The sequence below is a fragment of the Hevea brasiliensis genome, chromosome 14, assembly GCF_030052815.1.
Source record: "Hevea brasiliensis isolate MT/VB/25A 57/8 chromosome 14, ASM3005281v1, whole genome shotgun sequence".
Lineage (NCBI taxonomy): Eukaryota > Viridiplantae > Streptophyta > Magnoliopsida > Malpighiales > Euphorbiaceae > Hevea > Hevea brasiliensis.
Window position 1 is genome coordinate 16981432 of NC_079506.1, and position 59837 is coordinate 17041268.

Here is a 59837-nt window from a genome sequence, read left to right on the forward strand (position 1 = left end):
AATTGGTATTCCATCGGGTCCACAGGCTTTATCTATTTTCATTATCTTAAGTGCTTCATTTACTTCTAAAGATCTAATCCTTCTAGTATAATTCACATTCTTTTCTATTGTTTTGTAGTATATATTCATGCTATTACCATTTTGACTATTATTAAAAAGATCATTAAAATAATTTCTCCATCTTTCTTTAATTTCCTCATCTTTCACCAACACTTTTCTTTCTTTATCCTTAATGCACATAACTTGATTGAGATCTTGATATTTCTTTTCTCTCCTCCTTGCTAATCTATAAATATCTTTCTTCCCTTATTTAGTTCCAAGTTTCTCATACAACTTTTTAAAGGCCTGTGCTCTTGCTTGACTAACTGCCTTTTTTGCCTCTTTTTTTGCTATCTTGTATTGTTCATATGCCTCATTATTGTCACACTTTGGTAATTTCTTATACTATTCCCTCTTTCTTTTCACTGTCTTTTGTACTTCCTCATTCCAGCACCATCTCTCTTTTGAGGGTGGTCTATGTCCTCTAGACTCTCCAAGTACTTTTTTAGCTACTTCTCTAACCTTTGATGCCATCTGTATCCACATACCATTGGCCTCCATATCCAGCTTCCATGCTTTGGACTCGAAAAGCTCATTTTTGAACTTCACTTGCTTTACTCCTTTCAACTCCAACTACTTTATTCGAGCTACACATTTCTTCTAACCTTACTTGAATTATTCTTAATTTGACATCCAAGACCACTAACCGATGTTGGCATGTTAAAGCCTCTCCCGGAATGATTTTACAATCTTTGCATAGAGCTCTATTTGTCTTCCTGATTAAGAGAAAGTCAATTTAGCTTCTATGTTGCCCACTTTTAAAAGTCACTAAATGTGACTCTCTTTTTATAAATTAGGTATTTGCTAGTATTAGGTTATATTCCATAGCAAAATTCAGAATGCTTTTTCCCTCCTCATTTTGACTGCCAAAACCAAAATCTCTGTGAACATTCTCATAGCCTTGCCTATCACTTCTTACATGTGCATTCAAATCTCCACCGATGAAAACATTCTCTTCATTTGGTATGCTTTGCATTAGATCATTCAAATCTTCTGAAAACCTTTGTTTACTCTCGCTATCTAATCCTATTTGTGAGGCATAAACACTAACTACATTTATTATTTCTCCTTCTAGTACTAGCTTTACTAGTATAATTCTATCTCCTACTCTTTTTACAGCATCTTTCAATGTCTTGTCTATGATTATGCCCACTCCGTTCCTGTTCCTCTCCTTTCCGGTAAGCCACAGTTTATACCCTGAATTACCCACTTCCTTGCTTTTCTCTTATACCCATTGAGTCTCCTGAATGCAAGCAATATTCACCCTTCTCTTTTCTAAGGTATGCACAAGCTCCATTAATTTTTATGTAAGTGATCCAACATTTCAAGTACCAACCCTGATTCTCCTCCTATCCTGTTCCTTTCTAATTGATCTCCTTCTATGATATCTTCTATTGTTCTCTATACCTATCTTGTGTTTTGTTCCACTATCTGTTCTATGGACTAACTTCTTTACCCACACCCATCCATGATATAGGAACCCTTGCTCATTTAATACCACATCCGGGGGCCAGCATGGCACGTCGTTTTCGGTGAACATCCTACACCTTTGCATATTTCTCACTATACCCAGGCTCCAATGTAACGCGTCGTAAGTAGAGGATGCCCCAACGTTTATATTATTTGAATCCAATCCATATTATAAGGTGTGGCTAAATTTTTACGTTGGTTGTCACCTACCGCAACCCTCCTCTTTTATCTGGGCTTGGTACCGGCTAAATACAAACTACTTAGGCAAAATTATTCATCAATGACTATTAATTAATATATTAATTTTGACCTATTTCCAAAATAGTGTGGGGGCCTAAAACTAATTATAGATTGGTTCTACAGTGTCATTCTAAAAAATAATTGCCCCTTTCCGGAATTTTACTTTGATGACAAAAAATATAAAATTTTATAATAATTTAATTCAATTAATTTTTTTAAATAATTTTTTATATTTTATTTAAAAAATTTTATTTTTAAAAAGATAAAAATTAATTATAATTGTGTGAATTAAATTTTTTTATAAATAATTTATTTCATAAAAGAAATTAATCAGTTACTAAGTAAGTTTTCTATTCACTCATTAGTGTTTGAATCTTGAAATCAGACTATCATAGAAGTATTTGAATCATGGGATCACATTATAAAAAAAAAATATATATTTTTTTCAATTCTCTAATCCTCATGTAAATGATTAGGTTTGACCTGATTAAAAAAGCGAACTTAATATATTATGGGAAAGTTGACTCTTGTGATCCCATTTTAAACATAATGAAAAATAATTTAGTTTTTTTTTTCTTGTAGATATTTCTTTAAGTAAAAAATAAATTAATGTAATTAATTTAACAAATTATTATTTAATATAAATTTTTTAAAAAGTAAAACTTTAAGAAAAAATAGTGTATAGCTTATAATACCATAAGATAAGGCTAATTTTTATAGTCTATCCCTTAATTTTATCTCATATTTCACTTTTGTCCCTTAATTTTAGTTTATTACTAAAAAAATCATAAATTTTAATTTTATTTCATAAAAAGATTCCTCTAACTTGAAATAATAGATTTCTACATTAAAAAATCCCTCTAAGTTCACATCTATAAATACAATTTCAATACTTTCTAATAAATGATAAATCTTTTTATTTTCTAAGAAGCATATTGTTGTGATGATATTGATATTTTTGTAATAAATTCGAATGATAATTGAAATGGTTAGATTTTTTTTTTTTGGTATGAGAGGAAATGAGGTAAAAAAGTAAGTTTATTATTTTTTTTAAGCTGATAACATACTATAGAGGATTAGAAGGATTTTTGTGAAATAAAATTAAAGTTTAAAATTTTTTTAATAATAAATTAAAATTAAGAGATAAAAGTGAAATATGAGATAAAATTTAAGAATAGATTATAAAAATTATCCTATATTGTTAAGGCGCAGATCATGCACGCGCTCAAAGTAGAGTGGGGGAAGAGCTGTATTACTTTCGTTTGGGCGTTATCATAGTTGGCTCCCGCTAAAGACCTGTTCAAGATCACACCAAGAAAGAAAATCACCCCCTCTTTATATTCTCCTTTCTCTTTCCTTTGCACAGAAAAAAAGAAACACACACACACAGAGCTCTGATCGATCTTACTGCATCTCTCTTTTTCTCTTCTGGAATTATTGGTTTAAGATTAATTAATTGTTGGTTAATTAATTAGAAAACCATGGATGAAGAATATGATGTGATAGTTCTTGGTACTGGTCTCAAGGAATGCATTCTCAGTGGCCTTCTCTCTGTTGATGGGCTCAAGGTAAATGTTCAATATTGCTTATAAAAATTTTTCTTCTTTTTTTAATTTGCTTGCCATCTTTTGGTCTCTTAGAATTTAGAAGCTACATATATATACAAGATCTTTTTATTGTTTTTGATATTTTGAATTCTTAATCTTTACCTGAAAATACCTGATATGAATTGATACTGTATAAGAAATTTTGTTTCTAGTTAATTACTAATCCACATTGTTAGGTTAATTTATTTGTAAAAAACATTTTGGGTTTCGGTCATTTATGTGCTTAGATTTGGTGAATTAGTTTGTAGAAATATATTTCAATTTTCTGTCATCACCCATGTCTTCTCAATCTAGATTTATGCTTTTTTTTTGTTCTTCAGCTCATATTTGTTTATTATTTTCCATTTTTTATTTTCTCAAAGCTCCCACAATGACTTGATTTCATGAGATTTATTCTTGAATCTTAATATTAGTCACATATTATTTTCAGCATTTAGTAAAAATCTTCATCTGAAACAGGTGTTGCATATGGATCAAAATGACTATTATGGAGGAGAATCAACCTCTCTTAATCTTAATCAGGTCACTCCTTTCATACTCAAAATATGGATTATCTTTTTATTTATTTTGGCCATGTTTGGCTCTGTGTTGCACAAATCTAAGACAATAAAATGCAGCTGCTTGAATAAGCTATTTATGCATTGGATTTTCTGCACTGCTGTTTTACTGCAGTGCTAAACTCCCTCCACATTTTATCACTGCATTTTTTATTTATTTAATTTTCCTTCTCCTTATTCTGACTTTCTTTGCAATTGTAGCTTTGGAAGCGTTTTAGGGGAAGTGATGACAAGCCTCCAGAAAGCCTGGGTACAAGTAAGCAGTATAATGTGGATATGATACCTAAGGTATGTATCATATTGAGTACATGATGTTGCTATTTTGGTAATATGATAACTAGATCGACCTTCAAACCCAGATGCTAAGATTAGAGGGTTAATACGTTATAAAGAACCAAAGTTTATATGCAGGGGATGTGGAATAAGAGACGAAGAATTTTTGTTAACAAATATAATTTCTTTCTAACAGTTTTGTTTCTCTCATTTTTGCTTTGATAGTTCATCATTGCCAATGGAAATTTAGTTAGAATTCTCATCCATACTGATGTTACCAAGTACCTTAACTTCAAGGCTGTGGATGGTAGTTTTGTGTACAATAAAGGCAAGGTATGATACAGTTTCTTTTCTTTGAGGCAGGTAAGAGACCTGAATTTGTTGTTCTGGTGAAAACCTATAAGATGTAAATTGTAATTTTCAGATCTACAAAGTCCCAGCAAATGATGTTGAAGCACTGAAGTCACCCTTGATGGGATTGTTTGAGAAGCGTCGTGCTCGAAAATTCTTCATTTATGTCCAAGACTATGAAGAAAATGATCCAAAATCTCATGAAGGGCTAGACTTGACAAAAGTTACAGCAAGAGAGATTATTTCGTATGAGTCTTGTTATCTGCACGTATGCATTTGGTTGCTCATCAATTTTGGGTATAGGTTGATGTTTGCTGTTATCCTTTTGAATGTAGAAAATATGGGCTAGAAGATGATACAATTGACTTTATTGGTCATGCTTTGGCACTTCACCTGGATGATAACTACTTGGATCAACCAGCTCTAGATTTTGTGAAGAGAATGAAGGTGCTTTTATGAACCTTTTAACCCATGTCAATATCATCACTCTTTACTTTTTTATTGCAGATTGCATTAGTTTCAAGGAAACTACTCAATGGTTAATGTTATGCCCTGGCAAATTCATTTTCTATGATTTTTGTTTCAATGGTTTTCATAGAAGAAATCACTCAGCTTTTGCCATATTTTTCAAGTTTACTTTCTCACTAATTTTTAGCTATTTGTTTCATAATAAAGCTCTATGCAGAGTCCTTAGCACGTTTCCAAGGAGGATCACCTTATATCTATCCAATGTATGGACTTGGAGAATTGCCTCAGGTTTGTTCTTTTATGCAAATCTTTTTGTAGATTTAGGTAGCAAATATAGGTTGCTTTAACATTTTGTGGTATTATTTTGACAGGCATTTGCTCGGTTAAGTGCAGTATATGGTGGAACTTATATGCTCAATAAACCAGAATGCAAGGTAAATCAGCCGTATCTTTTCTGGATGCCATTTGATGAACATTTGAAGATTGAAAAAGTTCCAATGTTTGAAGTTCATGGTTCTCTATTGATATTGATAAACATGCTAAAATTTTAGTAAATATTCTCTATAATAGCTTGAAGATTTAGATCAAATTTTTGTAGTTTGCATGAATCTGACAGGTAATAATTTCTATTAGTGCTCTGTTCATAATTAGCAGAGTTATGTTTTTAATCTTTACTTCTGCTAATGTTTATTCTTTACTTTTTCTTGATGACAGGTCGAGTTCGATGCAGATGGGAAAGCCATTGGTGTGACCTCTGAAGGAGAGACTGCTAAATGCAAGAAAATTGTCTGTGATCCATCATACTTGCCTAACAAGGTAACTTCTAGCTAACCATTTCAAGCTTACATAACTTACCACACTAGTTGATGTGCTGAAATGAACAAGAAACCATATCAATTGTCCTCATCTGTCACTCCTTCAACTCAAACAGGTTCAGAAGGTTGGAAAAGTTGCTCGTGCTATATGTATAATGAGCCATCCTATTCCACACACTAGTGATTCTCACTCAGTCCAGCTTATTCTGCCGCAGAAGCAACTCGGTCGAAAATCAGATATGTATGCTACTAGAATAGATGATTCTCACTCAATTCATTATCTTGCACAATAGTTCCTATTTTTTAATGGATTCGGTGTAGTTAGAAGCCTATGCTGCACTTTAGCAGCAAGAAACAGAATGTAACAAACAGTTAGTCCTATATAGTAGTGGCCTTGAGGTGATAGTAAAATTCATGATTATGGAAATGAAATCAATCTAATGTGAGTTGATAATGTCTGAGATTGCTTCAGGTACCTCTTCTGCTGTTCTTATTCCCACAATGTTGCTCCAAGTGGAAAATATATTGCTTTCGTCTCAACTGAAGCGGAGACTGACAAACCTGAGGTAGAATTGAAGCCTGGAATTGACTTGCTAGGCTCTGTAGAAGAAATATTCTATGACACTTATGACAGATACGTACCCACCAATGATTCTGAAGTCGATCACTGCTTCATATCTACTGTAAGTGGAACACAACATATTGAACTAGTATTATTTACCTTCAACATATTGAACACAACATGTTGTATTATACTTGCAGAGTTATGATGCAACAACACATTTTGAGACCACAGTAGATGATGTGATTGCAATGTACAGTAAGATTACTGGAAAGGTAACCTCTTTAGCTTTTTCAGGCATTGGATAAATGGATAAGCTTCCTTTTGGGAATATGCATATGATTGATCAAGAAATATGTAGCTTAATACACACAGCCTAATGGAGCAAATTCCTATTTAGTCATTATTTTCATTTGTTGTGTGTTTCAGACTCTTGATCTCTCTGTGGACCTCAGTGCTGCAAGTGCTGCTGCTGATGAAAAATAACAAATTTATTTCTCATTGGTCAAATAATTAATTATGCTTCCCCAATTCATTCATTTTAAATTTCTTTTTAAAATTGATTGTATTTTGCCTTAACAATTCTTGGGCAGTTTTTAATTGGCCACATATGACTTGGCATGAACTTGCAATACCAATTGAATTCTTGATCCCTTTTATTATCAGATAAATGCCCAATTATTAAGCTACTAACCTATTGATAACAAGCAATTTGGACTGATGTTTATGTAAAACATATAGCAATGGCATTTGTTAAACTTACTTTTATCATACTTCTAGACTCTAACATTTATTCATTATTATATATATTATAAAATAGATAAATTTCAAGAGTCGTGCCTAAACTTTAGGAGTTATAACAGAGTTGTTTCTCACTTGTAACATAAAATCCTCCTAAATTTTTTGCATAATAAAATTCTTCAAATCCTTAATTGCCAGTTCTCTCTCCTTTATGTGATTGTGATAAAACCAGCTATAATTTTCTTCACAAATTAGTTATAAAAGAATTGCAACCGTGTAATATTATGAAACACTAGGCAAATTTGAGGGACTATGCCTTAAAAAAAAAACAACAACAATCGTTCATATTACCACTATTTTGGCTTGTTCATATTAGTGTGTTACTTATAAACTGACTATTGTGAGTAAAAAAAATTTTTATCATACGAAATTTTAAATTTTAAATTTTAAGAAGTTTTATGTTATATTTTTAAGTTTAGGATGATTTTATTATAACTCCTAACTATTAAAATTTATCCCAATGAAATATATCATGTTAGCATAAGAAGTATAAGCCACATTTTTTTATAGAAAATCTCCTAATTGTTTCATAGCAACTATTCTTTTACCAGAACTGAATTCAAGCTCAGAAAAACTGATTTGAAATTTATAGCCGTTAACCTATGGTACTCCTTCAGCGCACATTCAAAATTTGAACGAATTGTCAGAATTCTATTGAAGATGACAAAAGAGAAAGAACCAAACCCAGGCCCATTTGCAAAACAATCGCCTTAAAAAAAAAATTAAAAAATAAATAAAAATAGCTAATAATCCACTTGGTGGGCCCGTTGACCAAACGTTGACCATCTCTTCTGCATCCGATTTGTCAACTTCCTTCCTTTCGTCTTTGAAAACTCGCAAATCTTCTCATAGAAGCAGACGCACCCTTTATTATTGTAATAACTATAAAAGGAAAAAAAGGAATTATTGTCGCTTTTCTTCCTGTCGATTTGGGACTCGGACGATTGACTGTGACTGCGAGTCATGACTAGACCGCCGCCGTCGAGTTTGGGTGTCTCTTCTGCCAAGCGATTAAGCGTTTTTGATTTCACTGACGATGATGAGCGTGTTGAGAAGTTGTCTGAGAAGATTCTTAGGAAATTTGGAGAACCTAAGAGAAGGCGAGACTTCTCCTCTTCTCCTATCACCAAGGATAAGTTTATTGAGTTTTGTAAGTTCTACTTTGCTTTTTTCTTCTTTGGAATTTTAAAGCCTTAAAAAAATTGTGTTTGGGATTGCGTAGTGGATGGGTAAGTGCTGGAAAAAGGGTACTGAATTTTGATCGTTTGGGTGATGAGAAAATGTGGGAAAAGGATGTCCTTGCATGCATCTGAGGGAATGTGTGTTTTTGGTATGGGGGTCAGGTCTCCGGCCATTATACTAGGCAGGGACGGGTATTTGCAAGGAATGAAACATGCTTCCTCTTAGGGAGCATGCCCTTTTGCGGCTCAGGCCACTCTTTCAGATGAGTTGGTTGAGTGTGTTTATTTAACCTTCAATGCTTGGTGATGGGATTCGTTTGATATAGAGAGTTTGATCACGTGGGCTATGAGGGAGAAGGATTAAAATCAACTTGCATAATGCAATTGCGTGGCTTTCAGCCGTTATTGTTCTTTCTTTTTAGATAGTGTTGGTTTTTTTCCCCCCCTTTATCTAAGTTAGTCCTTACAAGAATAAACTATGGCAGAAGCAAACTAATTAATCGGGCTCGGCACTCTTAATTGGATTCCTAACGTGAAGCTGACAATTAGGTTAATTATGGTTTCTGGAAATTTTGAGAAAATAAATAAGTTAATTTCATCTCTGATTGAGTTTTAAAAGCTGTAATTGTTCAAGTCATTTGAAATTAACAAAATATTAGCTGAATTAAGTCTTTTAATAGATTTCAGTTTCTATCAAAGATGATGCTGAAGTTAATTTCACTCGTGATGAGACAAAAACCAAAGGTTCTGTTCCTTTGGAAATTAACAAAAAATAAGAAAGATAGAAACCCTGAATTAATGCTGGACAAAATGTTTTGGCCTCATGTTTGAGGAAGGGGTTACTTTAGATGCAGTGAATTACAGGGTGAAGCCATTTTTCTCCTTTCTATCTCTTTTGTTTTGTTACCCAGTATGGCTTAACTCTTGTTTGATGCTCTGTTATTTAAGGGGATTTGCTGAATGATATTTGTCATCATTTTACCATGCAGTTGCAGGACGTACTAGGGCTCAAGAAAAGGAAGGTGCCAATGAACATTTTGTTGTTGAAATTGACCCTATCATTGTTGACAATGAACCTGTTGATGTTGACATGAGACGTAAGTATCATAATTGCTCAAGTTGTCTTTTTTTTTTTCTTTGCAATTTTGTATGTTAAGTGTTATATTTTGTACTTTGTTATGTAGTTGCTGAAGGGATCAAGGCTCCATGCCAGGAAATTAGTGACGAATCGGTAGATATAGATACTAATGGTGCAAGCCATCCTCACAAACTTTCTGTTTCACCTCCTATGTCCACTCTACTAGAAGATATGTCCACTCTACAAGAAGATGGTGCGGTAAAGGAGGCTTTTTGTGTGGACACACTGGTGCTATCTGGTTCTCCAAATTTTGAGGTATATCTATGCTAGACATAATGTATCTGAGTTAAAATTCTCTTTCTTATTTGAGTTGCTTTTTAGTGAAACTCCATATTGGTGGGGCAAATTCCTCTGGCAGCAAAACACTTGCCTTGCATACTGAAATCTGATTTAGTTTTTCTCTGATGTGCTGAACTCCTTATTTGAATCATTTGTGAGTTGTGACTCTACATGTATTGTGACTAGTTAATCAAATTATTGCAGAACAAGTCAGTAGATATGATTTCAGATGATGATGATGGAAGTGAAGCAAGTTATGCATCGATTTCCCTCTCCACTCTCGAATGGACTGCAGGTTTGTTCTCCTTACACTTGTTATCTGCATACTTATTCTGCTTTTTCTTATTGTCATATATTGCTATATGGTGTTACTTAAAAACTCTGCACTGTTTCAGTTCCATCAAAAGATCCAGTACCAGAGTGTTCTTCTGTTGGACATAATATTGTGAGTATTCTTTTTTTTTTTTTATTTGAAAAGTTCTCCTAAACAAGTGATTATTATTTTTGTTTTTGGCATTGTGTGGCTTCCTGAAGATGCGGTTATGAATGGTGGGGGCCCATAACAGTTTTGAAATAAGTTTTGATAAGTAGATCTGCATAAAGAAAATGGACAAAAATTATACTAAGAAGCCTTGATGTAGGACATGTTAAGTAGTCTGCCACTCCACCTACGAGTTCTTTTGGGTTAGTCAAAACTTGAATGATGGGGTTTGGGTTTCAATTTAAAGAAGCAAAGAATATTGTGTTTGTGAATCATAATATGGATTGAATAGGTGAGGCATATGGGTAGAGAGAGACTCTGCTTATTGAAAGGGTAAACAGTGACGCTGCTTATGTTAAGTTTAAAGGGTAACTCAGCTTCTGTGGTTTGAGTAAAAAATAAAATAAAAAAAAATAATCTTCTTGTTACAATTTTCTGCCTTAGATAAACTAAGCGTTAATTGGTAGGGATTGCTCTAAAGTTGCATGCAAAAATTTGCTTACTTTTCCTTTCAAATCTTCCGAAATAAATGCTGTTTAGTAAACCAAATATCATATACTGGGTTGTTGAGGTCTTTTTGTTATTAAATAAAATATTTCTATTGTTTTAATCCCCTTTCATTGATCTATCAATTGCTGTGGCTACTGTTGTTTTCTCATCCTTAGAAATTTCTTGTTTTGAATTGTCTAACAGGATGGGATTTATAGCCCCTTTTTTATTTTTATTTTTATTTTTTTATTTGCAGGATATTTTAAATAATAAAGTTGTTGTTTTCCCCGATTTTGTACTATACAAAGACATATATTGTACAGAGTCCCACTTAACATTCTCAAGAAGTTGCATCAGAGTTGAGGGTTCCACTGTAAATGGGGCCAAGGGAACGTTTAACATTGAATGGGCAATTGGCGATGTTATTAGTATTGAATCTGAATGGTGTGGGAGGGTGAGTGACCTTGCTTTTACTCTCTTCTTGCTGATTTGTGCAAGTTTAATTTCTCATATCACTTGCTGTAGGTTGAGACTGCTATGATTAATTTTTTTCTTAAGCCAAAGGTTTCTGAAGGAATTGGAAGTTCAAATGAACCATCAGGTTTGTGCATTTCTGCTAACTAATATTATTGGTGCTATCTGCTACATGTTGATGGATTAATGGAGAACAACATAAATTTACTTTCTGTTCATAATTCTCTCTGTTTTTTAAGGAGTCTTGCACCTTACGAATGATGGGTCAACACTTGAGAGATACTTTGTAGTTTGTTGCTTGCATTAGCATATATTACCATTTTAGACAATTATTTAGATGAATTTTTCAGAAAAGCATGCACATTGCTGAAATAAATCTCATGATTAATCTCTTAAGAGAAATGCCACGAACAACAGACTTTGCATTTAACCCTTATACGAGTTGTACTAAAAAACTCTTATATGTGTCTTCTTTCCATGTAAGTAGGCTGAATAAAATTATAACTCCAGAATTTTATGAACCTTAGAGAAAGAGGATGTTTGAAGCTACCAATAATGCTAATGTTTGAATGTCGCACTGATGTGGGGAATTTTCATTTCTGACTGCTGTGAAGCCAGATATGATGGATAAAGAAATATTTGTGTTTCCATGTGTTTGAACTTATTGATGTGGGGAGTTTATGCTTTTGTTTCACTTGGCTTGAAATGCTGATATTCCTCAAATATGGATGATAGAACAACTCTGTTTTGCTAATATGAGGAATAATGCACTTGTTATATTGTTATTTTACTTGTGATTGAGTTTATTTAATTTTATTGGAGAAATTCCGTAAAAAGTGAGATCTTATTCAAAACTTGTTTGAATCACTAAATTTATTTTTATTTCCCCCAAACTTGTGCAGGCATTGACAAGTTGAAGTTTTCAGTTTATGATCCTAATTGGTTTGAAGGACAGGAAGCTATCAGATCATTGGATGAAAGATATAGAGACATCTGGAATGTTATTTTGGAGTGAGTGTTTGACTGGCTAGCTTGCTGTCACCGATATATATGCACATGTGTTTGTTCTTTTTTGTGCACAAAGAAATGATTTTGAACAAATTAAAATACTATTTCTTATGCCATGACTGTGATTGAATATTTTGGGAATTTATTGTTCTTATTCACTATGTTATGATGGGAACTGTCAACCACAATTTCTCTTCTTTCTAATAGCACCCTCCTTTTTCTTCTGAAAATGATGATAGTTGCTAATTGTTTTCGCTTGATGTGATTCACATTTTCTGATTACTGCCTTTTACCCTTCTGTTACAGTACTGATAGAGAAAAGGATGATGATGCCTTTGCAGTGTCCAACAGTGTGGCCATCCCAAAGCCTTATGTTTATGTGTAAGTCAAAGAAAACATATTCCCTTTTTTCCCACTTATAAACTAAAAGCCTAATAAGGTATTATTAATGAGACTAGTGTGATTCCTTCATTCATTTATATAATATCTGGTTTTATGGATAACATTACACTCTTTTGTTATTTCTCATTGTGTTGTCCATTTCACGTTTCTCTAGTAATGCCTATTGCTCTTGTATAGTTGGTATAATTTATTTTGCCAAGTTATTCGTACTTCCCTCTCCATATAGGATTTTTCCTCCTTCATATTGCTCTTGTAAGAAAAGGCAGCTGAGAAATATTATTAAGGCAATGGCCATTACTCTTCATGCAACTTGGAAATCTATGGCCATCATTGACAATTTGTGCCCATTTTTGTGACTTTAAAGTCACAAAGGAGAAAAACATATCAGCCCCCTATAAAACCCGTTATGTAATGCGCGAGATGTTATGTAAGGGGCTATATTGCAAACGCTAGTTCTAATATTTAGAGATGATGCTAGTGCATCTCACCTTTGTTTGTGTGCGTGCATGCTTGTCTCTGCACGTGTATTTGATAAGAATAGAAATTTTGTTGAGAAAGAAAGGAACAAGTTGCAACATGGAGAATAAAGTATCCTTCTATAGAGCTGAATATACAGCTCTGTGCATAAAAAAGAGACTGAATGTATGCCTCCGTCATGTTGAAGAACTCATACTGTAACCCCTGAAAGTACTTGATGTGTAAGCCCACAGAGAAGCTAAATTTACCATCTTGTCTGACTACTATTTAAAGGATACCTTCTGGTTTTTGAAAATGCGCGCATACCTTAAGGAACTTTGGCATCTTTTCTACACCTCAAACCTTTCAATTGCATATGTATTTAGCTTGTACTTATTTTGGGGGTCATGGTAATATCATGATATCCAGGATCTGATGAGTTCAGAGGCCATTAAATGGTGAATATTTTTCAAGTCTCATTGGAGACTTGTTTCTATACAACATGGCCTTGCACTACGAGGAAAGTGTCTAACCATTGGGCTATTTGCCCAATGGTATAATTCTAGTATTCTGCTTTTCTTTTCTGGTGAATGGTTGTAATAATTTCAGAAGTTGTGATATTTGATGGGAGACATGACTTTCTGGCCCGAGCGTTGCATGGAGTCATTATTGTTAATCTTGCAAGAATGTGCTGTTTTACATTGTAACTTCTTCTATTTTTTTTAAAAAAAGAACATAAAAGCTTGACATATGAAATATGAATTTCTATTCACAAACTTGCTGGCTGTAACTTTTTTTCCCTGTTTCTTAATTGTACTTGCTTTTTGTTTGATGATTCATCATTCATCTTGATATAAATTCTTCTGTTTCAGCCTTGATGAGCCTTTTAAAGATGTTATTTATCCACAAGGGGATCCTGATGCTGTTTCAATTAGTAAGAGAGATGTGGAGCTTCTGCAGCCTGAGACATTCATCAATGATACTATCATTGACTTTTATATAAAGTATGAGCAAGATAATTGATATCTAGGTTTCTCTTGTTGGAAATTTTTTTTTTAATACCTAAACTCGGCCTTTATCTAGGTTATACTTGAAAAGTTCTTTTTCAGATTACTTGTAATATGGTTTCAACCTTGTAATCTGATATGTAGGAACATGTTCTCGAGATTAGGAGACTAATTAATTCCTCTTGTTTATTTCCTGTCTACTTTGTCCACTTTGTTTATTGCTTTTTTGTTGAAAGTTCATAGATGGGAGAAATTGATTCATGTTCTTATTTTGTAGGAAATTTTAGTTTAGAAGTTTTAGTTGAGGATTATAAGAGCTTCTACCTTTTAGAATTTGGAAATAATCAACAAATGGGCATAAAACATGAGAAGTTATGTAAGGGTTAATGATTTCAAGGAGGAAGCATTTTAATCAAAGCTTTTTGCTTCGCATTATCATTGTTGAATCAGCTTCTTGAATCCTGGAACATTGAACTCTATTTTCACAGTTTTGATACTCTTTGCTAATTAGCTATTTGAAGTTTTTTTTCCTGGCATGGATAAGTATGTTTCTTTGAGAGACATGGTAACTGTCCCAAGTTGTTAATTCAAGCTGGGATCTTACACCTATTGGTAAATTAATTAGATCAAGAAGTTGGCAATATGGTCTAGTTCTTAGGCTGACAAATTTTTATATCCTGCTTCTAGTGCCTGACACCTGAGATGATGTTGGTCATACATTCTTGCTAGTGATTTTACAAATGTTAATTTTTATTTTATTGTGCAATATGGCTGGTGCATGATGTTTGCAGATGATATAGTTCTGATAGATGAGACGCAAGAAGGAGTCAATAGAAAGCTAGAGCTTTGGAGAAGTACTCTAGAGTCAAAGGGCTTTAAGTTAAGTAGAACGAAGACAAAATACATGCATTGCTAGTTCAGTGAAGGCCAAATTGGTGATAGGGAAAGAGTTAATTTGGATGGAGTGGTACTGTCCCAAAGTAATCACTTTAAATATCTCAGCTCAGTCCTTCAAGTGGATGAGGGATGTGAGGAGGATGTTAGTCATAGGATTAAAGCCGGATGGTTAAAGTGAAAACGTGCCACGGGAGTTTTATGTGATCACAAGATTCTCAATAAGTTGAAAGGAAAATTTTACCGTACGACCATACGATCGGCTATGTTATATGGTAGTGAGTGTTGGGTACTAAAGGAGTCGTATGTGTCTAAGATAAGAGTTGCGGAGATGAGAATATTAAGATGGATGAGTGACCATACTAGATTAGATAAAGTCCGTAATGAGAGTATTAGAGAAAATGTAGGAGTTGTGCCAATTGAGGATAAGTTGAGAGAGGGGAGATTGAGATGGTTTGGTAATGTGAAGCGTAGACATATGGAGGCTCCAGTTAGACAAGTAGAGCACATTAGGGTAGATGATAGAAAGAAAAAAAGGGGTAGACCTAAACTGGCTTGGAGGAGAGTAGTACAACATGACCTAGAAGCATTACACATTTCTGAGGATTTAACCCAAAATCGTTTAGAGTGGAGAAAGAGAATCCATATAGCCAACCCCAAATTTTTGGGATAAAAGCTTAGTTGAGTTGAGTTGAGTTGTGTGCAATAGGGCTGGTTGGTTGATTCAAGAACTGAAAAGACTTTAGGAATAGTTGGTCAATATTTTCGGGCCAAGTTCAGGTTGACAGGTTAGATGACCTAATTTTGGCTCATCCATCCATAGTTGATATAGGTTGCCCTAAATCCAACCTGATTTGTAATATATGTCCATAAAAGCTGTTCATTTTTTTCCTTTTTTGGTGCACTTCTTTAGTATTCATTTGGTTAATAGTGTTTGTAAGGATCTCTGTATGGTCAAAAGCATGGGCCAATTGAGCAGCATTAAGTGAGAGTTTGGATAGGCAGCTTTGGTTTCAGAAAGGGTGTGATATTTCTACATTACATTTATAGATAATTAGATATCATTATAATGTGAGGTTAGTTTTTTACACCTGGAGAATAATGTGTGGTTTTAGCTAATGATGTTTCTTTACTTGCTTGAAGCATGATTACAGTTTTATCAAATTGTTGTTTTCTGGGGATAGCACAGACGTATAATTCTTTTTGCTTGGTTATGGGCCCTGTTTATTGGAAGTAAAATATTTACCAGATCTTTTGTTTCTATCCTATTGTCAGATTTTTAAAGAACAAAATTCAACCAGAGGACCAGTATCGGTTTCACTTCTTTAATAGTTTCTTCTTTCGGAAGCTTGCTGATCTAGACAAGGACCCACGTAATGCTTGTGAAAGCAAGGCTGCATTTCAACGTGTTCGTAAATGGACAAGAAAAGTGAATATTTTTGAGAAGGATTACATTTTCATTCCTGTAAACTATAGGTGAGGAAAGAGTATGCATTTATTTTGAGTTGGAACAGGAAAATATTCCCTTATTTGCTGCTTCCTAATGTGAAATATTGTTTGCAGTCTCCACTGGAGTTTGATAGTCATTTGTCATCCAGGTGAAGTGGCTAATTTTAGAGGCAAGGACAAGGCCAATGTGATTAAGTTTTAATTTTAACGCATTTGCTATGTATCTTCACTTAATTCCATATTCCTTTTTTAACAATGCTGCAGATGATGAAAGTGAAAGGGCACTTAAAGTACCATGCATCTTGCACATGGATTCTATTAGAGGAAGTCACAGGGGCCTCAAGAATCTAATTCAAAGGTAGCCTTTTAACGCTAACTTTAATTGTTAGTCATCTTCTTGTTAACTTGGCAAACTATGATTTTGGTGAGCCTAAAAAAAAGGTTAAAAATGTGATTTCATTCACCTTTTCTTTTTTTAAAAAAAAAAGAGAGTAGATTGCACTATAAAGAATTCATCAGAGTCTTGAGGGATACCAATAAAGGCCATACTTAAGTCAGCTATACTTCAAAAGGATGAAAAATATTGGTGACAGATTCTTATATTTTATTTTCAAGTTGTCCACTTCATTTTCAATTTCAAATTTATTGTTTAAATGAGTTTCAAAAAATGTTCTTCGATTCCATTCTTTGTGGGTTACATTCATCATTTGTCTGTCATGACATGACAGTTACCTATGTGAAGAGTGGAAAGAGAGGCATAATGACACTCTGGATGATGTATCTTCAAAGTTCTCACGATTATGGTTTGTTCCACTTGAGGTATTGCCTTACTTTTCAAATTAATTTCCATACAGTGCTTTGGTTCATTTTTATTATGGACAATGATTATTTGGGTTGTAATTATGTAGTTTCTACTCTGTAGATGCTTTTCTCCAATGGATGGCAAATTAATTTCCTAGTGCTGAGCAAATGGAACAATTTGGTTTTTTTGAGAGGATGTGATATAGGGGATAGGAATTAAATCTGGTTTCAATCTTGAGTTCTGAAACCTCAAGTAATGCTGCCTGAGTCATGAAAGTAGACCACTATGATATCTGGATGAATAAGATAGAAGACCTATGATTTGGGATCAATTTCTTTAGAGGAATATATTTTTTCAGAAAACATTTTGTACCCTTTTCATGTTAAGCATACATAGGAAAATTGGTAACTAATTCATTTTCAAGGTAATGTCACTCGTTTTCAAAATGGAAATCATTTCCTCAACTGTTGCAAACTCATAAAATTAGCAAGTAGGTTACAAGAAAACTACATTGGCACTGCTAGTTCACCTATTATTGGATGGCCAGTCACTGTTGACCTTTTTTTGTCACCAAAATGGCAAAACCTGCCCTTTTCTGTAATTTTTTCTCTTGTTCAACAACAAATGGAAAAAATGTAGTTCATAGTAAGTAAAAAATTCTGTGTCTTATTCATGGGAAAAAAAGTCATAGTAAGTAAAAAAATTCTCTTCATCTTATTCATAGGAAAAAAGATATTTTTTTTTCCCCACTATATTCCAAAAGGATGGCAAATAATTTCTAATGATTTTAGTGTTACAACCAAATACGTGAAAATAATTTGTTGTCCCAAAATGTTTTTCTACATTGAATTTGCTTTCCACAAAAGAACAGGACTGAGAAATACTTCTCAAATGGCAGGCTGGAAGGAAGAACAAAGAGAAAGTAGATGCCCAAGATTGATGTACATGTAGTGGGACTGGCTTCAGACATGACAGACAATCTATATTTAGATTGGGAAGGGCTGGTTTCAGTGGACCTGGCTAGGATATCTGTATGTGCAGTGAAACTATATAAAACCTTAAAACAATGGATAATTAATAATAGAAAGATAACAGACACTGAAAGAACAAGCTATTTATCGCTTTTGAATTGAGAAATTGGGGATTGAGTCATAGCAACAAAAGTTTCTAAGAATCACTAACTACAAATTTTTAGGCATCACAGTAACGAAAGAGTCACATCGAAAGAAAATGCTATTTCAACACATGTGGAACACTGAGGTTGAGAGTTATTCAAAATTTTTCTCAATATAAAACATTGCACTATAGGGAGAACAAGTTTAGGCCGAACTGCAGAAGGGTCCAAAAAGGAGCTGTTTTCAGGTAAATTCTAAAGGAAGTTTGATCTTTACAATTTTTTCATGGGGTTGGGATAGGATACATCTTATGTTTATATCTTCCTATTGATTAAAATAAATTAGTACCATAAAAATAGTTAGCATAGTACAATTTTTTTAAATTTGGGTTTAATATTTTCGAAATTACTACATCCTTGCTAAAACTTCAATTTTTTTTTTTTATTGATGCAAGTGTTGAGAAAATTGTAAATTTGAATTTGTTCAGTTGAGAAAATATATTAACTTCAATTGTTTAATTTTTTTTTTCAGTTGCCACAACAAGAAAATTCATTTGACTGTGGCCTCTTCCTGCTCCACTATGTGGAACTGTTTCTCGAGGAAGTTCCTACTAACTTCAGCCCTTTCAAGATAACAGAATTTTCAAACTTCGTAAGTGTTCTTATTTCTTTTAGGGCAAATTAGTAACATCCCTGCCCCCCCACCCCACCATTTTAAGCAAACTTCAAAACTTGCATCCTCTTTTTGGAAAATTGAATTAACTGGTCTGTGAACTTTGGAAAAATATACACTTTAGTCCCTCTGATGCAGCATCGAATGATGGAGAATATATTTAGGAATTACATTCATTGTAGAATTAGGAAGTTTGGAGTTCTATTATTTAGGAATTTTATTATAATTATATTTAGGAATTCTATTAGGTTTATCATTTTCCTAGTTTGAGTTTGTTTAGAATTCTTGATTAGTATTTGATTAGGGTTTCTTAATGCTAATAGTAGTAGGATTACTATTCTATAAATACCTATGCAATTGAGGTATTTTTACTTGGCTTTGATTGTTATGATATTATTGACAATTGAGAATTAAATAAAGTTTTGAGAATTTGTTTCTCTTCCTTACTGTCTTGAGATTTTTTTTTTTTTTTTTTCTCTTGATTCCTTTGTTCTTCTTGTTCTACATCATCTTCACTTTTTTAAAATAAAATAACTTGTCCCTCATTTTTTATTTTTTTTAAGGGATGAAAAATTAGCTTTATTTGAAAACTCAAGGACTAAAATCTTATTCGAAACACTATCTCAGGGACTTAAGTATATGCTATTTTAATTGGAAGACTAAAATGTATGAAATTCAAAAGTTGAGGATCATTTCATTTGATTTTGAAAAAACAAAGATGCAAGTGTGAATATTGGCAAATTTCAAGATGGTTTTAGTAATTTTTCCTTTCTTTTACCTGGTTCTGGACTTGCATTGGATTTTGCCTTGCTATGGCATTAATTAGAAATTGCCTACAGGTTTCAGTTTTCTCAATGGTTGATTATAGTATCATACATTATATTCTTAAATAACCTAGCCTTAGAGATAAATCTCTGCAATCAATTCTTGATAAATTTAAATAACGAATTTATTAACCTGACTGTTGTGATCCTGATTTTACATTTCTTCGACTCTGGGAGCTATGATCTGTTTGATGATGTTAGGTCTTGCTCTAGATATATATGTATATAAGAACATGTCTGTGAAGCTTTTATTATTCTGAAGGTAAGAGCAGTACAATGTGGAGGATAATGCATTACTGATTTGAGAATAAAAAAAAGAACAAAATTCAGCAAAGTAGTACCTTCTAATGGCAGTGTCATCGAGTGAAATATCTCTTGATGATGAAACCATGAAGGAATCGATGGTGCGAATATGATCTCTTTATATGACTGAGACTGTATTGCTTATCTTCAACTTCATGTTCTTAAGTTGTGAGTTATTACTCTAAGGCCATCCTGCTAGACTGGATTAAGTGAAAGGAGATCATTAATTTTCACTTTTGATAATAAATGCCTTTAATGTGAGTTATTCTTTTGTTGTTTGAATGCGTACTTGATGTTGTAATAAAATTAGTAGTCATCTTTTGCTAATAAATATTTGGCAATGCTTTGTCAGTTGTCCATGTGCTGTGAAATGCATTATGAAAATTAACCTTTTTTTTTTTCTGAGAGCAGCTTAATAGGAATTGGTTTCTGCCTGAGGAGGCTTCTCTTAAACGGGTACACATCCGGAAGTTAATTTGTGAAATTCTTGAAGATCAGTCTCAGCAAGTTCCTAAAGTGGAATCCATTGATAAGCATCCTTGCTCCCAATTTGCCAATACAAATGAGCAAGAAACTGGATTAGAGTTCATTGAAGAGAGAGGCAGTTCACTGAAAATGTGCCAGGGTGATTTTTGTGGTCCTAACACTGAACTGGGAATTGGGATTTCACTTCCATCAGCCTCTCCTCTGGGAGTGTTGCCACAACAAATTAAAGAACCAGGATTGGATTCTGGGGAATTGTTTGAGCCAGAAACTAGTGCTAGACTCTTTTACAGTAGAAATTACTCACAAATGGGAGCAAGTCATCTAAGTTTCATGTCACCTATAAAGGTACTTTTTTTTTTTTTTGGGTCCAGTTCATTCCCATTAAAAATATTACTTCTGTTTTTATATTGTAGGAATTTCATTTTTCTTGTAGAAAAGGGGTAACGTTAAAAGAAAATTATCCCGTATTATTTTAAGTTACATTCCTTTCTATTTCTTCCTTTATTTGGATATCAATTTGCTTATTTTATTTTAGACACATCATTTTGCTGAGGTCACATTGTAATTTCATAGCTACATTCCTTTCTATTTCTTCCTTTATTTGGATATCAATTTGCTTATTTTATTTTAGACACTTCATTTTGCTGAGGTCACATTGTAATTTCACCTAACAATGATGTCTCATTATTGCAAGGCATAAGAGTTCAAGAGATCATTCCATTTTTGCTGAAACTTTTGGCAGAAATGGAGGAATTGTGGGCAAGTAAAGCTATAAAGCTTCTATTTCAAAGTTGTGCATGACTAATTGAACATTTGCTTGTTTCCCAAAAACAGGAGGCAGAAGAAAATGGTGAGCAAATCTCTGATTCATCATCAGATACAGATGATCCTTGTAAACAGAACTATGTGCAGGCTGAGGAACCTTCTGTTGATGACTCAAGTTCTGGAACATCTATCAGTGGGTCGCAGAAATCATCAGAAATAGGGTTAGATGACCAGGTATTTTCTGCAACTTCCTCTGCGGACCTTGCAACTTATGTTGTTGAAGATTCTCAAGAGGCAAAGAGCATGAATAACGGAAATGACCTTGCCCCATCCGATGAAGAGTTTAACTTGATGGGAAACATCATCAGCAAAAATAATGTACCGAGTAGCTATGAAGATTTGGTTTCAGAATCAGATGAACAGTCTGCAAAAAGGCCAAAGCTGATGACTTCTAGAGGTGGAAGATGAATCACAAGGTGACTGTTGCAATATTTGCGCTGAACCTGCTGTAAATAGCAATATTTTGGAACTTACATATTGTGAAGGCCTTGTAGATAGGGGGAAAAGCACAATAATTAGCTTATAGGTAGGCAAACAGAATAGAAAGATATAAAGAAAATGTAAAAGAGATGACCTTGTTTTTGTAATGGGGATACTAACCCAAATGAATGGATGATGAATTACATTTTGGAAAGGCAAAATACAGCATTTGGCTCTAACCTTTATTGGAAAAATATATTTTATTTTTTAAAATTATTAATAGAAATATAGTATTTAAATTTTTAAAAAATATTAGAAATGTAAAAAAAATTAAATAAATAGAAACTTTTGTTTATTTTTTCTTTTTTTTATTATAATTTTCAAAATGATGATGGGGAGATTTATAATTATTTTAACTTTATATTAGCTTTTTGCTATTAAAATTTAGTAGAATTATTTTTTCAATAGTAATTTTACTTAGTATTCGCTCGTTAATATATACATGTGATTATGGCTTTTCTATATTCCATTATGTTCATTAATTATTTTTTTTTTATTTTACTTGTTATTGGCCTATTTATTTTCATATCATAAGTCATTTTTTATATTGTAGCATTATTTCATAATTTAGTTTTATAATATTTATGTCGATGTTATATTAAAAATTAGAAAATCGGAAAGTCATGTTAATAAGTGATTAGTAATACTAATATGACTATAAATTTAGTGAGATCAATAAATTTTATTAAATGTATACATATTAGCAAATAACAATTAATAATGAAATATAACTAAAAAGATAAAAATAAAATGCATTAAAATTAAATATAGTTATATATTAATTTTATTAAGTTTTTATATTAAGTAATAATAAACTAAAAAATCACATATTAATTAGTGATATTAATAAGATTAATGAATTTTATTTAATATACACATATTAATTATTATTAATGATAAAAATTTACATATTTTTATAACTATATTTCATAAATATAGATGTATATTAATTTTACGTAAATAAATATTAAGAAACTAAAAGGTCACATATTAATTAGTGATAATAATAAGACTGATAAATTTTATTTAAAAAACTTATTCTCCTACAAACTCGCATATTAATTAGTAGTAATAATAAAACTAACAAATTTTATTTAATATATACATATTAATGTTACTAATAATAAAAAAATATAAATATTTATTTATTTACTTATTATTATTATATACATATTAATTATTATTAATAATAAAAATAAGAAAAATATTCAACATTAAGAAACTAAAAAGTCATATTAAATAGTCGTAATAATAAAATAAAGGTAAATTTAGCAAATGAAAAAAAAGTTAATGTAATGTCACTTATCACTTTTAAGTTAACTATTTTGAAAACCAACTTTATTATATTTATATAAATTATATAAAACTGCCGACCCTAAATCTTGGGGATAAAAATTTGATTGAGTTGAGTTGAGTTTATATAGATATATAGATATACAATATAAAATTATCATACAAAGAACACAAAAATGAAATCAAGGCCACTGCTTATTCTCAAAAAAAAAAAAAAAATACTGCATCAAGAAATGGAAGCCTATTTTCAGAATTTGACAGCAAATCCAAATGGAAAATTCTCAAAAAAAAAAAATCCTTTTCTTACCATACTAACCAATGCACAGAGAGTATTCTAAACCCATAGGAAAATTTTCAACTAGAAATCTTAATAGACTTCACTTAGCTTTCTTTTTTTTTTTTTTCTCTTTGAACCTCTGTGAGAACTTTCCATTGCTCCTCTCTATTTCGTGCTAAGTCCCAGAATCTTTCTACTCCCTGCTTCTCTCAGTAAAATCCTTTCGTCTTCAACATTCACTTTTAGCTCCTTGTTCCTTAGCCTGGGAACGTCAACTTTGAAAATGTGGGCTATTAAAATCTCCTTCCAATTGATTCATGCACTTACAAAAGATGAGGTTTCCATTGAAAAGGAGAAAAAAGAAGTTAGAACAATTGGTGGTTATGAAATAGTGGAAAGAGAACTCGTCTAATAAGTCTTAGATATTTAGAGAAAATGGATCGAAGATGTTAGACTGACAACTATCAAAGAAAGGATTAATTGACATGGTGATGTGGGCATGAAATTTGACAATGACGAATATCAACCTGGTCCGCATATTACTCGAGAATTGCTCAAGTTTCCAAATAAAAATTTAACGATAAAGTAAATTTGACAATTTTTTGGCATCATCAATTATTTAAGAGATTTCATTTTTCATATCTCTAAATATATCAGTCAGCTTTCAAAAATACTAAAGAATCAGCAAACTACAACTGTTCAAAGAAAGTATTAAATTTACTTTATTGTTAAATTTTTATCAAAAAATTTAAACAATTCTTGAGTAATATGCGGACCAGACTGATATTTATTATTTTCAAATTTCATGCCCAAAACCTCAATATCAAATTGGGCTGATCTTCGTTTGATTAGGGTTACAATATTTTTACCTAATTTTTTTTTTCCAATATCTTGACAATAATAATATACGTAGCCGTATTAAAAAGAAATATGTGAGCATTAATTTTACGTCGTTGCACGTGTTAGTTTCAGTTATTAGTCTAATAAAAGCAAATATTAAAATATTAAAATTTTTAAAGGTCAAATATTAAATATTGATAAATAAAATGTGAGGGATTAATGGACTTTTTTCCATAAATTTTTCCGTAAAGTTCAGAGCCAAATGATTGCAAAATGAAATGTCAATCTTTTCCTTTGAAGGTTATGCTTTTAGAGCGGTAGTGGTCCCTTTTACAATCATAACATTGAAAATAAAATAAAAGTTTAAGAAATTAAATTATTTTAAATTAAAAATCAATTAACAAAGTTAATGAAATTTAGATTGTAAAAGTTAATTTAATAGCAAAATTAATTTTTAATAATTAAATTTTTACTAAAAAATATGCATGAATTCTACTGTGCTTCAAAGATTTAATAGTGATTTACCTAAAAAATAGCGAGACTTAACAATATGGCCGTTAAGATTTTTTTTTTAAAATGTTTTATTTTAAATATTTTTAAAAAATAATTTTAAAAAATTGTTTAATTTTTCTAAATTAATTTTTAAATTTTAATTAATATATTTTAAAATAATACTTTTTCGTCATAGTTTTAATATCAATACTAAATAAGTATTTTAAATTTAATTTAAAAATATAATTTCATCTATAATTTTATATTATTAAAACAAAATTTTCATAAAATTGATTACAATTACACTAATAAATTTTTTATATTTAAGAATTAAGATATTAAATAATATATATATAATTTATTAATAAAATTCTTTGAATTTTACATTCATTTACACAAAGAAAGAATTCTTAAAAAAAGGGTAAGAACCCTTAAAAAATGGAGGAAAAGTCTCAGAATTGTTATCTCCTTCTGACGCAAACCAATCAAGACTTCAGGAGAGGGGGACAAAGAAATGGCCATGGGAGAGGAGAAGGTGAAAACTGAAGCTATGCAGATAATAGGCTTGTTTCAAATCTTGCCGAAATTGGTTGTCTTCGACCTAGATTACACTCTCTGGCCATTCTACTGGTATCCATTCTCATCTCCAAGTTTTGTATTTTTTCACGGTGTTAGTTGTAAAGTTGAATTATTAGATACTAGAAATCTGATCATGTAACATGCTGAAATCTTCTTAATCATCTTTCGGTTTCCTGTTTTTACCTTTCTTTTTGGGTGTTTGTGTTCTGGGTACTTTTTATCTGGTTCCAATTGAAGCTAGTTTGTTTTGCTACAGGTCATGTTGGTTCAAACGTATCAAATCCTTCTTGATTCTGGGTCATTTGTAGTTGTTCAATTTAGTAGTGATCTAAAATGCTTCAGACCTAACTGTGTGTAGTGTAGATAGTGGGTTCAACCTCATGGAAGAGGAAGAAAAGAAACAAACAGCAAGGTGTTTCAGGGATATGAAGTTGTTGTGCTTCTCACTGCTGCTATTTGGCGTAAATTATTTATTGTTTGTTTCAGTGCGATGTTCAGTTCTGGATTTTGAATTTGAAGGATTTATGGAATCGGTTTCTTAAGGTTTGGCTGTTTGATATATGTTGTCATACACCTATTAGATTTTTTTTTCTTCTTGTAGATGGAATGTGCATGTATATGTGTGTGCTTAGGTATAAACACTAATATCAGTACTTTATAGCATGATAACTGTAATTGCAGAGTCATGCATCTTTGCCTCCAATCAAAACTATGTATTAAACTTGATTTTGTTGCCATTAGAATGGTATTTTGCCCTTCTCTATAGATGCCTATATGGTTTGAGATCTAATGTCTATATGAATCTTGTAATTTCAGTGAATGCCGCTCAAAACGTGAAATGCCATCTTTGTATCCCGATGCTAAAGGCATATTATATGCACTCAAGGACAAGGGAATAGATGTTGCTATTGCTTCACGATCACCAACCCCAGATATTGCAAAAACATTTCTTGACAAATTGAGCATCAAATCAATGTTTGTAGCCGATGTAAGTTAATTAATTTTTTTTTCTTTGTTTTTCCCTTTCTTTCTCTCTAATCATATTGTATTCTTTTTTCTTTGCTATTTATCACACATGAAATGGGAAAAGTCAGCAAATAAATTTAAAGCTTTATCTAGAGCACGACCAGCTGAGTTTTTAGCTCTGTAGGTCCTAGAACAAAATGTGAAAGATGCACTGATTTAGCAACAGGACGTTGTAAACTGATATGTGCTAAATTACTTTCCTACCTCTTTCAGTATTTCAGAAATGTGTGCACCGTTCAGGTGGTATCATGTTAGCCATATGACTTTTATTTAGGAATGCTTATTGAAGTAACAGAACTAATAATGCTTGGTTTAATTTATCATATCATTAGAAATGAATCACTTCTATTTGTTCAATGTTCAAACTATATACAGAATAAGACAAGGTGATTGACAAGCAAAATAATTTCTTATTATGAACCAATGACTGTCTGAATTCTGTTGAATTGGCAAGTTCAAGAAAGTATTCATAGTATTGCACTTGTGTTGACTTATGTTCATGATTGGCATGATTCCTTGGTGAACTAAGCTTTATTAGGTGGCTGAACTTGCTTTTAAAGAAAAGTTACAAATTAGGAATCATCCCTTGATGTGGCTTCCAAAGTGACAGACTCATTTTAATTGTTCAGGAGATATTTTCCAGTTGGACTCACAAGACTGAGCATTTCCAGAGGATTCATTCAAGGACTGGGGTACCCTTTAACTCGATGCTCTTTTTTGATGATGAGGATAGGAACATCGAGGCGGTAAAATTAGTCTTTCTAAATCTCTTTTCATTGAAATTTTATTTTGTCCTGCCATTTGGTTGATGAGTGGCATCTCAATAAAAATCTCTTTTCATTGAAATTTTATTTTGTCCTGCCATTTGGTTGATGAGTGGCATCTCAATATCAAGTTGAACCTCTAAATCTTGGAAATTTGTAGTGAAATACTAAGAATTCGTACTTATTGTGGGGGTGCATGTCACTCATTTAACTAAAATATTTTTAACTGGAATGCCAGGTTTCAAAGATGGGAGTAACAAGCATTCTAGTAGAAAATGGGGTTAATCTTGGAGCATTGAGACAAGGGCTCACAAAATTCTCTCAAAATGTCAATGCATCTGAGAAGAACAAGCAAAGATGGCTGAAATTTTCACAAAATCCAAATTCGTCTAAGAGGAAAGAGCGAGAATGAAGGAATAAATATTTAAGACATTAAAGTTAAAACTCCTTTTGATTGTTACATTATAATCAAAATTTGCTCTATCAATCATACCAAAGAAATGCTTTTTTCAGTGTTTGTTATTCTCTTTGGAGCAGTTAAAGAGAATTGAAAATATATACGGTATTTCATCCCTGCTTATTCATCTGATATCATTGTGTCAAACAGCAGTAGTTGCAGTGCACAGCTTATTGCTATCATCATTTTATACAAGCTGCAAATGTCTATGCAGCAAATTTAGTTAATATGTGTTTCCCCCTTATCCCTCTCTAATCTCTTTACTATGCTGTGTCTTACAGTAGCTATAAAGTGCAATATTGGTTTTTTCCATAAAATATACGTACTTTTTTAAATCAGATGACAGATGCTGTATGTTCATGTAAATACTAAAGGAAGGAATCTTCAATATACACTTTCATTTATGCTTTAATACTTTAATCAATTTGCAGTTATTTATCCACTTGATTGTTCAGAATAGCTGAAGCCATAGTATTGTTCAAAAAGCTATTTCTTTATACTGTGGTTGAGTGCCTTCTGAGATTGAATTGGCAGCCTCGATTTTAGGCAATAGAGCATAACCAATATCGTTTACTTCTCTTCTCCCCCATTCACACTGTACCCATCACTAATTTAGGTTTAAAAATTCCTCTGTTGATGGTTTCATATTCCTGTTCAGTCATGATTTCTCCACTTTGATTTACAATTTAATTTACAATTTAATTTTTGAAGTTTTGTTTCTAATTCTTGTACTGTGGCATCTCTCTCTAGGTGCAATTTATGTTTATATCTCTCTCATTCTAAACTAGTAACCTAGCTCCAAGTCAAAAAAGAGGAAATTTGCAAGTATTTTTATGATCCTCAACTTCTATTCCTTCTTCTCTACATGGGTTTGAATTTCTCAATCATTCTCGCATACTTTTCCCCATGTTCTTGTGTTGGGAAATTCTTTGTTTTTCAATCCTTTCGTGCATTATCCAATGTGTTGAACTTCTTTCTTGACTGATTTAATTTTCATTCCATTTTGAGAAGCATACTTTTTAGCTCTATAGTGAAAATCAGATTCTCTGTGTTTATGTGTGTGTGTTGCAGATATACATTTGTCCCTGCTTGTTAATGTGCATTGTTGTGTGGTCTTCTACAATGCTGATGTTTGGATTAATTTTGAATTGCAGTTTGGCAAATAAATTTACTTTGCTCTCTTGGTCAGTAAGAGTGCTTATTTTCTATAATAATTTATTCAATTTATAATTATAGTAACTCTTTGATTATACAGAGATTGAGAGAGAGATATATTCTTACGAGTTATGACATTGAATTTCTTCTTTTTTTTTTTTTTAATATATGTTTTATAATGATTCTTTTAAAAGAAAGTAATTACTAAATAAGGTGACATCTATTTTTTTTTCCACTCTGATTTTTTTATCCCTAAATTGATATTTTATTTGTTATTTTATAACTACTTTTTATATCTGATTGATCTATATCATAATCGTATTTTTCCAAAAAAAAAGAAAGGAAAGAAAATCAGTTGGCAATCAGCATTCTATCAGGAAAAAAAAAAACAACAATAGTAAACCCAGTTGCATTCACAAGACTGATACTGAAGACCAAGCCTAATTTTAGATTAGCAATAAATGTAAACAGCCACTCTAACAAAGCAAACTTTTGAACAAATAAATTAGTTAAACACATATTCAACATATAGTAATTTTGAAAGTACACTTGCGAGATAGAATCAGATGATTCTAGCTACCAGTTTTTCTGTAACACAAAATTCAGCAAAAGTTGTACCTCTAAGCTTTAGACACAAAATTGCTCTTCGCACTTTCTTAATGTCATCTACACTCGAAGGTCTAAGATTGAATTTGGGTTGGTGTAACAATGTAGATGTATATTATATACACATGGAGAACACCAAAGCATAGAATAGCTAGAGATGTAAATCTTCGACACTGGAATGAAATTCTGAAACCAGTTCTAATGGAATACCTCTGGGAATTGGGAGGTTTCATGAGAATATAAATCCTTCTAAATGTTACGAATGGTTTAGCTCTTTCAATGGTGTTCTTTCATAAGTAACTGCTTGAAATTTCGTTGTTGAGGGACAAAATGTGCTGTCTGCATTGTCTTGCGACTCACACAGCTCATTACTTGCTTTCAAATCCGTCCCAGGTCTACACTCTTCCTCGCAAATGTGCAATATCTTCTCCAAAAGTTTCATCAGTTCAACATCTTTGCAACACAATTCATCAATCTGGTCACATATATCCTCAACTTGAGCCAACATATCCTCCCTTTCTGCATTTTGCTTCATCACATCTTGAAGTAGAACTCCTTCAAACACAAATCTACCCTCCGTGTTTTTTTGCTGCTTCCAAAATTGATTCATTGAAATTTCATTATCCAAAATGTTAGCTTCCAGCAATGCTTGATGATGCATTGCCTCATCCTTTGAATGAGGCAAGAACTCCTGATACGACAGTTTCTGTTGTATATTCTGCTCCTGTTTCTGAAGATCTTTAGTGCACTGTTCTTCCTTATTTGGCAACTTTAAAAGGCTAATTTTCTCTTGTTCACGCAGTTGCTCAGATTCTAGCATTGCAAGAATGGCACCTTCTGAATCTCTTCTGAAAGATTCTTGCTTCAAGCAAATGACAGCTTTCTGGAGATTATCTGTGCAATTAGCTTCCTCTTCAGCAAGCTGGAGAAGACTTTCCCTGTCATTTGTGGAAACCACCTCTGCCTCTGGTTTCACTGCTGCTGCAGCTTCAAGTGAAACAATCTGTTTGTGATCATCTATGCTTTGCTCTTGCTCAACTGTTTCCTCATGACTGTCAAGCCCTTCCTCCAAGAGAGTTGGCTGCAGTTCCATAGGATCCAGTGACTCTACCTTCTTCAAAAAGGAAGCTACTTGCTTATGATATTCCTCAAGATAGAGATGAGTTCTGCTTAGAGCATTGTTTGTCATCTCCAACTGCTTCATGAGGAGGCTAATCTTATCTTCCTTCTCTTTGTTGAGCAGCTCAATCTCAGCGTTTGCATTCATTAAATTCGAATATGCTTCTGAAAATTCTGATTGTAAGACCATAAGCATTATAAAATTCGCTTTGTTCAAAATCTCAACAGCAGAATGCAAATTTTCCACCTCTATCTGAACCTCCTGCATTTGTTTTTCTTTTTTCTTCATTTCACATTCACAACTATTTACTTCCAATTTTAATTGTTCCATTTGAGAAATCCATTCAAATTCTCTTTCTTTGAGGTTTGTGAAACAGTTACTATGCTCCTGCTCTAAGCCTTTGATCTTATCACTCATCACCTTCAGCAAAGCATTGGCATAACTGTTTTCAGCTTCTTGAAGTACTTTATGAGAATCCACCAATTCCCAATTCCTTAGCTCAAGTTGAGAAATTTTATATTCCATTTCCTTTGCAAGTGCCTCTTTCTTTGCCACTAAATTTCTTAACATTGCAATCTCTTCATCCCTCTCACTGGTCAAGTTTTCCAACTTTGACTTCTCCTCTAGGGATTGGTTAAATACATAACCAAAACGAGATTCTAATTCTGATACTTGAATTTCCAGAACTTTTCTCCTGCTCTCTTCATGATCTAAAGCTTGGCTGCACATCTCTAGACGAGTTTGAAAATCTTCTGAGATTCTGATTTGAGAATCCAAGCTAGTCTGCAATGAAGATATTTCTTCAAGTAGCACTGAATTCTTTCTTTCCCACTCCTCCTTAAGCAAATGAAACTGGTCTTGGAAGCCTTCACGAGCCTTTTCAAGTTGGTTAAACTGTTCTTGCTTCCATTTAAGCTGCTCCTGAACATTTGTGCAATCCTCCTCCAATTTCTGGATTATATCATCCCTTTTCGCTAGTTCTTCTGATGTTTGGGCCCTTTTCTCTGCTTCAAGACATTTCTTCTCAGAATCCAGTAATTGTCTTTTAAGACCCACAATCTGCTCATTACTCACACAAAGCTTTTGTATCAATTCTTTGTTCTTTGATGATGCTTCATCTAAAGCCAGTACTGTCACTTTGTTTTCTTCTTCCAATTTATGCAACTTCTCCCTACAATTAGCACGGAGTTTTTCATTCTCAGAACTCAAATCCTTTAGAGACAGTTCCTTTTCATGCAAACTGGATTTGAGGAATTCAATGCATTTCCTTGCTTCAGATATCTCCACAGACTGGGCATCTATTACTCGAGCCTTCTCCTCAATCTGTAGTTGAGCTTCTTCAAATTTAACTAATTGATCTTCATGAACTTTCTTTAAGCACTCAAACAATTCAGATTTGGTTCGGTATTCATCCTGGAGCTTCTCCATCTCTGCTTTGACTTTATCTAAATATTTATAAATTTCCTCCATTTCCCTTGCCACCGTAGAGATTTTCCAGGACTCCTGTTGCAGTTAAAGGTGAGAATTTGCTTACATCTTCAAGTGATTGGTTTTAAAGTACCAACATTTTTGTGAGAGTCTCACACTAGCAACAAAAATGCAAACAAGCCAGCGAGTAAAAAGGCAATATTTTTCACTTATCTTCCAGAGTATTTCCTGGGAACCGTAAATCAAGCAATGAAAATTGCAATTTTAATTTCTAACCACTGGAGAGATTAACAAACAAATGTGGCTTCCACAAAATGACATAAACAGAAAATAGAGGGAGAAAGAGGTTGCATTTTGTCATTATTTAAGTGCCCATAAATAGCAAATTTAAGCCACTTGAATGAAGAAGAAATATTTTGGAATTGTTCCCATAATGACATAATTTAGGCTCAAAATCTCTCAAAAAAAAAAACATTTATAGGTTAAACTTAAAAAGATAAAAAAAAAAATCATCAAATAATACATATTTTCTTTGTGGCGCTCCGGAAAATAACCAATTAATAAACATGCATAAATACTTGCAGAATTAGATCCTGACATTGCTAAGAATATTACTTCTAATTAAAGTATCTTTTTCTTTGTTGGAAGATAGCATTTAAAAGATTCCAGGTATTAATGGGGATCCCTACTAATCAAATTCCCAATGCCCGGATGCACAGAACCAAGCGCAAAAACACATTATTCTTTTGTCCTGCACTTTCTTAGTAAACAAGCAGAAATCAAAACAACCGAGTTGGCAATATGGACAGAAAAATGTAAAAGTAAACTTCTTGGTCATGAATTGAGAGCGAAAAGAGTTGGCAAATTAGCAGAAGAGTTGGATCCACAATTACATACCTGTAAGCTATGCAGAATCAGAGCAGTGCCATTAATGGGAGGGAGGGAAAGAATATTTTTGGAGTGAGAAATGGGAAAGTTTAAGTAAAATTTTTGGAGAGCGGGAAGAAGGTGCTTTCATTTGGACTTCAACGATTCAATTGAATGCCATTGAAATTTTTTTGGCGCTGTTGTATAGTTTTTATTCATTTTTCATTCCATTGACCAAAGAAAAATTCAAACATTTTTTAATAAATAAAACATGTAGACTGCTCCATAAAATATTTAATAAATAACATTCGAAAATATGAATAGAAATGTTAAATTTGACATTCTCTTAAAGCGACGTTTAATGAAGATTCTGAGAAAATTTTCACTAAAAAAAATTGATATCTTATATCAATGACCCCACGGTTTACTCTGATTTTCTATATGAACTTGAGACATGTGGTTTTAATTTCAATTTTAGTTCAGATCTGCTTAAAAACTAGAATCAAACTAAAATTTCTGTATAGTTTTTATTCATTTTTCATTTCATTGACCAAAGAAAAATTCAAAAATTTTTTAATAAATAAATCGTGTAGACTGCTCCATAAAATGTTTAATGAATAACATCTGAAAATATGAATAGAAATCGCTAAATTTGACATTTTCTTAAAGCGACGTTTAATAAAGATTCTGAAAAAATTTTCACTAAAAAAAATTGATATCTTATATCAAGGACCCCACGGTTTACTCTGATTTTCTATATGGACTTAAGACGTATGGTTTCAATTTCAATTCTGATTCCTAATCTGTTTAAGAACTGGAATGAAATTCAACGATTCAATTGAATGCACAAAATTTTTTTTGGAATTTCATTTTCTAATTGAGAGCTCGTTAGTATTATGAAAAATATTTTTAATATATTTTACTATTTAAAGTACTTAATAAAATTAATTAAAAAAATTAAATTATTTTTTAAAAATAATTTTATTTTTTAAAAAATTATTTAAAATTAAAAAAAATTATACATAAAATAAATAAATATCATTATTTTAATTTACAATAAAATAAAACTATTATACATATGGTGATTGTATTTTATAATTTCTCTGAATAAATATTTTAATAATAGAAAATATTTTATTAAATGTGTAGGAAAAATAAAATATTTATTTATAAAAAAGTTATCGATTAAATATTTTAAAATTATAAATAAATCAAAATAATCCTAAAATATAGAAAAAAAAGGATAGTGTTTATAATATGAAAATAATTATGGTATATAATCCAGCATATGATGGCAACGTTATGGAATTATGAACGAATAATAATAATAATTCATTCGATGCCGGTCCATGAAAATGAGATATGATGGCCTTATAAGGTTGAAATTAGAGCCCAAATATCAAAGCCCGAGGCCTTCCACCTTAATCCAACAAGTAAAATGTATCCAATATATGCTATCAACAGTGTAATTATTAATAAGAAACAAAGGATCCACCCCTGTTTCAAGGTTTACAAAACAAAGATTCGATTCTGTCATTAGCTACCTTGCTTCCTTTGTTGATTCCTCAGTCAATACAGAAATTTGAAATATGCTTGATCTTGTAATTTTCTTCACCTCTCAATCTTCTTGTTAGGTCCCCTTGCGATTTCCGTAAACAAAGCTCTTGAATCGTAGAGATGTGCTGCAAACCTTCAGGAAGAAATCTTAAATTCAAACAAAATTCAAACTTAAGACTCTTCAAACTTGGAAAAGCTCCCTTTACAATTTATGTCCACTCCACTAGATCCCTTGAAGTAATGGACAATGTTTCCAGCTCCGGATATCCACCTGCCTCACAAAACTCTTTACCAATGATATTTGCCTTATAAGCTTCATCTAAAACGAGATGTTTTAATTTAGGAAGAAACTGAAGATGGATTCTCCAAGAGATTAGAATAACTTAATTCTAGACTCATAAGGTTTTCAATGGAGGCAAACCAATTAGGCATTTCAAATAGCCCACCATGTAAAGTAAGCTCTTGAAGATGAGGTGTAGGAGAAAATGATTCCAATTCAGGCAATGGTGTGCCAAGGTAGGTATTTTCTACACTTAGTGAGAGGAGACAAGATTTTCTAGTTTAAAAATGGCTGCAAATAGCTCACTGGCATGATCCTCGCACACATTATCAACATCAAGGTTGCGTAAATGGGTTAAAGTATACAGTTCGCTAGCAAAGCCAGAATCAACATAGACACCAGCGCATGTGTGAAGATTTACTAACGTTCCAATCCCTCTTGGAACTCTAATTCCACCATTATGTACCTTGCAATCGTTCAATAAAAGGTGCCTTAGCTGTTTAATATTCAGAATTTCTATAGGCAGTTGGTGTAGTGCTGTATATGTTACCTCCAAAGTTTGTAGTTTCTGAAGATTACCTATGTTATGCGGAAGCTTCTTTATATGTGTGCCCCCCAAGCCTAAATAAGTAAGGTAAACCAAATCTCCCACTTCATCAGACAAGCACTCTATGTCTCCCCCCAAATCCAACTCCAACATATACTGCAACGCGCAAACAGTTTGTATATACACCTGAGAAAAGTCTATAATCTTGTATGAATGGCAGGATACAGACGTCAGAGCTTAAAATTCAGCCTTAGTCTATAATGTGTCTCTTTCTTTAGTTTGCTTTCGCTTTAGTTTTTTCAGTTATTTCCTTCTATTTCTTGTGTTTTTGTTTTAGTCTCTTACTGCGGAGTTTAGTTTCTCTCCTTGGATGGGGATTTTGTTGTATTGTATTAGTTAGATAGATCAGATCTTGTACTAGCTCTGTGAGGGATGTTTCGAAGATATGAGATGGTTGAATTTGCAGTAGCTCTTCCCAGGCTTGGCCAATAGTTGGATTTTATAGATGGGTTACCAGGTGTGAAAGACGAGTGTCTTAGAAATGAGTCTTGTAATTGGCAACGAGTCTCTTGGAAATGAGTCTTGCAATTGGCCACCTTTTTGTCTAGACTTGAGTTGGTAAAGTGCTTGGTAGAGTGGCTTGGACTTTGGCCAAAGGGTTTTGAGCCTGGAATCCTATTGTTGTACCTTTATTCTTCTATGAATGAATGAATAGATGGTTTGCACCATTAAAAAGAAATTTAAATAATATATATATATATATATAAATATATATATATATATATATATATATATATATATATATATATATATATATAAACTATAATTGCAAAAAAATATACTTTTTTATCATTATTAATAATTAATTCACAATATGTATATATTAAATTAAATAAAATTTATTAATAATAATTAATATATAATAAATAAATAAATAAATAAATATGTACATTTTTATCGTCAATAATAATTAATGTGCATATTAAATAAAACTTATCAGACTTATTATTACTATTAATTAATATTTTACTTAATATATATACTCCTAATTGATGCATGACTTTTTAGTTTCTTTATACTTATTAAAAATTTACCTAAAACATATCTTATCACCTCTCTCTCTTAATTGGGTGAAATAAAGAGTAATTAAATCAAATTACATAATATTTTATTATAATTTAAGTGATTTAATTACTTTATTAATCATTATGCAAAAACCTTAGATGATAGATAAAAGTCGACAGAAGTAATATTAAATAAAGTTCTTCAATCTTACTAATACCACTAATTAATATTTGACTTTTAATTTATTAATGCTTAATATATAAATTAAAATAATATATATATATATATATATATATATATATATATATATATTTAAAATCATAATTGCAAAAAGTTCTTAAATTTGGAACTAATAAGTATAAAAAATTAAAAATACAATCAAATAACTAAGTGATACATGTCCATAATTTTAATGTATGTTAGTTTTTATCTTTCTTTAGCTACTTCCTTCATTCACTTTTGTTTGTTACTTTTTAAAAATTATTTTATTTAAAATTATTTATCATTTAAAAAATTTTTTTTTTCTCAAAAGTTAGATAACAGATTCAATTATCAATAAAAACCATTAAAAAGTGCCATAATTAAAGAAAAGACAAACAAAGCTCATGCCAAATTCAACTAGGTTGAACAGATTTCGGTTCAAATAAAAAAATTGACTCGAATTGAATTAATTCGGTTCAATCAGTTCGATTTTAAAATTTAATCAGTTCGATTTAATTTTACATGATAAAAATTTCTGTTATTTCGGTTCGATTCAATTTTAAAGAGAAAAAATTAATTAAATCGACCGAACTGAATAGTAATTTATATAGAGAATTGGTTATCATAAGATTGAAACTCTTGGATAATTTATGTGAAGGTCATAGATTTTGTTCTCTTCACCTCAATTTTCTATCAAACCAAACAGAAAATTTTCCAATAACTACTATTAAAAAAAAAAATACAAATGATTTTCATGGTGAAACCAGAGAAAACAAAATTTTGGTTCTTTTCCTTTAATTTTGTGTATAACTCAAGAATAGTACAATGACATTACCACATGCAATAATTTATGTTTAATTATATTTTTATCAATAATATTTAATTATATTTTTTATTAATAAATTATAAATTAATATCAAATTATAAGTAAATTATATTTTTAATGAGTTCAATTAAATCTAATAAAATAAAATATTTCACTTTGATTATATTCACTTATCTATGAAATTTCAATTAATGTAGAGAAAAGTAAGATACTGATGGATACAACGGAGAACGATGCCATTAAAAGAGGAGATTTCATTCATAATTTTCATGAAAAATACAGAGAAAAAGCAAGATATTGATAGCAAACAAACAGGTTTAGATAACCTCATAATCTAGCAAATAACATAGACGAATATATGCTAACAACACTCATATTATTAAAAACAAAAATCACCAAGACAAGAAACCACCCCCGTTTCAAGGTTTACAAGCAAAGATCAAATTCTAGTAACTTCTATCATCTTGAATCATTAAAAGGGTTTTCTTTTTCTTATTTTTACCTCAATGTAGTGATAGGAGGCATTTGAGAATCAAATAATAGCTACCTTTATTCAGTGATAATCAAATTTGAAATATGCTTGATCTTGTAATTTTCTTTGCCTCTCAATCTTCTTGCTAGGTCCCCGTGGAAATGCCCTAAAAAAAGCTTTTGAATAGTAGAGATGTGTTGCAAACCTTCAGGAAGAAACCTCAAATTTTGACAAGATGATAACGCAAGCATCCTCAAACTTGGAAAAGCCCCATTTACAATCTCAATCCACTCCACCAGATCCTCTGAAGAAATTGTCAATGTTTCTAGTTGCGGATATCCACCTGCCTCGCAAAACTCTTTACCAATGATCTTTGCCTTGTATGCTTCAACTAAAATGAGATGTTTTAATTTGGGAAGAAACTGAAGAACTGAAGATGGATTCTCCAAGAGATTAGAATCTCTTAATTCCAGATTGGTAAGGTTTTCAATGGAAGCAAGCCAATTAGGCATTTCAAATAGGCCACCACGTAAACAAAGCTCTTGAAGATGAGGCGGAGGAGAAAATGATTCCAATTCAGGCAATGGTGTGCCAAGGTAGGTATTTTCTGCATTTAGTGAGAGGGAGACAAGGTTTTCTAGTTTGAAAATGGCTGCAAATAGCTCACTGGCATGATCCTCAGACACATTTCGAACATCAAGGTTTTGTAGATGGGTTAAAGTACTTAATTCACTAGCAAAGGTAGCATTAGCATAGACACCAGCACATGTGTGAAGATTTACCAACGTTCCAATCCCTCTTGGAACTCTAATTCCACCATAAGGATTCAAAAGAAGGTGCCTCAACTGTGTAATATTCAGAATTTCTTTAGGCAGTTGGTGTAGATTTGTAGATTCTAGCTCCAAAGTTTGCAGTTTCTGAAGATTACCTATTGTATTCGGAAGCTTCTTTATATTTGTGGAACTCAAACCTAAATACCTGAAGTGAACCAGATTTCCCACTTCATCAGGTAAGTTGTCTATGTTTCCAAACAAATCCAACACCAACATGAACTGCAACGCACAAACAGTTTGCAAATACACCTGAGAAAATGCTCTGAAACTCCTATCAAACAAGGATCGAATTGGGAGCGTTTTGAAGTTAGGAAGAATGTCTTTTTCATCATTGTAAATCAATGCATGGATAGGCAAAGTCGCAACTTTAGCAACAAAATCATGCTCCTCAACTTCAATAACGCATGATTTTCCATAGAATTCAGGGACTTTCACTATGCTCCAAAACAAACAATGTTCTTGTAACATCCCAAGACCAATTAATTCCATAATAATATTTGATGCTGTATCTTCCATAAGCTCCCCTGGTTCTTCAGGTATTAAACCTTGAGCTAACAACAACCGAACTATATTTCCTTTCTCCCAATAACAATTTCGGGAAAGAATATAGATATAATCTAAGCAGGATTTGAGATGAAGAGGAAGCTTTTCATAATTAGATTTGTAAGCAGCTAAAGAAGAAGCCTCACCTTCCTCTTGTTGAATAGGAGCATCAGAGAAAGCTTTTCCTGTGGGCGTCTGACCATAAAACGAATTAGAACTTTCACCATCGGAATTACGACGATTGAAGTAGAAGAGAGGCATGATTGTCAGACCAAAATAATGAGAAAACTTAGGGGTAACAGATCAGAGCAAAGGAGACCAGATCTCCTAATTCAGTGTACGGTCTTTCTTCGCTGGAGAGGAAATCAATCTAGCTAACGTTCCGACAAAAAAAAAAAATCTAGCAAACGTGCCCAAATACGTGAGCCAATCGGTTTTCAGCTAGCTGGAATCCAACAAAAGTAAAATAGTAGTGTTAATAATTGAGCTTTTCTATTATAATACAGTATAATATTATCTCATATTATCTGCATATCAGCCCGAAGAACAATATATTATTATTTTTTTATTAAAAATAATGTATTTTTATATATTTAAATATTATAATTAAAAAAATATAAATACATTATTAAAATTATATTTGCAGTTTTAAATTGAATTATTTTAGTTTTCTATTTCTACTGGTTACTTGCTGTTTTAAGATAGCAAAAAAAAAGGGATGAAGATTTTTTTCATGGAGAATTTATCAATCGAACTAAATTAAATTAAATTATTTTATTTTAATTCAATTGTAACTTTAATTTCAATTTATTTTTATTTTTATTTTTAATTATTTTAATTTGATTTAATTTAAAACCAATAGACCAAATGAATCAATCAACCTTATCCCTCTCTCTTCCTCTCTTTCTATTCACAAATTTTCTAACCCTGATTTTAATTTTAATTTTTTAATTAAGATTAAATAATAATTTTTCAATATCAATATTATTGACTGTAAATGTTGTATGATTATTTTATTAATCGAATGACACTTTCTAAAAAATAATAATTAATAAATATTAATTTGAATGTATTACAACCTAACAAAAGAAATTATCAATTAGTTAGTAAACTTATGTAATTGAAATATCCATGAATGAATTTTTGTAAGCACAGTACCTAATATAACAATTTATTTTATTATATAGCTTTTAGGTTTTATAAATTTCTCATTTAATAAATATTTAAATATTATAATTAAATATGTAATATAATAGATAGTTAATAATAAGTATATATCAAGTTAATATCAAACAAAATTTACAATTTAAACCAAAATAAAATTTGGAAAAAAAAATTTTTCTCTCTCTTATAGTATTATATATTGAAAATTTGAAGGTTGAGAATCCTTCAAGGGGAAAAAATGTAAAATTTTATATTTTTAAAATTGATATTATTGTTTCTATATAGAATTTGAGAGAAGTATGATAATTAGCTCTATATTCTCTTTAGAAATCTCTCCTTCTCCCCATCTTTTTCTATATTTTTTTTCTCTCCCCCTTTTGATTTCCTCTTTTTATTGGTAGCAACCCCTTTCCTTCTTTTTCAACTTTTTTTTTTTGTGTTTTTTCTAATAATTCTCAGATTTACCTGTTTGTAATGAATTTTAGATATATCTTCAACAGATTTTGAGTAAACAAACCCTTAAATCTATCATGCTTGATGGATCTTGATAATATGTTTTATTGTGTTTTTCCTTTTTAATTGAATTATTATGTGTTTTGTTGAGTATTTATTTTGTTTTTAAAGAAGAGTATTCGACAAGGTGAATAGGGGTGTAAACAAACCGAGCCGAGCCGAGCTTTGAAGAGTTCAAGCTCGGCTCATTATACTTTTATTCAGGCTCGAGCTCGGCTCGAGCTTTAATATTCAAGCTCGAGTTCGGCTCGTTACAAATATATTAAACTCGGCTTGATTTGAGCTCGGCTCGTATCAAACTCATTTATAATATAAACAAACTTAGCTCAAGCTCGAATTCGAGCTCGAATTAAGCTCGTTAATATTATTATATTAAAATAAAATTTAATTTAAATAAAAGTAAATTAAAAATTAAATTAATTATAATTAAAATATATTTTATCTTAATTAAAATAAATATATTTAATTAACTTTTATTTTTAAATTTTAACTTACTTTTATTTTATATAAATAATTTATTATAATAAAAGCCTAATGACACAATATAATGTATAATTAAAATTTTATCATATTTATTTTTATATTTATAAATTTTTAAGGTTTAAATTTGATTAAAATAATATTTACATTATATACATGCTTAATCTAATTTCATGATTCTTAACTAAACTTAGTAGTATTATGATTTAATTAAAAAGATTATCATATGAAACAAATTCAAGATATTATATGATATCAATATATTAATTATAATTATAATTAACTCAATTACATGTGTATGTATATACACACACAATCTAACCTCATGACACCTAACTAAATTTAATAGTATTATGATTTAATTAAAAAGATTATTATGTAATACAAATACAATATATTATATGATATCAATATATTAATGACAATTATAATAAACTCAATTACATACATATATATATATACACACACACACACACAATCTAATTTCATGGCTCTTAACTAAACTCAATAGTATTATAATTTAAATTTAACATATTAATAATTTAATTTTTAGGGAATAAGTGGATAATATTAAGTAGGAAAAGATTTAGAAGAAATAAATTTTTAAAGCGATGCATAAAGAGAAAATGCTTAGAGAGAAAGAAAAATAAGAATAATGGATAAATAGTTTAGTATTAAAATTGAATATTAATCTTTTAAAAGTTTAAAATTCATATAAAAGAAAACTAATTAAGAGATTGGAAGTGAGACTATATATAAAAAAGAAAGTAATAATAATTGTCAGATATATTAATGTTAATTTTGAAAATTAATCTTTTGAAAGTTTAAAATTTTAATAGAGAAGAAAGAGAGGAAGAAAGATATGTTTCATGTTTCAAATCACACTAACGTCAAAAGTATATAATTTTAATTTCTTTAGCAATTTTAATTTCTTTAGTAATTTAATATAAATAAAATAGTTCACAATAATTTTTATGTATTTATTATCCAATATTTTAAATTTATTCTCATATAAAAATTAACTTATTTTTTCAAAAAAATAAATCTAAAGCATAAATAACTATAAAATTATAAATATATTTTATATATTATTTATATCATATTTTTAAAGAATATATTATTTTAAAAATAATTATAAACAAAATAAATATATTTATAATATTATAAAATTGTAATAATTAATATAAATGTTTTTATAAATGAGCCAGCTCATGAACCTACTCAATGAGCCAGCTCGCGAACCTGTTCAACGAGCCAACTCGCGAGCCTATTCAACGAGCCGAGCTCGAACTCGAGCTCGAATCGAATACTGTTGAACTCGAGTTCAACTCATTTATTAAACGAACTTAAAATTCGAGCTTGAGTTCGACTCGTTTAGAAATCGAGCCGAACCGAACCGAGCTTTTATTGAGCCGAAGCTCGAATAGCTCACAAACGGTTTGGTTCATTTACATCCCTAAAGGTGAATATCAATTTATTTAGTAGAAGATGAGACCCATAAAAAGACCATGAAGTTAAAAAATGGAGCCCACAATCTATCCATTAGCCAATTTAAGGCTCTGTCAATACTATTAAATTAATTTTTCGAATAATTTATATTATTTTTTATATAAATAATTAATTTTATTTATGTAAAAATACAATGAATTTTGAAATGTGCAGAAAATTCAATTGAAACACTTCAGCCAAGAAAAACATTGTCACCAAGATACAAGTTTTCTTTTTTTTTTTTTTTTTTTTTTATATGTGTTATAGAATATAGAGAATTGGTTATCATAAAATTGAAACCCTAAGGATAGTCTATGTGACTGTAATGGATTTTGGTCCATATTAGTCTTCCCCTCAAAATTTCCATCAAACCAAACAGAAAAAATTTCTAATAACCATTATCCCAAAAACAAAATACAGTTGATTTTCATGGCGAAAACAAAGGAAACATAATTTTGGTTCTTTTCCTTTAATTTTGTGTGTACAACTCAAGAACAGTACTATGACATTATCACATCACATCCCAACAAAATCACGAATATATATGCTCTAATACCACTAGAGAAAATTGAAGATGAAATAGATAATATACTTGTGAATAAAACTTTTATTATGGAATAAATTGTAATTTTATATACTTACAGTATTATATTATTACTTATAGTATCAGCGATATTTCAATTAATATAAAAAAAATTTAATTGCTTTAAAAATTTGATTCGCTTACAACAAAGAGATTTCAACATAGACTTTTTTTCCCCCTAAAAAAGTCAACATATAATGACATGAAAGAGGAGATTTCATTGATAATTTCCATGAAAAAATTGCGAAAAATGCAGATAAAAGTAAGATATTGATGGAGAGCAAAACTCATTTGGACGAACTCATAATCCACCAAATAACATGTATCAAATATATGTTAATAGCAACACTCAAATTATTAAAAAGAAAAATCACCAAGACAAGCAGCCACCCCTGTTTCAAGGCTTACAAACAAAGATCAAATTCTAGCAATTTCTATCATCTTCAATTCTAAAAAGGATTATTTATTTATTTATTTTTACCTCAATGGAGCGATAGGAGGCATTTGAGAATCAAACAATAGCTACCTTGCTTCAAGTGATATCCAATTTTGAAATATGCTTGATCTTGTAATTTTCTTCACCTCTCAATCTTCTTATTAGGTCTCCATGCGATTGCCATAAACAAAGCTCTTGAATCGTAGAGATGTGCTGCAAACCTTCCGGAAGAAACCTCAAATTCCGACAAAATTCAAACTTAAGCCTCCTCAAACTTTGAAAAGCCCCATTTACAATCTCAGTCCACTCCACTAGATCCCTTGATGTAATGGACAACGTTTCCAGCTCCGGATATCCACCTGCCTCGCAAAACTCTTTACCAATGATCTTTGCCTTGTAGGCTTCATATAAAACGAGACGTTTTAATTTAGGAAGAAACTGAAGAATTGAAGATGGATTCTCCAAGAGATTAGAATTACTTAATTCTAGACTGGTAAGGTTTTCAATGGAGGCAAGCCAATTAGGTATTTCAAATAGGCCACCACATAAACTAAGCTCTTGAAGATGAGGTGGAGGAGAAAATGATTCCAATTCAGGCAATGGTGTGCCAAGGTACGGATTTTCTGAACTCAGTGAGAGGGAGACAAGTTTTTCAAGTTTAAAAATAGCTGCAAATAACTCACTGGCATGATCCTCACACGCATTCCGAACATCAAGGTTTCGTAAGTGGGTTAAAGTACTCAATTCACTGGCAAAGCCAGCATCAACATGGACACCAGCGCATGTATGAAGATTTACCAACGTTCCAATTCCTCTTGGAACTCTAGTTCCAGCATAAGAAGGGTAATTGTTCAACAGAAGGTGTCTCAATTGTGTAATATTCAGAATTTCTATAGGCAGTTGGTGTAGATTTGTAAGTTCTACCTCCAAAGTTTGTAGTTTCTGAAGATTACCTATAGTATGCGGAAGCTTCTTTATATGTGTGCTCCTTAGGCCTAAATAAGTGAGGTGAACCAAATCTCCCACTTCATCAGGTAAGTAGTCTATATCTCCCCACAAATCCAACACCAACATAAACTGCAACGCGCAAACAATTTGTAAATACACCTGAGAAAAGTCTATAAACTCATATAAAGGCCAGGATGCAGATGTCAGAGCTCTTGCAAACAAGGATCGAATTGGAAGGGCATTGAAGTTAGGAGGCAGGTCTTTTCCATCATTTCCAATGGATGCATGGATAGGCAAATTCGCAATTTTAGCAACAAAATCATGCTCCTCGACTTCAATGAGGCATGATTTTTTATGGAATTCAGAGATTGACACTATAATCCGAGAATAAGAACAATATTCTTCTTGAAGAATCCCAAGACCAATTAATTCCTGAATAATATTTGCTGCAGTATCTTCCATAATCTCCCCTGGTTTTTCTGGTATTAGACCTTGAGCCAACAAAAGCCGAACTACTCCTCCTTTCTCCAAACCAAAATGGTGGGAAAGAATATAGATATAATCAAAGCAGGATTTGAGATGATGAGGAAGGTTTTCATAAATAGATTTGGCAGCAGCTAAAGAAGAAGTCTGACCTTCGTCTTGTTGAATTATGGTTGGAATTGGTGCGTCTGATAAAGCTTTTCCTGTGGGCATCTCCCCAAAATACCGCTCACCAATTAGACCACCATCGGAATTACGATTGAAGGAGAAGAGAGGCATATTGATTATGAGATGAAAATGAAGAGAAATAGTAAGAACGTTGAAATGAGGTAAACTTTTTTGGTAGTGTGGGGGGTCTTTGTTTTCTAGTGTGGATGGAGCCAATCGTTTTTGTACGAGCTAGCTGGACTCAACCGGAGGGGGAAATTTATAGTCGTCTTTTAATTAACGCCCTTAGTTTTTAGAAAATTATTAATTAATCTTTTTTCTTTAAAATTTACTAATTAAACATACTAATTAATCCATGACTTCTTTAATTTTTTGCAATTACATTATTTAATTCTTAAATTTTAATTTTATTAACTAAATAATTATTATATTAAATTTTAAATCAATTTACTATTAAATTAAAGCAATTAACATCATTACTCTCATTGATAAAGCTAAATAAATACATACACTAGAATAAATCCCTTGAAAGCCTATGGATGACTGCATTACTTTGAACAAGTCATATGCCTCATTCTTGAAATTTAATTCATTCTCGGAATTTGTTGAAAAATATCCATTTTTAAAAGATTTATCTTTTTTTTTTAATAAATATGTATATTTTAAATTCCTTAGGAGTAGTTTTTGTTCTTTTCTTTTTCTTTTCCATGTATATTTTAATTCCATAGGTTGCTAAAGGTTAAATATCAACTTCCTATAAACAATTGCCGGCCATGCAATTAAAATACTCATTAAATTCAAATGAAAGATTAGATTGTGTATTCAAATTATTAGAATATGAACGAAATTCAAATCAAAATATTATTTTTATAGAGTAAAATGCATTTTTTATTTTTAAATTTTAATATTTTTGTCTATTGAGTCACTGTAATTTTATTTTATTTAATTGGCTGCCCTTTTTTTTATTATTTTTAACATTTGAGTCCCTAATTTTATTCTACAGTTAGTCTTTTTTTATCATAATTCACCTAACTCTGTCAATATGCTATATATAATATGATAAGTGATGACTACATGTTGAGAGGAGACATGCATGGGTTAGGTGAGGTTTATTTTAAAATTGAACAAATGTTGGAGCCATCACATTTGAAAGGGTAAAAAACTTTTTTAAAATATCAATTTGGTATTGAAAAACCAGTGTTCATAAATTAAGTAGAAGATGACTACAGGAAGCAGAGGGAACATTTGCTTGTGAAGTCAATGTCTGATGTAAATTATATAAAAATTTCTTCATTTTGCATAATTGATAGTTTTAATATTAGGATGAGATGAATGATGTATGATATGGAAATTGGAGAGAGCAATTTTTTAGAAAGAGAAAATAAATGTATACAAAATATGTAGAAAAAATAGATTTAATCTAACTCCACCCCAAAAGTTAGTTCAATGAGAAGAGGTTTGCTTAAATCATATATAACATTCAAATGCCTCATCTCAAATCAATATGGGACAACATATCTCTCGTACACAAATATAAATACTTAAAACATAAAATTTACAGATAAATATATTTATAGGTGATCAACATTAAAATAGAGTAGATTTTAATATTACGTAGAAAAAATATACTAAATATAACTTCATCCTAAAAGTTAATAAACATATTATATATATGTTTATTATATATGTTTATTGTGCGAGTCCTTTTCTGTCAAACGTGAAACCCAAGGTAAAGCTAACGTGACTGGATTGCTGACCCCACTCTTTTTCTATTTTCCATTAGCTAGTTAGAATCCAAACATAAAAAAATAACTACAAATTCTAATAAAAATGAATACATTATGATGTATGTATTTATCACTAATAATATAAAATAGTGACAATAAATATATCATTAATTCAAATTAATTCGTGTCTAATTATCATTGGCAACAATATATTCAATAACAAAAAATTATTATATACAAATGTATCACTAATAATTTTAATAATGACATATCTGTCGTTAAAATTTTTAATAATAAAAAATTATTTTATATAAATTTATCATTATTAAATTTTAGAGATGATTTATCTGTCACTAAATTTATTACTATGCATCACAATAAAAAAATAAAATAAACATATAAAATAATAATATTTATGTTGTTCACCTCTTGATAATAATACCACTCATGAAATTGATCATCTGTATTACGATTGAAGTAGAAGAGAGGCATATTGATTATGAGATGAAAATTATGATGAGAAACTGGGTGAATGTTGAGATTGAGTGTAGGGTTCTTTCTTTTCTAATCTGGATGAAGACCATGTTCCCTCGCATGCCTGTATAGCTGAGCCAATGGTTTTTCTGTGAGTTAGGTGGAGCTGGACCCTTCAACACTCCCTCTCTTTCAGTGTCATCTTCCTTCACGTGATTGTGGATGAAATTGATGAAAGCAAACATGGACTAATCAATGAAAGATAAGGAGAATTGATGAGCAAGCGACAGGTGAACTTTAGCCACCGTTGTATTTTAGCGTCAAATTCATTGGTTGCATTATTGAAATTTTGTTTGGACGTTTGATTCTAGAAAATGAGAAAATTATTATTTAATTTTTATATTTTAATGAAATTAATTATTTAATTTTTATATTTTAAAAAATATATTATTCAGTCCTTATATTTTACTTTTGTTAGACTATTTAGTACTTCCGTCAAATTTTACGTTATTTATGTTATTCAAACTACTATTTAATCCATCTATATTAAGAAAACTAATTAGTTAATCCCTATATTTTTTAAAAATACTACTATTTAGTATTTTTACTTTAGTGAAACTAATTAGTTGATCAATATATTTTGAAAAATCTAGCATTTTGAAAAATATATTATTAGATAAAAATAAAAATTTTACTATGTATAAACTAAATCTGAATTTATATATTTTTAAATTTTTAATTCATTAGACATTATTTTTATATTTTCACTATTGAAAAATAATTTTCTTTTATTACTTACAAATTTAAGTAAATTGATTAATTTTTTTATATAAATAATTTGTACCATTTTTATTAATAGACGAATTCAAGGAGAGAATAAGAGAGAAGGATGTGAGCATAGAAGAGAAGCAATATAAAGAGATAGAAATAAGAGAAAGTAAGAGAAAAATAAGGGGGAGAGGATTATGATAGTTTAGGTATAAAAGATAATTATAGAATTAAATAATTAATAGAGTTAAATTATAGAAATTAATTAATTTATAGAAATTAATTAATGTATTTTTTTAAAATATAGAGACTAACTAATTAGTTTCATTAAAATAAAGAGGCTAAATAATAGTTTGATTAGTATTAATTACAAAAAATTTAACAGAGAGACTAAACAATTTAATAAAAATAAAATATAAAAATTAAATAATATATTTTTTAAAATATAAAAATTAAATAATTAATTTTTTAAAAATATAAAAACTAAATAATAATTTATCCATAAAAAAAAAATTAGATGTAACGATCGAGGGGCTCTGGGGTGGATGACGGTGGCTAGAGAAGAAACGGGAAGAGACGTATTACAACAATTTTCTTAGTGAGCTCTACTTCTTATGGAAAAGTGGGCCAATTTTGAAATGCTCATTCTTTGCAAATGTGCTCCACTGGATCATGGTTAGCCCATGTTTATCATTTTGATGTAGAATTTTTATAATATTTTATAATAAAAAATAATTAGAATAAATTTTCATAATAATAAAATTATTTATATCAATAAAAATAAATTTTGATAAAATAATATATAAAGAAAATTTATATATTTTTTGAATATAAAAGATTATAAAATATAAAAATAATAACTCAATAAATTATTGACATAATTAATTATTCAGGTTGCCATTAACAAAATATATAAACCTTAATCTTAATTTCTTTGCAATTGTCACATGTGAATTATTATAAATTATTATTTTAATATAATTTTTATTCATTTTATATTATGTGTGCGCGTGTACATGCATATAAATCAATTATAAAAGAATTATATAGATTTTTAATTACTTTTTTTAAGTAAGTTAATCATCATATTAATCAGGTTAACTTCAAAGTTTAAAGAAATAGTATCTTATATTTGAATTGAACTGGTCATTAATCTCATTTCTAATTAAATTGATCTGATTAATCAATCTAGTTTTGACAACAATGAGTTGCAACGTTCTTTATGCAACGTCGTTTTCTCCACCCAGTCTTTCTTTTCTCGTAAATAAGTCTCATTTCATTTATTTATCCATTTTGAGGTGAGAAGTGGGATGTGAAATTATCAATTTTGCCTGTAAAATTGTTAGGTTGTGATTTTAATAGATAAAAGAGAGATATGGAAGGAGCACAGAGAGCTGAGAAGAGGAAGAGTGAACCAAAAATATGGTCTTTAATTAATAAAAAATTATGTTTCCAGCAAGTGCAACCATTAGTTGTGAAGCCTTGTGTTCTACTGGCAGAATTGCTTTGTTAGTTGGGGACGTATGCCTCAGTTTTGGCTGAGTTGCTGTGGCTTCTTATTGATGGTGGATCATTTCCTTGTTGCTTTGGTTTCCAGTTGGTATCTCTAGCTCAGTCTCACTGTTAACGGTGTTGTTGCGCGAAGAAGACCTTTGTGTTCTTGCTGATGTTTCGTTTAGGGTTCGACGGGTTAGGGAGCTGGGCCTTTCTCAGGCTTGGAATTGGGTAGGGATTATCTTATTGTAGTTATTATTATTGTGGCTGTAAGACTCCATAGGTATATATGTCCATTGGGTGTTTAATACAAAGAATTATGCATGTTCAAAAAATTGAACCATATGATCCAATTGCAATTTTAGCACAATTAAGAGATTATTTGGTTTACTTTATAAAAATTAGTGCTTATAAGTTTATTTAAATTTATAAATATTTAAAATTTTAAGTTGTTACGGGATTTGATTATAATATTTATAAATAACTAATAAACAGTTAAAATGTTTCGTAAAAAATAATTTATAAATAAATTTATTATTAAAATGATTAAAAGATATTAAATTATTTTTTAAATAATAAATTATATTAACTCAATATTTTATTATAACATTATGAAAATATGTTTCAATCATATTACTATGAAATTTAATTTTAAATTAAATAAAAAAATTATAGACAAGTATTTTAATAAAATTAATAAAAAAATTTAAAATTTACTAAAATTAATGTAAATAACTTATTTAAATTATTACAGGAAAATAAATTTTTTAACATTGATATGAGAATAAATAAATATGCTTATAGAAAAAAAGAATAAACACAATAAATACATATAGAGTGAAATTATAAAATTAAATTAGGGTAATACAATTAATAAAATATTTTATCAAACTAACTTACAAGCGCAAAATGAAAAGCTCATCTTCCCCAACTTATTATTATTATTTTTTTTACTTATAAACTCTAAAAATATTTTAAACAAATAATCAGCTTAACAAAAATTAGTCCAAAACTCAGCCAACATTATTGAAATTAGCCCTCAGCTAGCTAGATTCCAAATTTAATACATGTTCTGAGTTTTTATTTATTTATTTATTGTTGTTCTAATGACATTGTTTTTATCGAAAACATTGGCCTCACAAAATGAAATGAGAATATGAGAAGAATCCATGTAACTATCACTCTGCTGCATCTTTTTATTTAAGTGAGATCTATTGCAATTGAACCAATAAAATCAATACCGGCACTTAAGTACCTGCAAATTTGTTGCTGATGTAGTTGATAGAGACTTTGGGATATATGTCCTGCTAACAATATTGATAAGAACTTAAAAAAGGATCTCTACAAACCAGCTAATGTCATGCTCCTATTTAGAAAACCTCAACACAAAATGGAATGCGTCAAACCTTGTGAATATATAAGAGTAACCCACTTCCATGGTTTAGCAGTACTGTAAACCTTCTGGAAGAAACATCAAATTTAAACAATTTTCAAACTTAAGCCTCCTCAAACTTGAAAAAGCCTCATTTACAATCTCAGTCCACTCCACTAAATCCCTTGAAGCAATTGACAATGTTTCCAGCACCGGATATCCACCTGCCTCGCAAAACTCTTTACCAATGATCTTTGCCTTGTAGCTTCATCTAAAACGAGACATCCTAATTTAGGAAAAAACTGAAGAACTGAAGATGGATTCTCCAAGAGATTAGAATGATTTAATTCTTGACTGGTAAGGTTTTTAATGGAGGCAAGCCAGTTAGGTATTTCAAATAGGCCACCACATAAACTAAGCTCTTGAAGTTGAAGTGGAGGAGAAAATGGTTCCAAATCAGGCAATGGTGCGCCAACGTAGGGTCTTTTTGTATTTAGTGAGAGGGAGACAAGGTTTTCTAGCTTAAAAATGACTGCAAATAGCTCACTGCCACAAACCTTTGGAAGTATAGATGTAAGCAATTGCAGCACATCACTAATGGCTGAGAATGGCCATTTTGTATTGTATTATGCAGAAGGAAAACGTTTCCTTCTTCCCTTGGAATATCTTAACAATGAAATAATCAAAGAGCTATTCAACATGGCAGAAGAAGAGTTTGGATTGCAAAGCAAGGGGCTACTCATACTGCCTTGTGACCAGACCTTCTGGAATTTGCAATTGCTTTGATCAGACAGAACGCTGCTAGAGATGTAAAGAGAGCATTGTTGGTGTCCATAGCTAGCAATTGCTACTGATCATCATTCTATTTCCAACATTAAGCAACAAGCCATCAACTACCAATTTGTAGCTTGTGAAGAGCCACAATTAGATTTGTAAAGATACATATACAAGTATTGGAAAGGCAGTTGTTAACTGCCACTTATTTTGCATTTATTTAGGGCATTTATTTAGAAATTTTTGTGTGCATATCTGTTCTTACCTTTTGTTGTATGATTCTGATACAATTTTGGTAGTTTAGCTTGATTAGAAACCTATTTGTTAGCTATAATTTTTTATATATATCTTTGATTTCTGGGGCAATAAACATCAGAATTTTTATTCCAAAATTTCTTAGTTCTTTTACATGGTATCAGAGCCATGGCTGATGAAAAGAAAAATAAGAGTTCTGGATCAGGGAAGAAAACTTCTAGTTTTTACGCACTGAATTCGAATGACAACCCAGGTAACTTGATTACCCAAGTTCAGTTGAAGGGCGAGAATTACGAAGAATGGGTGCGAGCTATGCGGACTGCATTGCGGGCCAAAAAGAAATATGGTTTTATTGATGGATCTGTTAAGCAACCAGCAGATGACTCACTGGAGCTCGAAGATTAGTGGACGGTTAACAAAATGCTGGTTTGTTGGGTGTTTAACACCATTGAACCGACGCTTCGCTCGACCATCTAACACATAGAGAACGTAAAGGATCTGTGGGAGGATTTTAAATAGAGGTTCTCGATTGGGAATGGTCCACGAATGCAGCAACTGAGATCGAATCTGGCGAATTGTAGGCAGAAAGGTCAACCGATCGTGTCGTATTTCGGAAGACTCAAAACGTTATGGGATGAAATAAACAACTATGATCAGATACCAGTGTGTATTTGTGCAGGCTGCAGTACAATCTTACCATTGAATTAGAAAGAAAGCGTGAAGAAGAGAGAGTTCATCAATTTTTGATGGGCTTTGATGAAGAAGGATACGGAACAGTGCGCTCTAATATTTTGAGCACTGAACCCTTGCCCAATTTGAATCGTGCCTATGCTATGGTTGTTTAGCAAGAGTGGGTGCGAACTATGACACGAACCAAGAAAGAAAGAGGCAATCCTATGAGTTTTGCAATTCGAACAGGTAGTCGAAATTCAGGGGAGAATAAAGACAAATCCTCAAATTGTTCTAATTGCAACCGAGAGGGACATGATGCTGAAAGTTGTTTCCAGCTGATAGGTTATCCAGAATGGTGGGATAATAGACCACGTGGAACTTCTACTGGACGAGGAGGTAGTCAAAAGCGTGGCCATGGAGCAGGACGTAGCAAGGGAGGAGTTGCTCGTGCCAATGCCACACAAGCAACTGGAGTTGATGGTGGGCGTGGAATTGTGACAGATTCAGATCGAAAGGGTCTTAGTGGATTAAATGAAGAGCAGTGGGCTGCTTGATGTGACTAATCCGCAAGTATACGGGTCGTCTCAAGTAATAAAGTGATGAATCAAGTATCGTTCCCACGAGGATTTGCTGTTTGATTACTAAACTATGAATGAAGCGATTATTTGGGCTAATGATTAATGAATAAATGGTAAATGTAAATGAGCAAGGTAAATTGATCAATCCAATTGAAATGGGTAAAGAGCAAACAAATAAATTCTAATTCTAGCTCGCAATTAAACTAAAATTAACAATGGGTAATTTAAGCAAAAGTCTAATTATGGTAAAAGTGATTCCAGAGTTGGGGTTTATGCATAAATTAATTGGGATTTGTCTTGGGCATTCCAATTTTTAGGGAAAAATAGAGTTTGAAGGAAATTGATTCTAAATCCCTTTGATATCTTTTTCAAGCAAATCAAAGTGTATTCTAAAATAACCAAACCTACTTTCGTATGTATTTGATTATTTTAAAACCCATTAAGTTTTGTAACCAATAATTAATTCCTCTTAAAGTCCTAGTTTATTTCTAAATCTAGGTGATTTTAAGTTCCAATCCTTGATTAACTATCAATGACTTTCACCTTTCGGTCCTTCAATCAAAGATTAACACAATACCCAATGGGTACCAACATTAGGCAAGTAAATTAAGCACACAAGGAAGGAATCAAAACTCATATTTATGTAAAATAAGGAAATACCCAATCCAAATCCACAAATTAATCTAAAACATATTTCCCAACTCTGAAATCTAAGGAAATTACTCACTCATAATGGTATTTACAAGAAATATAGATGGAAGAATAAAGAAAAACATGATAAAAGGACTGAAATGGGAAAACCCAGGTGGAAGAACCAAGGTCTCTGGTTTCTGGAGCTCCAAACTCGTGCAGCAGCTCCTCTTCCTAGAGAAAATGGCGCCTCCTCTCTCTTTCTATTAAATTTCTTTTCTTTTTGTGTTTTTTCCTCCCTTCCTCTTGTGGCAAAAATAAGGAGATGATGAATTTATATCGTCCCTAAAAGTTACCCTAAAAGTAAATAAAAGACAAGGAGTGGATAGGAAATGAGGTGTAAAATTATCCAAGTCAGCAGCACTATTCACGTTCTGGGCATTCTGCTTAGGGTTCGGCTTAACCCTAAGCAGCTTCTTAGCAAATTTAGCCTCTGGCCGCACTGTCTGCTTAAGGTTAAACAGACCCTCAGCAAATCTCGGCAGACTTATAGTAAAATGGACTTTTCTGCTCATGCTTGGCTTGTGTTGCACCTTAAGCATTGCCGCTTTACCCTAAGCATGACCTTAAGCAAAGCCTCAAGCAAATTTCGGCTGGTTTGCTTTTTTTTCAAGGCTTGATTTCTTCAACTTTCCTCCATGCTTAAAGAATTCCCAAATTTCTTCAATTCACTTCCTATTTCACTCATTGATCTTCGATTTGCCACAAAATCCTATCAAAAACAACAAAATTACAAAAATCAAATATAGAGTATTTAAATTTAACAAATAAGCTAAAATAAAGCTAAAAACATAAAATATACTAAAATATAAGGGCAAAATGGATGCAAAACTACCATAAAATGCCTATATGAAATGAGTGTAACAAATTCCCCCAAACTCAAACCTTTGCTTGTCCTCAAGCAAATTAAAAACAATTAATGCAATTTGGGGTACCTTACCTTAAATTTATGAAAATTACTTATCCAAATTCTCAAGCTTACCTTTAGCCACCAACAAACCATATACCCACTTTCAAAGTGCAAAGAATTCAATCCTTACCAAAGTTATCACCGCTTAGCCTTGGGTCAATTATCCATATCATCAAGCCCAAACCGATCAATCACAATGAATAATCATGCCTAAATAGACTATAGGGTAATCCATAAGCTAAAGTATCTCAAATAATGATGGAAGTAAATGAATGGATTAATGATATCACAATCCCATAGGCAATTGTCCTATTCCAATCTCCACTAATGTAGCAAATCACCATCAAAAGATCAAAAGGACTTTCAAGGGTTGTAATGGGGCTAAGGGGGTGATAATGTGGCTAACAAGAAAGGGATAAAGGTAACAAAATATGAGAATAATCAAATTATTAAAAGATCAAGACACACAAATTTTTTTTTTTTCTCTTTTTTTTTTTTTTGAATCAAATGGGAGAAGGAACTTTACAACTATTCACCAATGCTAGCATATAATTTTGAAGCTTTTAGAGGGACTACATAAATAACATTGACTTTGAATTATAATTGTCCCTTTCAGTTCACCCCCAAACTCATTTCTTTGTGTACTTGGGTGGTGAATTACTTTACATACCATAATTGAATTTGCTAGCCTTTTTACTTTAGCCACTTCTCCCAACTAATTGTTATTATTATTATTATTTTTTTTAATGTATCTATCACTCAAAGAATTATTCTCATGGAGGGTAGGTAAGTGTTTGGGTTTATGGCTAGGCATTGATGTGGGTTCCAAAGGAATAAGAGGGATAAATGTAGGCTCAAATTGGTTCCAAAGGGAAATTTTTAAGTGAGGTTGGCTAAGGCTAAAATATGGGTTTAAAATTCAAAGAATGCCTAGATCATTTCTTTTTCAAGTGTATGCTATGATTTCGCCTTGAAAGGTTTAGAAAGATTGTTCTAGGATTGGTGAGACATCAATTAGCTACTTCTCACCCTAGAGTTTTCTCTAAGCACTTAAAGTCAATGCAATTGATTGGGTGGCCCTTGGCTAAGAAGATATAAACTAAAGCAAGAATCTAATAACTTTGCACCTATCTAGAACTTTCAATCCATCAAACCCTTCTAAAAGTAAGCTCAATTGCTCTTCAAAGCAACTCTCAATCCTCTAAGGACAAGGTAAAAATTTATTTTTATGATATGCATGATCCTAAAGTGAATGCATAAATCGAATTAAAACTAAGTGTAATCTATATGAAAACTACATGCAAATGTATGTATATGGGTATAGACATATATGGATGAATGAAATGCGATAAATGAATGAATGAAATTTTTTTAAATTTAAAAATTTTGCAAAAATTTTGCCCTCACCCCCAAATTCAAATGAAACATTGTCCTCAATGTTTAAAATGAATGCAAAGATGGGCAAAATTGTGTGAATTACTCAATTATTGAAATTTATACAATTGGGGATTAAATCAATATAAGCTCAAGAATTCCAAAATTAGCTCAAAATGATATTAACAATGAAGCTTTAGAGAGAAAAATGTGAAAAAGTATCCCAAATGTATGAGTTTACACTGCTTAAGATGTTGTTTAACCTGTTGCGTAGGGTAAAGCGAAAGCATAAGCATTGGTAACATACCATAAGCTTAATTGGTGTAAGGGAAGCTGTTACCTCCAACTGATGTGGAACAGTTGCGGCTCAAAGAAAATTGTGCAACTCATCAATGTCAACAAAATTAGGATTGAAGAAAAGATAAAGTGCTAAAATAATGTTCAAGAAAATGAAAGAGTGTAAAGAAATAAAATGTAACAGTTAAATCAAAAATTAAACCAAGAAACATTCACAGAGTATTTATGTCCATATCAGAAGATAAAATAAAATAAAGTAAACTAAAGGAAAGAAGTGCAGAGATAATAATAAAAACTAAGTACCAAAGTATTACAACCATGACCAAAGTTTGAAAATTAAAATAAACAAATTACAAAAATAAACTTAAAACAGAAATTAAAACTGCTGCTACTGATCAAGTTCTGCTATCAAGCCTTTGTTGTCGCATCGAGTCCGCCTGAGGTTCTGCAAGAGGTTCATTATGATCCAAGCTTGTAAGCTTTCAAGTTTTCATTAAGTCTTTCATTTCTTGAAACATGGCTTGGCCCCAATGATATAAATTGTTGTAGGATTGGGCGGTTTGTTGTAAAGCTCCAGATTTGAAGTTGATGTTGCTTTCTTTTTAAGAGATAAAAATCTCTTTTTAAGTTTCTTTTCTAGCTTCTTCTTTTGGTTAACCTGCTCCTGACCCATGGCTTCAATTTTGATTTCTAAGTTTTTCAAGGTAACAAGAATTTCTGTGGTGTCAGGTGAGGGAACAGATGGTTGGACAGTGAAATTTGTTATTCTGGATTCCAAGGATTTTAAGATGGATAAAATGTCTGCTGAAAACTGTAGGGTAGAGGTTGGTTGTGGTTCTGCTGGTGCAAAAGTGGTGGGGTCTGCAGTACCTGGGGTATCAGGATGCTGCTGTAACAAAGTATAGGTATGGGCTATTTTCTCACAAACATCCATATGCAGCAACATTGTGCTGTCTATATATGATTCCCCAGAAACTGGCAGCAATTTATATAGACTAGCATCAAAGCTAAATGAGTTTGCTATAGCAGTTATATACCCCCCAAAAACAATACTACCTTTAGTATGCTTTGTGACAATTTGGTGCCAATGAGTAGCTATGAAATGGGCTGTGCTTACTTGTTTTCTCTCCTTCATGCACCACAAGAGAAACAAATCCTCAAAGACCCACAATATCAAGCATCGTGTCCCCTTCCTAAAACAAAGGTAAGTAATGAACCTATGGAGGTATTTCAATACATGGTCAACTATCCTAGAGGCTTTTGCAGTCCTCTGCCTATAATAACCCCAAAAGGTGCAATATCCTTCTAGAATTGAACAGGGTCATAAACAGTTTGCTGCCACTCAATGTTTTTATACCCCGAACTTGAAAACCACAAATTGCATTCATAGCAGCCATGTCTAACTCCCTATCAATTCCAGCACATCGAAAATATATCATATCTTTATGTTCAGGCACTGTTGGTTTGAAACTCAACCTTAGGGAACTCAAAAATTCGAGGGTTAGATCCTTGTACACTGGTTCCCTAATTTTAGCAAAATCACCCAAATTAACAACATCCAAATAGGCAAATACAGAATCATAAATGCCTAATTCTTTCAAAATCTGCTCATCCATATACTTGTTTGCCAAAATAGTTTTAGAAAGTAATTTCTCATAGGCCTTTTTCATATCCATATCCCTAAAAGCCCAAGGTAATGGAGAAATTACCTCCTCTATAGTATCTGCAGATGACGCAGGTGCTGGAGAGTGTAAGGGAGACTGAGTTATTGGTGATTGGGTCACTGGTGCTGGAGTTTGTGAGGAAGACTTGGTCCTTTTGCTAACTGGTTCAGAAGACGGCTGAGGTGGAGAATTCAGGTCGAAAGGAATAGAGGGTACTCATTTCCGTTTTCCAACAGGGGTTTTCTTAGGTTTACTTGCAGCTTTTTTTTGTTTTTCCTTGGGTTTTCGTTTGAGTAGGCACAGGTTCAGGCGCTGGTTTTGGGGAATGGGAGTCGGGAATTGGTGTTTCATTTGGCGGCTCAGATTGCGGCGAGAGGGGAGTCGGCGGAATGAGAGGTGGTATTTGGCTTGGGGGTGGTGGTGGTGACTGAGGTGGTGGCGATTGTGGTAATGGCGGCGTTTGTGGTGGCGGTGACTGAGGTAGTGGCGGACTGGGGCTGGGGTTAGGGTTTGTGGGCAATGAAGATGGAGTACCCATTTTAGGTCGAAATTTGCTGAGTTTGGGTTTGTGGGAAGACCACATTTTCGTTCTTACCATTTTAATGAAAGGAAAGAAACTGTTCGGCTTCCTGTAAAGATTGCCGGAAGAAATGGCGTGGGAAAAGAAGTCGACGAGGTCTATCGGGAGTGTTGGCGGAGGCTTTTGGAAAATTTGCGGACATCTTGGGCTATTTTAAATTGTGGGGCAGACCTGTTGTAAGATGGGCCATGCTTGGGGTTAAGCATAAGGTTCAGCAGAATTTGCTTAAGACTCTGCTTGACAAGCAATGTCATCAGCAAGTTTCGGCAGGTTTTGGGAAAAATTATGGTTTTGCTTGCCAAAAACAGTCCAAAAGCTATGGAATGCTATCATGACCCTCAGCAATTACCAAATACACACAAACACCATAAAATTGAGGGATTTAAGTTCATCTCTCTCATAAACTTAGTAAGCATAGCACATGTTCATTTAGCTTTTTGCAATCATTGTTCATTTTAGGCACCAATTGTGACTACCCTTTTGCACATTCAATGAAATGGTCTCCTTTCTAAACTTATACCAAAAGCATATTTTCAGCAGCATTTGAGACAAGTTCCAAACATTCAAGAATTGCAGAAAAGACATAGAAATTGACCTTTTTAGCAGCATGAACAGTAGCATGAACAGTAGCAAAAATCTGCAGATTGCAAAAATTAGCAGCAATTCCAAACAAAAGCATGCAAATTCCTATCAGACTACAAAATTATAT

At 31.6% G+C, this 59837-nt stretch overlaps 6 protein-coding genes and 1 pseudogene across 8 annotated transcripts; 3 read left to right on the top strand and 4 right to left on the bottom strand.

Moving 5' to 3' along the window:
* Window positions 1-3127: 3127 nt before the first annotated feature.
* LOC110666126 (guanosine nucleotide diphosphate dissociation inhibitor At5g09550) lies at window positions 3128-7092 on the top strand. Its single transcript, XM_058134880.1, has 13 exons — window positions 3128-3377; window positions 3876-3938; window positions 4175-4261; window positions 4472-4579; window positions 4671-4843; window positions 4933-5044; window positions 5273-5353; window positions 5437-5499; window positions 5780-5881; window positions 5997-6121; window positions 6353-6563; window positions 6643-6717; window positions 6872-7092. Exons 1-13 carry the CDS (start codon window positions 3291-3293, stop codon window positions 6926-6928), a joined length of 1344 nt encoding a protein of 447 aa, XP_057990863.1. The 5' UTR covers window positions 3128-3290; the 3' UTR covers window positions 6929-7092.
* Window positions 7093-8059: 967 nt separating this feature from the next.
* Window positions 8060-22169, top strand: LOC110651174 (probable ubiquitin-like-specific protease 2A). 3 transcript variants are annotated; one of them, XM_058134865.1, is made up of 17 exons: window positions 8060-8393; window positions 9414-9521; window positions 9609-9817; window positions 10046-10136; window positions 10237-10286; window positions 11068-11265; window positions 11337-11412; window positions 12188-12296; window positions 12600-12674; window positions 14024-14155; window positions 16328-16528; window positions 16616-16671; window positions 16766-16859; window positions 17230-17320; window positions 18950-19069; window positions 20629-21048; window positions 21538-22169. In XM_058134865.1, exons 1-17 carry the CDS (start codon window positions 8207-8209, stop codon window positions 21934-21936), a joined length of 2616 nt encoding a protein of 871 aa, XP_057990848.1. In that variant the 5' UTR covers window positions 8060-8206; the 3' UTR covers window positions 21937-22169. The 3 variants fall into 3 exon arrangements, with proteins under 3 accessions (XP_057990848.1, XP_057990849.1, XP_057990850.1); XM_058134866.1 differs by having other exon boundaries at window positions 16616-16650; XM_058134867.1 differs by lacking the exon at window positions 18950-19069.
* Window positions 22170-25313: 3144 nt separating this feature from the next.
* On the top strand, window positions 25314-27868 carry LOC110651171 (uncharacterized). Its single transcript, XM_021806421.2, has 4 exons — window positions 25314-25540; window positions 26306-26477; window positions 27145-27261; window positions 27518-27868. Exons 1-4 carry the CDS (start codon window positions 25425-25427, stop codon window positions 27689-27691), a joined length of 579 nt encoding a protein of 192 aa, XP_021662113.1. The 5' UTR covers window positions 25314-25424; the 3' UTR covers window positions 27692-27868.
* A 1500-nt stretch (window positions 27869-29368) lies between these two features.
* LOC110651172 (uncharacterized protein At4g38062) lies at window positions 29369-33095 on the bottom strand. The gene is made up of 2 exons (XM_021806422.2): window positions 32943-33095; window positions 29369-32120 (listed from the first exon to the last, which is right to left on the bottom strand). The coding sequence occupies exon 2, from the start codon at window positions 32085-32087 to the stop codon at window positions 29754-29756; it is 2334 nt and encodes a 777-aa protein (XP_021662114.2). The 5' UTR covers window positions 32088-32120; window positions 32943-33095; the 3' UTR covers window positions 29369-29753.
* Window positions 33096-34268: 1173 nt separating this feature from the next.
* On the bottom strand, window positions 34269-37628 carry LOC110651173 (disease resistance protein RPM1-like; annotated as a pseudogene).
* LOC110670582 (disease resistance protein RPM1-like) lies at window positions 37623-39643 on the bottom strand. Its single transcript, XM_058135296.1, has one exon. The coding sequence runs from the start codon at window positions 39495-39497 to the stop codon at window positions 37938-37940; it is 1560 nt and encodes a 519-aa protein (XP_057991279.1). The 5' UTR covers window positions 39498-39643; the 3' UTR covers window positions 37623-37937.
* Window positions 39644-43768: 4125 nt separating this feature from the next.
* LOC110673478 (disease resistance protein RPM1) lies at window positions 43769-45758 on the bottom strand. Its single transcript, XM_021836626.2, has one exon. It carries the CDS (start codon window positions 45608-45610, stop codon window positions 43997-43999), a length of 1614 nt encoding a protein of 537 aa, XP_021692318.2. The 5' UTR covers window positions 45611-45758; the 3' UTR covers window positions 43769-43996.
* Window positions 45759-59837: the final 14079 nt, after the last annotated feature.

Coding starts and splice junctions, on each gene's coding strand:
- LOC110666126 (XM_058134880.1), top strand. CDS start 3,291: ATGGATGAAGAATATGATGTGATAGTTCTTGGTACTGGTCTCAAGGAA. Junction 5,882..5,996: donor CATCATACTTGCCTAACAAG/GTAACTTCTAGC, acceptor CAACTCAAACAG/GTTCAGAAGGTTGGAAAAGT. Junction 6,718..6,871: donor ACAGTAAGATTACTGGAAAG/GTAACCTCTTTA, acceptor TGTGTGTTTCAG/ACTCTTGATCTCTCTGTGGA.
- LOC110670582 (XM_058135296.1), bottom strand. CDS start 39,497: ATGCCTCTCTTCTACTTCAATCGTCGTAATTCCGATGGTGAAAGTTCT.
- LOC110651174 (XM_058134865.1), top strand. CDS start 8,207: ATGACTAGACCGCCGCCGTCGAGTTTGGGTGTCTCTTCTGCCAAGCGA. Junction 16,860..17,229: donor CTCAAGAATCTAATTCAAAG/GTAGCCTTTTAA, acceptor ATGACATGACAG/TTACCTATGTGAAGAGTGGA. Junction 17,321..18,949: donor TATGGTTTGTTCCACTTGAG/GTATTGCCTTAC, acceptor TTTTTTTTTCAG/TTGCCACAACAAGAAAATTC.
- LOC110651171 (XM_021806421.2), top strand. CDS start 25,425: ATGGCCATGGGAGAGGAGAAGGTGAAAACTGAAGCTATGCAGATAATA. Junction 25,541..26,305: donor ACTCTCTGGCCATTCTACTG/GTATCCATTCTC, acceptor TTGTAATTTCAG/TGAATGCCGCTCAAAACGTG. Junction 27,262..27,517: donor AGGATAGGAACATCGAGGCG/GTAAAATTAGTC, acceptor CTGGAATGCCAG/GTTTCAAAGATGGGAGTAAC.
- LOC110673478 (XM_021836626.2), bottom strand. CDS start 45,610: ATGCCTCTCTTCTCCTTCAATCGTAATTCCGATGGTGGTCTAATTGGT.
- LOC110651172 (XM_021806422.2), bottom strand. CDS start 32,087: ATGGAGGAAATTTATAAATATTTAGATAAAGTCAAAGCAGAGATGGAG.